General features: G+C 43.2%; 2 protein-coding genes across 3 annotated transcripts in view; one reads left to right on the forward strand and one right to left on the reverse strand.

Moving 5' to 3' along the window:
* Positions 1 to 4,051, forward strand: part of LOC121579399 (ras-related protein Rab-24) — a 10,699-nt gene extending 6,648 nt beyond the window's left edge. Inside the window, exons 6-10 of one of the 2 annotated variants that reach the window (XR_006002904.2) lie at positions 1,720 to 1,819; positions 1,960 to 2,010; positions 2,139 to 2,198; positions 2,368 to 2,827; positions 2,991 to 4,051. Coding sequence is in view for 1 of the 2 variants with exons in the window: in XM_041893973.2 (XP_041749907.1) it covers positions 1,720 to 1,819; positions 1,960 to 2,010; positions 2,139 to 2,198; positions 2,368 to 2,432 (276 nt within the window). In the remaining variant the exon portion in view is untranslated. Of the gene's footprint in view, positions 1 to 1,719; positions 1,820 to 1,959; positions 2,011 to 2,138; positions 2,199 to 2,367 lie in introns of both variants that reach the window. The other variant, XM_041893973.2, reaches the window with a different exon arrangement.
* A 5,153-nt stretch (positions 4,052 to 9,204) lies between these two features.
* LOC121578879 (histone-lysine N-methyltransferase NSD2) lies at positions 9,205 to 51,827 on the reverse strand (the record flags this gene model as incomplete). The annotated part of the gene is made up of 23 exons (XM_045224617.1): positions 51,735 to 51,827; positions 49,584 to 50,386; positions 47,475 to 47,616; positions 47,073 to 47,245; positions 44,958 to 46,956; positions 44,622 to 44,734; positions 44,291 to 44,534; positions 44,016 to 44,104; positions 43,844 to 43,889; positions 43,419 to 43,615; positions 43,099 to 43,236; positions 42,821 to 42,944; positions 38,796 to 38,996; positions 38,328 to 38,507; positions 37,937 to 38,093; positions 37,403 to 37,608; positions 19,802 to 19,914; positions 19,406 to 19,675; positions 17,440 to 17,556; positions 13,800 to 13,941; positions 13,388 to 13,494; positions 12,931 to 13,132; positions 9,205 to 9,797 (listed from the first exon to the last, which is right to left on the reverse strand). Coding segments are annotated over exons 2-23 (6,339 nt in total), but the record flags the coding sequence as incomplete, so codon positions are not given.
* Positions 51,828 to 72,089: the final 20,262 nt, after the last annotated feature.

A 72,089-nucleotide genomic window follows, 5' to 3' on the forward strand; every position in this document is an offset into this window, starting at 1 on the left:
TGAGTAGCTAGCTCATCTAAATATATTTCAAGTTTAGCCAAATTTGGATCTATTTGTTAGCTAACAAGACAGAACAGTTGAATTGTTATGATCACACCCTACATTCCGTCTCCAACTGTTGAAACAGCATGCTAGCCTGTCCACTTTGTTCAGATGTTGAAATCAAGTGGCCTACCTTATTTCTCTGAATGAGAACGAGTTGCCAATTCCTTATACAAATGCATATTTTTATGCTTATTGCACATTTATAAAACACAGACTAGACAGCTAGTGTAACAGTCCATTTTATTCTTTGGCAGGAGAAGGAAAAACAATTTAATCCATTTTTAGAATAAGGCTGTAACGTCACAAAATGTTGAAAAAGTACTTTCCGAATGCACTGTACACCTTCTAGTTCCGGGTTAGACCCCTCCTTTGCTGGGTCCCATGTGGCTTGCAAGGCAGGGTTGTGGGTTCGATTCCCACGGGGGAATCATATGCAAATGTATACACTCACTACTGTAAGTCGCTCTGAATAAGAGCGTCTGCTAAAAGACTAAAATGTAAATGTAGAACTGCCTGAATTCTTCAGCGCATACTACAAGGTGTCGGAAACGTTCCACAGGGATGTTGGTCCATGCTGACGCGATGGCATCATGCAGTTGCTGCAGATTGGACGGTGGTACATTCATGCTATGAACAACCTGTTCCATCTCATCCCAAATATACTCTATTGGGTTAAGGTCTGGGGACTGAGCAGGCCACTCAAATAAACTGAAATTGCTGTCATGTTCCAGGCAATGTTTTTCCACTCCTCAATTGTCCAGTGTTGGTGATCACGTGCCCGCTGGAGCCGCTTCTTCTTGTTTATAGCTGATAGGAGTTGAACCCGGTGTGGTCGTCTGCTGCAATAGCCCATCCGTGACAAGGACCGACGAGTTGTGTTTTCCGAGATGCCGTTCTGCACACCACTGTTGTACTGCGCCGTTAATTGCCTCTTTGTGGCCGTCCTGTTAGCTTACACCAGGGTTTACATTGTTGGACATAAACTGTAAAAACACCAGGAAATCAGCTCCAAGTGATTTTAGTTTGGGAAATCTGTTCCCAAGTATTTCCACACACAATAGAGAGACACGTGATCATATACAAATGTAAGCAAGGTTTGAAATATTATATCTGTTTGGGTTTCTTGCGGTCAATTTGCAGTCTACAAATTATTTGTAATTATGTTCCGGCTCCTGACCGTCCGCTCACGAAAAAATCAACACGCAGCTGAATCTAGTTGATGATCCCTGGCTTACACAATTCTTGCCATTCTCCTTCGACCTCTCTCATCAACGAGCTGTTTTCGCGCACAGGACTGGCGCTGACTGGATGTTTTTTGTTTGTCGCACCATTCTCAGTAAAACTGTTGTGCGTGAAAAGCCCAGGAGGGCGTCCGTTTCTGAGATACTGAATCCGGCGCACCTGGCACCGACGATCATACCACGCTCAAAGTCGCTTAGGTCACTCATTTTGCCTGTTATAACGTTCAAACGAACAGTAACTGAATGCCTCAATGCCTGTCTGCCTGCTTTATATAGCAAGTCATGGCCACGTGATTCACTGTCTTTAGGAGCGATCTGTTTTCATGAACGGGGTGGTGTACCTAATAAACTGTCCTGTTAGTGTATATTATCCTACGTATGTAACTGCCCACGATGACACAGATTGTTTTTTCTTCTATGATCGCAAATGAAGCACTGCAAGATATACCTGTGTGGCACAAAGATTGACCTGATTGAGAGTGACCGGGGCCTGCGGCAAGTAGACTACCATGACGTTCAGGACTTTGCTGACGGTAAATTGTTAATGATAATCATCACTAACTCCCACTTAATCATGTAGTCTGAGTGTCTTACCAGACATCCTCTTGATTAGTATAAGGACTGGCTGTTTTAAAGTGGCTTATGTTTAGATTTTTTTCATTCTCATCTACAGAGATTGGGGCTAAGCATTTTGAAACATCCAGTAAAACAAACAACAACGTGGGTAAGTGACACCTCATATGATCAGTTAATTTAAAATCTAGTGTAACCTTATTTATAACTCATATCTCATAAAACGACATTTCCCAAAATGCAGAAGTAGACTCATAGTGTCTTTTAACCACATTCCAGATGAGCTGTTCCGAAAGGTTGCAGAGGACTACAACAGCATCTCCTTCCAATTCTTGACCGGTGAGACTTTGGCTCTCTTCCTAAATATTGCTCCAATAGCTTAGCTGTCAGTGTACATTTCGTCTGTAATGGTAGTATTACTATCATGAGTTGTCACTTTCATCTCCGCTGTGTTGAATGAATGCGCTCCTGAATGGGTCTGGTTGACACTTCTCTGCTCTCTTTACAGAAGAGACCGGTATTGACTTGGGTCAGAAGAAGGACTCTTATTTCTATTCCTGCTGCCACAGTTAAGCCTTTACTGGATGGACAGCGATCACTGGCTGTAAAACCAAACTGGAAATGCAGGATGGATGCTACACATCCCACCTGGAGCCTGTCCATTTGAAAGAGAGGAGTCCAAACAGTACTATTGTTTTTTTTGGGGGGGGTTGCTTTTTTCAGTTGTCCCGTAGAAGATGACATGCTCACTGCATTTAAAGGAGTGCTAACAATAATAGGACACGACCCCTCTCCCAGGACAAAATACCTGCCAAGGGTGATTTGCGAATGAAGCAGACGAGGAAATAGCACCTAACCCCACTTAAAAAAAAAAAACATTAATTTCCTCAGTGTCTATCAACCCACCTTATATAAATGAATTATGCTGATGACACGAATGGCCTTCATCCCACAGTCAAATGCCTTGAGTGAGTGCTTCTTTTTAATGACTTGATTTTAATAAGCATTCTGTGCGTTTTGGGACCTTGAACAATATTTTCATTGTCTACTCTTCATGGTGAAATGTACTTGCCGTACTATGTACCTGCACATTTATTGTCATGTGACATATGTTTTTCTTTTTGTCATAAGCTCTGATCCAGTTGAAAGTATGGAACGCAACTAGAAAGATTGCACCAGCACAGGACAAAGCTTGTGGGTAAATGTAATATGATAGTTATGTCGCCATGGCTAAAAGTACAAGATATTGCTATATGTGGTCCTGGTAGAGCATGGCACTTACACTGCCAGGGTTGTGGGTTTGATTCCCTGGGCTACCCATACGTAAAATAAATGCACGCATTACTTTAAGTCACTTTGGATAAAACTGTCTGCTAAATGGCATTTATATATATGTGTGTGTGTGTATATACTCAAAGAAACCCAAATACAGCTATGTTTAACTAATGTTCAATGTAATCTCCAAGTCACTATTTCAATGTTACGGACGCCTCATCACCGTGGCTGACCATTGTCGTTACTCCACACACAATGGGAAGTTGCAATTGTATTGTTAATGTTGACACTTTTCAAGACACCTTTGACCTTTTGACACAGTCTAACCAATGGCAGATTTTTACTTGATTTTACCAATGTGCGTGAAAATATACCTTAGTTAGAGCTATTCTTGAATTTGAGTGCAAAGAAATTTGAGAGGGAATTCTGAAACCTCACTGAGGTTTTTTTTCAGTCCCACTGAAGTTGTGCCTGTAGGGGACTAGTAGTAAACAGCAGCAATGGGCCCCACAGGCATGAATCATATCCATCATTAGCTGTGTATAGAAGGCTCCATTCAAGTGTACATACACTTCAACAGACGTGTTATTGTTTACACACACACAGCACCTTCTATGGTGCCACTCCCCACAGACGCAGACCTGGTGCCTGAGAAACAGGACTAGTTCACATAGCTCATTTTTATGAATGGTTTACAGGACTCTGTTATTAGTAGGTGCAAGGGGCACAGGCACAAAGCCAGAGGTTGTTTGCAGTCCCGCGTCTGTCTGAGGCCTTGTAGATATTATAACGTATATATTTCCAACACTATTACAGGTCCACAGAGAGTCGGCTGATATGATAATTCATTGTGTGCACTCCAGTGACTGTTTTGTAGCATGTTGTATATTGAAAAAATAAAGACTACATTTCTGCAAGTCTGTCTGTGTGACCTACAGTACATTGGCCTGGTCAACCAGACTGCTGTACTCACCATTGTTTTCCTTCACTTTATCATACAGTATGTGAAGTTTGGTTATTAACTAGGCTTATAGTACACTGAGCTATGGATGTGTTAAAGCCAGTTGCTATAACATAAGCACCTCTAAAGTGGATTATGGTAACAAATCTATTATGGTAACAAAGTTGTGAACTGTTATTACAGTAATATGGCTTCCACCTTGACTATTCAGTCGGAAAGGTAACAATCAAACCTCTGTCCCAAATCAAAATGCCAAAAACAGAGTTGAAGAAAAATATGTAATTGCAACTTACATTTATTTATTTATTATGTACAAAGGACTCCAGCACATTTCAATATCCTCACAAGGCAGCAGGATATTATTGAACTCTTCAACAGTTCCATTTTAACAGATGAATTACAAGGCTTAATAAGGCAGAGAGGGAAGAGAGACAGAAGCTAAGAAGCATGAAGGCAACAACAAAAAAACAGCAGTAGAAAAACAATGTCCAGCTTTGTTACATATGTACAGTGAGGGAAAAAAGTATTTGATCCCCTGCTGATTTTGTACGTTTTCCCACTGACAAAGAAATGATCAGTCTATAACTTTAATGGTAGGTTTATTTGAACAGTGAGAGACAGAATAACAACAAACAAATCCAGAAAAACGCATGTCAAAAATGTTATAAATTGATTTGCATTTTAATGAGGGAAATAAGTATTTGACCCTTCTGCAAAACATGACTTAGTACTTGGTGGCAAAACCATTGTTGGCAATCACAGAGGTCAGACATTTATTGTAGTTGGCCACGAGGTTTGCACACATCTCAGGAGGGATTTTGTCCCACTCCTCTTTGCAGATCTTCTCCAAGTCATTAAGGTTTCGAGCCTGACATTTGGCAACTCGAACCTTCAGCTCCCTCCACAGATTTTCTATGGGATTAAGAGACTGGCTAGGCCACTCCAGGACCTTAATGTGCTTCTTCTTGAGCCACTCCTTTGTTGCCTTGGCCGTGTGTTTTGGGTCATTGTCATGCTGGAATACCCATCCACGACCCATTTTCAATGCCCTGGCTGAGGGAAGGAGGCTCTCCCCCAAGATTTGACGGTACATGGCCCCGTCCACCGTCCCTTTGATGCGGTGAAGTTGTCCTGTCCCCTTAGCAGAAAAACACCCCCAAAGCATAATGTTTCCACCTCCATGTTTGACGGTGGGGATGGTGTTCTTGGGGCCATAGGCAGCATTCCTCCTCCTCCAAACACGGCGAGTTGAGTTGATGCCAAAGAGCTCTATTTTGGTCTCATCTGACCACATCACTTTCACCCAGTTCTCCTCTGAATCATTCAGATGTTCATTGGCAAACTTCAGACGGGCATGTATATGTGCTTTCTTGAGCAGGGGGACCTTGCGGGCGCTGCAGGATTTCAGTCCTTCACAGCGTAGTGTGTTACCAATTGTTTTCTTGGTGACTATGGTCCCAGCTGCCTTGAGATCATTGACAAGATCCTCCCGTGTAGTTCTGGGCTGATTCCTCACCGTTCTCATGATCATTGCAACTCCATGAGGTGAGATCTTGCATGGAGCCCCAGGCCGAGGGAGATTGACAGTTCTTTTGTGTTTCTTCCATTTGCGAATAATCGCACCAACTGTTGTCACCTTCTCACCAAGCTGCTTGGCGATGGTCTTGTAGCCCATTCTAGCCTTGTGTATGTCTACAATCTTGTCCCTGACATCCTTGGAGAGCTCTTTGGTCTTGGCCATGGTGGAGAGTTTGGAATCTGATTGATTGATTGCTTCTGTGGACAGGTGTCTTTTATACAGGTAACAAGCTGAGTTTAGGAGCACTCCCTTTAAGAGTGTGCTCCTAATCTCAGCTCGTTACCTGTATAAAAGACACCTGGGAGCCAGAAATCTTTCTGATTGAGAGGGGGTCAAATATTTATTTCCCTCATTAAAATGCAAATCAATTTATAACATTTTTTACATGCGTTTTTCTGGATTTATTTGTTGTTATTCTGTCTCTCACTGTTCAAATAAACCTACCATTAAAATTATAGACTGATCATTTCTTTGTCAGTGGGCAAACGTACAAAATCAGCAGGGGATCAAATACTTTTTTCCCTCACTGTAGGTATGTATAAAAACAGTTATACAGCCTCCCAACTCTTCCTTTGTGCCACATCAAAGAACCCTCCAAAGACGAGGGAGGGGTAACTGACAATGTAGAAACAGACAATATTAAAGCAAAACGATATACAGCTCATTATCATATCAAGTGCCAAAGGTACTGTAGTGATAGTTGGGCCTTCCATCTCCCGACTCTTCCGATTCCCAGCTCATGTCATGTGACCAGAAATGACCCTCGACGACCTCATACTGTATGCTTTCATAGCCTACTATTATCTGGTTGATGACTGTGATACTGTTACATCAATATAAAGTGTTATTAACCACGTCTGTTGACAGCAACTCAACTGTAAACAACAAATATGTATCAAAGTTGAAGTGATCCTGTTTGTGGGAAAGGTTAATGACAAAGCTGAGACCAGAGAACACATGATATTCACTGGCTCTAGACTCATTATTAGTTCTTGTTTTTTTTAATAGCTTTTATATACAAAATGTATATACATATTATATACGATTTTGGAAGGACAGGCTAGGCCAATCTAAAATGTACAAATACTCTTCCAACAGATGTTTTCATCAGTTAAAATCTATCTGTGTTGTTAAAATTCATAGGCGTTTAGTGCTATAAATATGTTCAAGTCAGATAAATATTTACTATGGCCATGACGATGGGTGCCTGTATCTGTATATCGGAGCAACAGCAGGGGGCACCATGGCAACCTTTACAGTACAGTCTATGGACAAGAAGGGACCTTTGGAACCGTTTCACCCATTTTCAAGTCATTAAAAAACTGGTTGGTTTTCTATTAAAATATAAGAAATTGCACATATCTTTTCATGGGCCTCATCTAAAACTAAGCCAGTTAAGTTTTAATACATAAAGGCTGCTAGAGATACTTTGACATGACAAAAGTGACACAATTGGGAGACATTCAGCTGTAGAAATAGTGCGCATTGTGCAGATTTGGAGTAAAGCCATGTTACAAGCTTCAGAAATGGAAACACAACATTCCCATACCTGGAAAGTGGCAAATCCACTTCATTCTGTTCTCTGGCCCTCTAGAATCAACTTCACATCCCTTAGTTCACAAAAACCCCAACACTGATTGAATCAATTGGAAAGGCATAAGCAGAGAAGAAAAACTGACACAACAAAGACAGCGAGGCAGAGACAAGAGGGACAAAACACATAGCTGAGACAAATACATACTGTGGTAAAAGCATTTTAGCAGGGGAACGGACCAGTGTCCTTTTTAGTGCTAAACTAAAGGCAAGGAGTATAGCCTAGCAAACGGAAAGTATGGATTATATAAAGAGACAGCAATGTCACTAATATAAGTCAGTCCCATCTTCATTTGTGCGTTATAAAAGTCAATATAAATATGTCATAGAGAATATAATACACACAAGAGAGCTAGCTGTCTTAGTGCTAAGGTTACGTCAAGTAGCTTACTCAACCGCTGAGTACACTCTGGCACTTTCACATTGAAGGTTCAGTTCAGTTTGAAGGGAAAGCTAGACCATGTGAGGAAGCTTCCCACTGGGCAAAAACTGGTTGAATCAATGTCGTTTCCATGTCATTTCAACAAAAAAATGTAATGTGATGACATTGAATCAATGTGGAAACTGATTGGATTTGCAAAAAGTCATCAACGAAAGATAATTTCCTATTTTTTTCACCTAACTTTTAACCTAAACCCAATGACATGGTGAAATCTTTGGTTGATTTCACATAGAATTTACGTTAGTTGACAACTCAATCAGATTTCGGATGTGTTCAAAGACCTACAGTACAACCAACCGTACCCCAAACAGATATCAGTACAGAGGAGCTATCGGCAATGCAATGCCAGGGTTATGGGAGAACGCAAAGTGCCATCATGAATTAGGATATAGGCATGTCCAATATCAATATCACCTTGATGTACTACCCACATTTACAAACTAAGCCATTTGATTTAATGTGTATTGTCTAGGTGTCTGTATCATTTGGTGTGGTAAGGCAGATGGCAGCAGAGACGGTAGATTCATCATCATCATCATCAAATAGGTATGGATATAGATTGTGCACTGCACACCAATGACAAGGACGAAATGACTGATTGATAGTGTGACTAATAATTTCCATGGCTGACGCACTAATTTCACAGCATTACTCATTTGTGCCATGTAGGAGAGTTGCTACAGAGAGAAACAGCTTGACAGGCCCATCTAACACACCATAGGCTACTTTCTCATGAGGGGATTTCTGTGCCTTTAACAGCACTGTCCCTCTTCTCTTCAGTCTCCCCTTTGATAAAGGTGAAGCTTGAGAAACGTTAGTTGCCGTGTTCTCCAAGAGGAGGTGCAGAAATGTAAACATGTTATTAAAACCACAAACCACCAGCTATGACAACGAACCATGAAGAGATTCAAATGGGCCTATCTATATGACTACAGTTACCATCATACCCATTGTGCCCTTAGGCACATATCTAGGATCAGTGTACCTATCACAAACCCTAACTGGGACTATTAGGGGGAAAACTGACCATAAATCAGTGTCCAGGGGAAACTCCCTCCTACTCCGTTTCGACACACCAGCTCCAGGCCACATTGTAACATCCTGCTATTTCTCAGGGGTCTGCATGAACAAGGCTGTGTGTAAATTCACAGATCTATAAATCATCTGTACATGGATCCTTATATACAAAGATGAGTGAATCTACATGATGCTGAGCTCAGTCCCACCCTCAAGAACAAGCATGTAGCCCTTCTCCCCTCCATGGCAGGCCTTCAGGCCAATCACATGCTCACCGGACAATAAGAACAGTGATTGACAAGGCTATTCTGTGGCTTGGTTGGCCACTGTCCGTGTCTCCCCCTGTAGGGACTGTGTGGAATGATAAGCCAGGATGCAGAGAGTTGTTGAAAAAGGACATAGGTCTTTACTCCTCTTCTTCCTCTTCCTCTTCTTCCTCACCCTCCTCTTCTTCTTCCTCCCCCTCCTCTTCTTCTTTCTCCTCCTCTTCCTCATCCTCTTCATCTTTCAACTTTAAGCCTTCCATCTCTCCATCCTCCAACTCTCCCTCAATCCCCTCTCCATCCCCCTCTTCATTACCAAAAGGATCCTCAATTTCTTCTTTCTCATCTCCGTAGGAAGAGATGGGTGAGTATTGGGGAAGGAATAGGTGAGAGCTATCGATGGCCTCAGAGCTGGGTAGAGGGGTGCTGATGGGGCCAGAGATGGGACCAGAGATGGGGAGAGGGGAGAAAGACTCAGGGCCAGGGATAGGTTGGGGGTCCCCTGTCCCCCTTGTAGTGACTGTAGCCGCAGCACCAGCCACGTCAGCAGCAGGAGGGGGTACAACACTAGCCCCCAGGCCTGGTGAGATAGCCCCAGTGTCGGGTAGGTGTTCCCTGATCTCCCCTGGCTCCAGGGGGTCTGGTCCACAGGGGTCGTGTTCGCTGCAGGACAGCCGTCCGTCCAGCTTGGAGATGAAGAGCATGCCGTCGCGGTGCATTGTGCAGTACGAGCTGGGACACATCTCACAGAAGGAGGCCGCCTCCTTACCACACAGGTCACACTGGTGCCACGGGCACTCCCACCGACCTGCAGCACAGAGAAGGCAGTCAGACACAGTATCTCAGACAGAGGCAGTCAGACACAACTCTGCATCAGCAGTAACAGAAAAGTAATCAGCACACTGAGACTGCTAACCAGTGTTCTGACAGACGTCGAACAGTGAAAATGCATGAAATACGTCAGGTACAGTTGAAGTCGGAAGTTTACATACACCTTAGCCAAATACATTTAAACAGTTTTTCACAATTCCTGACATTTAATCCTAGTAGTAATTCCCTGTTTTAGGTCAGTTAGGATCACCACTTTATTTTAAGAATGTGAAATGTCAGAATAATAGTAGAGATAATTATTTATTTCAGCTTGTATTTATTTCATCACATTCCCAGTGGGTCAGAAGTTTACATACACTCAATTAGTATTTGGTAACATTACCTTTAAATTGTTTCGGGTAGCCTTCCACAAGCTTCCCACAATAAGTTGGGTGAATTTTGGCCCATTCCTCCTGACAGAGCTGGTGTAACTGAGTCAGGTTTGTAGGCCTACTTGCTCGCACACGCTTTTTCAGTTCTACCCACAAATGTTCTATAGGATTGAGGTCAGGGCTTTGTGATGGCCACTCCAATACCTTGACTTTGTTGTCCTTAAGCCATTTTGCCACAACTTTGGAAGTATGCTTGGGGTCATTGTCCATTTGGAAGACCCATTTGCGACCAAGCTTTAACTTCCTGACTGATGTTTTGAGATGTTGCTTCAATATATCCACATCATTTTCCTTCCTCATGATGCCATCTATTTTGTGAAGTGCACTAGTCCCTCCTGCAGCAAAGCACCCGCACAGCATGATGCTGCCACCCCCGTGCTTCACAGTTGGGATGGTGTTCTTTTGGCTTGCAAGCGACCCCCTTTTTCCTCCAAACATAACGATGGTCATTATGGCCAAACAGTTATTTACATTTACATTTACGTCATTTAGCAGACGCTCTTATCCAGAGCGACTTACAAATTGGTGCATTCACCCTATAGCCAGTGGGATAACCACTTTACAATTTTTTTTTATTTTTTTTATTTTTTTAGGGGGGTGGGGTAGAAGGATTACTTTATCCTATCCCAGGTATTCCTTAAAGAGGTGGGGTTTCAAATGTCTCCGGAAGGTGGTGAGTGACTCCGCTGTCCTGGCGTCGTGAGGGAGCTTGTTCCACCATTGGGGTGCCAGAGCAGCGAACAGTTTTGACTGGCCAGCAGGCCAGAGGTGGATGAACGCAATGCCCTCGTTTGGGTGTAGGGACTGATCAGAGCCTGAAGGTACGGAGGTGCCGTTCCCCTCACAGCTCCATAGGCAAGCACCATGGTCTTGTAACAGATGCGAGCTTCAACTGGAAGCCAGTGGAGTGTGCGGAGGAGCGGGGTGACGTGAGAGAACTTGGGAAGGTTGAACACCAGACGGGCTGCGGCATTCTGGATGAGTTGTAGGGGTTTAATGGCACAGGCAGGGAGCCCAGCCAACAGCAAGTTGCAGTAATCCAGACGGGAGATGACAAGTGCCTGGATTAGGACCTGTGCCGCTTCCTGTGTAAGGCAGGGTCGTACTCTCCGAATGTTGTAGAGCATGAACCTGCAGGATCGGGTCACCGCCTTGATGTTAGCGGAGAACGACAGGGTGTTGTCCAGGGTCACGCCAAGGCTCTTCGCACTCTGGGAGGAGGACACAACGGAGTTGTCAACCGTGATGGCGAGATCATGGAACGGGCAGTCCTTCCCCGGGAGGAAGAGCAGCTCCGTCTTGCCAAGGTTCAGCTTGAGGTGGTGATCCGTCATCCATACTGATATGTCTGCCAGACATGCAGAGATGCGATTCGCCACCTGGTTATCAGAAGTTTATATTTTTGTTTCATCAGACCAGAGGACATTTCTCCAAAAAGTACGATCTTTGTCCCCATGTGCAGTTGCAAACCGTAGTCTGGTTTTGGAGCAGTGGCTTCTTCCTTGCTGAGCAGCCTTTCAGGTTATATCGATATAGGACTTGTTTTACTGTGGATATAGATACTTTTGTACCTGTTTCCTCCAGCATCTTCACAAGGTCCTTTGCTGTTGTTCTGGGATTGATTTGCACTTTTCGCACCAAAGTACGTTCATCTTCGCGTCTCCTTCCTGAGCGGTATGACGGCTGCGTTGTCCCATGGTGTTTATACTTGCGTACTATTGTTTGTACAGAAGAATGTGGTACCTTCAGGCGTTTGGAAATTGCTCCCAAGGATGAACCAGACTTGTGGAGGTCTACAGTTTTTTCTCTGAGGTCTTGGCTGATTTCTTTTGATTTTCCCATGATGTCAGGCAAAGAGGCACTGAGTTTGCAGGTAGGCCTTGAAATACATCCACAGGTACACCTCCAATTGACTCAAATGATATCAATTAGCCTATCAGAAGCTTCTAAAGCCATGACATCATTTTCTGGAATTTTCCAAGCTGTTTAAAGGAACAGTCAACATAGTGTATGTGAACTTCTGACCCACCGGAATTGTGATACAGTGAATTATAAGTGAAATAATCTGTAAACAATTGTTGGAAAAATGACTTGTGTCATGCACAAAGTAGATGTCCTAAACGACTTGCCAAAACTATAGTTTGTTAACAATGAATTTGTGGAGTGGTTGAAAAACAAGTTTTAATGACTCCAACCTAAATGTATGTAAACTTCCGACTTCAACTGTATATATGTATGTATGTATGTATATATATGTGTGTGTGTGTGTATATATATGTGTGTGTGTATATATATGTGTGTGTATATGTATGTGTGTTATATATATATATATATATAATTTCCTGAGCTTTCTTATATCTCCTACAGACACTTCAAAAATGTTTTTTTTTTTACCGTTTATGAATGTGATATTCAATGTGTTTCTTTGGGCTATAGTAGTAAAGGCCAAATTCTATTATTGTATCCAATATTTTTTTGGTATACCTAAAGTTCAAAATCAAATAGCTAAATGAGTTTTAATGACTCCAACCTAAGTGTATGTAAACTTCCGACTTCAACTGTATATAATTCTCCAATCACACAAACCTACAGTAACAAAGAGGAAATAGAACAAACCACTACAAGCTATGATAACAACTCAATAATTTCCTCTGACAGGAACCTAACTGGGCCACTGACCTGCAGGCCTTTTGGTGAGGTTGAGACAGTCTGCGTGGTAGACCTTGGGACAGCCTGGTCTCTTACAGGACACAATCTGTCCCCCGTCCCCACAACTGAAGCACTCGTCCTCCCTCTCCTTGGTCACCTCCATCTTGTTCTTCCGTTTAGCCTGGACCTTTTTCTTCAGCTTGCGGCCCTTGTCGTCTGCTGGAGGGTTGTTCTGAGGAAGGATGAAGAGTCAAGATGTAAATAGAGACAAAGACACACAAACTGAAGATGCCCCTGTCAATCAAATATCTCATTCCCCTTGCCTACTACTATTTTGACTACTGTATCAAGTGCCCTTGGATTTGTGGAAAGAGATTTTAAAATAGCTATCAAGATTGTTTCTATTATCTCATGATGTATCTTATTCATTCTGTGGATCATGTCATCAAACCCAATAACAACATCTTGTTCCAGTGTCTCCTCTCACCTTTGGCCGGACTCCTAGGAAGCCGCTGCAGTTTGGAGCTCCACATTTACACACAGTCTTCCCATTGGCCAGACACTCCAGATTGTAGTTGAACGTCAGCTCTGTGCCTGGAGACAGGCAGAATGACCCATAGAGGACAGATATAAACCAGTATACACAACAAGTGATGCAGAGACGGACATTAACTGCTGATTGGATTTACCTATGTAATTACCTTGTAATAGACTAGTACTGTAAATATACTGCCTATGGACTACTTTGCCCTAGTAAATATTATGCAACTTCCTTTTCTTCCTTTACTGGTACAATGCAACCCTTATAGTTCTCCTGCCAATGCCTATGTAATGAAAAGTGTTGCCAAAAGTCAAAGCTTTAACATAGCACAAACTCCTCATGCCAAATCTCCGCTCACCTGCAGGGACGTCTATGAGAGCGAAGAGCCCCACACGTGTATCTCCATTCACCGTCCACTTCTGGGTCTCACAGTTGGGCTGGCAGCTGTGGTTCATGAAGCGGGCCTGATTCCCCTTCGGACCAGCGTCGATGATCCGATCCTGACAAACACACCGAAATGGACAACACTGTTCAATCATCATGTCTGCTTGGGTGTCTTTGTATTACCATGCAAAGCAGATGCAATTTTCTGAGGTGAAATACAGAAAACGAAGAGAATCCTCTTAAAACAAGAAACCAAGAAATGGTCAATAGTAGTGATAATAACTTATAACAACCAATAGCATTAAAGGTGCAATATGCAGATATCCCTCCGCCATTTCCTGGTTGCAAAAATTCTAATAGTAGCCAAATTTCAGTTTATGTGACAAAACAAGCAGTCATTGTGTACAAAATCATTGTACCATCTAAACCACTGTGAAATATATTTTCCATAACCAAAAATATTTTTTTTTCAGCTGTTTGAAACTGGTGTACAAACCCGAAAGTATAACACGCAAAAATGAAACTTAAGAACGGGAAGCATAGAATACTGCTTCTTAGACTTGCTTTCAATGAGAATGACAGATCTATAACTCACATTTCTATGTGAATTTTGTCAGGTCGCCCCAAAATGTACATATTACAGCTTTAATAACCCATGACAACTTCCTGTAGCTGGTAACATAAATCATAGTTAAAGGTCATAAGATTACAGAGAAAACTTCAGGCCAAGAGACAGTCCCATGAGAGACTTCTGACTTATTTTCTGACTCATTTACATTACATTTTAGTCATTTAGCAGACGCTCTTATCCAGAGCGACTTACAGGAGCAATTAGGGTTAAGTGCCTTGCTCAAGGGCACATTAACGTCATTTAGCAGACGCTCTTAGCCAGAGCGACTCACAAATTGGTGCGTTCACCCTATAGCCAGTGGGATAGCCACTTTACAATTGGGGGGGGTAGAAGGATTCCTTTATCCTATCCCAGGTATTCCTTAAAGAGGTGGGGTTTCAAATGTCTCCGGAAGGTGGTGAGTGACTCCGCTGTCCTGGCGTCGTGAGGGAGCTTGTTCCACCATTGGGGTGCCAGGGCAGCGAACAACTCCCAACAACCCCTCCCGCAAGAACTGGTCCCGAACCCTTCTGCAGTCCCGCAATGTTATTTTAGGTGTATGTGACCGACTTGCTTTGCAGCCCCGGTTCCAGCAATTTTGCCAACCTAGTCGAAATCAAAATGTGCAAAAAAAACTATAGGTTAAAATACCAGATATTCTCACGTGGCCCATTATCATTTACATTTGACATTTTAGTCATTTAGCAGACGCTCTTATCCAGAGCGACTTACAGTTATTTTTTAATTTTAAATTTTTCATACTGGCCCCCTGTGGGAATCAAACCCACAACCCTGGCGTTGCAAACGCCATGCTCTACCAACTGAGCTACATCATTATTATATTAGGCAATCAGTGTTATTGGGCTACATCAGCCAATAGTGTAGATGTGGTTTGAAAGAGAGTAGTTGTGGCGAAATTTAGTAGAGTGGACACTTGACTACTTGAGCTACATTTAGGAGTGGGACGATTTGCAAGCAGAGTAAAATACACGCGTTATCAATATTTATTTCCAGTCAATGTCGGAGTCTAACCTATAGCCTACCATATTTAGGAATTTAGAGACCTAGAGTCGATGTCTGCGCCCCAGCGGAAATCAAATTAGCAAAATAAATTTTAAAAACGTAAAAATCTGTCAGTTTAAGCTAGAGATATGTTTTTTTGCATTGGATGCGTCTCAATCCACCGCATCTGCCAATGTCACACTTCCGCATCTGCAGTGAAAGGTGACAGAGCTAGAGCAGTGTTTTTCAGACCATGAGACAAACCCCCAAAATCTGTCTTCTCACAAAATTGTCTGTAGAGTCCAAACAGTTTGGGCTACACACTAATATGAGACTCTCACAAACACGTACATGTCAGTTGTTTTGCTCTAGGATGCCCACAGCCCTCACAAGACTCGTCTGAAGGTCCCCCGGTACCAGTTGAAAAAGTTAATGGCAGTACAGTATATATGGAGACTGTTTAATGTAAAAAATAAGGGGTTAAATAAAAAACAAAAAAACTAACAACACATTTTTTTTTACAAATGTTTCTTGATCTTTCTTATATCTCTTAGATATAGGACAGACACGTCAGAACAAACTTCCTTTAGATTTTTGGGGGGGACTATCTGTTGTTCCATGTAGTGAATCTGTTATTCAATGCGTTTGTATGGGCTAATAGCAGTAAAAATCAAATAATTTGTATATATATATTTTTTGATACTTCAAGGCGTCTTAAAATTCTAAATCAAATAGCTAAATGATCCTTGTAGCTTAGTAGAACCCCCCCTCCTCCCCCTGCTTATACAGTGCTGTGCTGTGCTTCTCCGCCAATACAGTCTAGTCTACAGGCTATTTCATTGAGACCACACATACATGCACACTTGATCTCGCACGCCCAACAAAAGAGAAGAAATGTAGGCCACTGAAAGTACAGTCAATCAGCAAGAATTAGGCTATTAGAGTTTGTAAATATTGCAACAGAGGTGCTTTTAATACAATAGATAACAAATAGCCTACAAAACAAAGACAAACGTTTTGAAATAATCTGTCATATATTTGATAGGACCGGACAATTTGCAGGCAGACACAAATAAATGTGTTATCAATATTTATTTCCAGTCAATGTCGGAGCCAAAACTATAGCCTACCATATTTAGGAAGTACATTTTCATGGAAAGACAACTGTGCGTGCTTCTCCACCCATGCATATAGCCTACCCTACAGACTATTTAATTGAGACCACGAATAGGCGCATTTGATTTTGCACGCCGCCCAACACAAGAAAGGAGAGGTAGGCTACTGAACTTTAAGAAAAATTATCCTATGACAGTTTGTGAATAGTGCGCCAAAGAGGTGTTTTTAATACAATAGATAACACATACAAAACAGAAAGAAAACTGTTCGGAATAATCTGCGGGACCCAAAAGTATTTTCATCCCAAAATTGTCTGTCTGACCACCCGCTCCCGCCCGCAGCACGCTGCAATGCTCTCTGTCGGGGCTGCAGGATGCCTGTGGGAATGCATCTCTCTACACTTAAAGGACCAGTGCAGTCAAAAAACTTGATCTTCCTGTGTTTTATACTGTGTATATTTCCACACTATGAGGTTGGAATAATACTGTGAAATTGTGAAAATGATGATTATGCCCTTTTAGTATAAGAGCTGTTTGAAAAGACCGCCTGAAATTTCAGCCTGTTTTGGTGGGATGGAGTTTTGGCCTGCCTGCTGACATCACCAGGCGGTACATTAGTTAATAGACCAATAAGAAAAAGAGTTCCAAACCTCTCTGCCAACAGCTAGTTTTCAGTTTTCCCCTCCCCACTCAGACCACTCCCAGACAGTCCTAGCAAAATTATTGCTTGAGAAATTGCTCTTTGCTAAGAAGCTATTTTTGTTTGCTTTTGACAATTTTAATTGAAAACAATCACAGTAAGGTACTAAAATGTTACCCAGAAATGATTTGATATTGCGATAAAAACAGCTGCATTGGACCTTTAAGTCCTGACTCCTGAACCCCACCTTGTCCAGAGTCAGCATGTAGAAGTTACAGATGTCGTTATCCTGGGCGTGTTTGATCCTGGCCCGACACTCCTCCTCATCGATCACCTCTCCTACGTACTCATTCACAAACTCCCCCTGAGAACACACAACCATGACAGTCAGAAGGAGAGATACAGTGGAACACTCATTCTAATACTAATCATCAGGGGTGAAAGTAAGGTGGTACGGTCTGGTACGGCGTCCCCGGCAAAATAAATAGTGGGGGTACGCTGTAACGGTAAAATGTGAGCCTATCACAATTAATACAACAGTCCCAGAAAACGATAGGCTATTACAACATGATTTAACATTACTGTATGTCAGCCGCATGACAAATTCGCGAATTGACTGTATACGCTCCAAATTGCGTTGTGGTTCGAGGAGAACACTTACATTTAGTCAAGGCAGAGATGAGTGGCCGAGATGCGGAGATGAGTGGCCGAGACCGAGGCGCGCGTGGACTACAGTGGATGCATCAATTCAGGCTACAAGCGTAGGCCTAATGACAATCGCAGAATGTAATCAATACATGTACTGTAGGTGTTTTGTAACTGATGTCTCTTTCCATTCATCAAATTGCAGGTGCACAGTGCACTGTTGGGGTTTGGATGCTGAAATTATTTGGTGAGTGGACAAATGTTTCAAGTTTCAATGTGCTTGGGTAGCCTACAGGAGTGCCTTTGTTAAGTGACTGTTTGACAATCAGCTGAAAAAATCATGATTGGTTGTGTTTATGCCACATTAAAAGGCATAGGGGGCGTGTCCTTAAGGCTAGGGGAAGCTAAGTTTCCCTAAAGTAAATGTTATTAAATTGACATTATATAGCCTAATTAGCTTACTCCTGTCTATACAGAAATAAATAAAATCATTCAACATAGGCTACTACACCAGAAAGCATGATTTGGCCACAGATGACCATTAGCTTAAATGTTTTAAATCACATAGTCTACAGTCGGAAGGGCCCGCAATTTGGGCAGCGCGCACTGCAAATACCAAATAGATTGTTGAGTTGCGAATGTCAGTGAAAGTCAGAGAGACCCAGCCAGGCATATCGCAATATTTAAAAATACAATCGCGGAAAAGCTGTTTGGAAAGCAAATGGCTATTGCTGTAAAGAGATGACAATGAAAAGACTCCAATCTGTCTTTATCAAAATTCTTAACTTAATTGATCGAACAGTAGCCTATCTTATTGGCACCAGCGGAGAACATCAGCCATATCCCCGGTGAGTGTGCATATTCACTGTCTTTATCATTGGGTCAGTGCTACTTTTGTTTGTTTTTGGACAATCATTTCCTCCTCCAGGTTAGATGGATGTCATAGTGTATTTGTGTCTCCCCTTTTCGTAGGCCGATTAAATGGATCAGACAACATCGTTTTTATTGATCTGTTTGTCAGTGTCAGCAGTGTACGCTACCCTGTCATTTTTGTAGTATACTTGGGTGTCCTGTACCGGTAAGAAATGAAATCTACTTTCAACCCTGCTAATCATTCTACTACTCAAAGATTGAACTCTTGGATTTGACTCTTGGATTCATCTGAGAACTCTCTTGGGCCTAACTGACTTTTGAAAGGGTAATTTACATGTAAAGATCATAGACAGACTTGTGCAAATCAATATTTCAAAGCCATGATGGCTATTGATGAGAGGGCTTCGTCTCTTTATAGTTTCATGATTAGATTAACATAGCACTGATTACCATTTCAAAAGTCATTATACTTGATCTTTACATGGCGATGATTCCTTTAACAGCCAAAATATTGTGTAAATTTTTTAGAAAAAAAGTCTGCTGGGACTTAAATCTGTCTGGATTGAAGAGGAATCAAACAAAGTCCCCTTTCAATTCCATAGCTTTTTGAAAATATAGTTTTAGCCCCAGGGGATACAGTTTCATGGCGGCACATTGATCTCTACTTAATTTACTCTATAGTTGACATGTTTTACCTTCTTGATGTCGTGGGCACAGCGAAGGCCCCAGCCTCGTGCCAGCGTCCTGAAGATCTCCACCTGGCTGTACTGGCGCTTGGTGAAGGCCTGGTTAAGGCAGCTCTCCCCCGCTGGGCACACTTGGGGGTGGCACTCGTACATCAGCATGCGGTTGATACACTCAGAGTCAATGCCACACGGGTTCTCGTCCGATGCCTTGCAGTTACAGCGCGGGATCTCTGATAGGTCGGCCGTGATGAACTGCACCTTCCCGATTGGCCTATTCACCTGAGGGTTAGAAGAGTGATGTCAGAGGAATTAAGATGTCAAGGGGATGTTCTAATACTTCTACAGCTCAAAACTTTAACTTAATGTATACATTTTATGTGGCAAGAGGTGTGGCAGTTGCAGGACCTTGATGTGTCTGTATGGAGGGGGTTTCTTGTCATTCCTCCTGTCCTCCTGAAGCTGTCTCAGTTCTTTCTCTGCCTGCAGTTCCAGAAACCTATTAGCAGCTTCCTCCAAAGCTGGGGAAAGATTAACATTAAGTCAACAACAACCTTTTTAATTATATTTTGTGGAAAGTAACTATTTTTACGGGGGGAACAAATAGTTACTTTGGAGGCGACTACAACTATTTGAATACAGATCCCAAAAAAGTACTACTTTTAAACTATCTGAATACAGATCTCATAAAATGACTACTTTACAAAACTATTTGAATACAGATCTCAGAAAGTAACTACTTTTGTAAACTATTTGAATACAGATCTTTGAAAGCAACTACTTAAAAAATATATTTTAATACAGATCTCAGGAAGTGATCACTTTTCTGAAACTATTGGATTGGCCGCCTTCAAATAATGGCAGGGCTGTATCGGGAAGTGCATGTTGAAGATAGAATGAATAGAGCACACACAATCTCCTATACTATTCCCAATCTGTCTGACGGTCATATTTGATCTACACAATACATTTCTATCTGAACATTTTGTAAATGTCCATTTTCCTGAATGTCCATTGCCCCAGGTGTAAATAATCAAGTCAAACCAATTAACCAATTATATTTTGTACAGATAAGTATGAATAAGTCGTGACGCTCAACTAGTCGTGACGCTCAACATGCCACTGAAAAGGTCGAAAGCTGCAATTCATTTTATGATACCTGAAAATACTGCAGAGGTAGGCATATGAGGGTAAGTGTTCTTGTTTCAAACACACACTACACCATCTTTAAATGAATAGTTTACTCAGAATCAGGGGCGCAACTTTGGTTTTAGAAGTTGGGGGGACATAATAATAATAATAATATATATATTTATTTTGTTGTCAGATAAACACTCCAAACTGCCTACCCGACCGATCAGAGGTGTCCACATGGTCCTAAAGCACACCGTTGCCTCGTTTTGTATCACATTCCAATGATAAAACTGGGGGGGACAAAAATGCAATTTCAGAATGTGGGGGGGACATATTCCCCCGGTCCCCAGTGAAAGTTGCGCCCCTGCTCAAAATACAAACTAACATGATTTTCAAACCTTGGCTGTAGTTGATTCAAGAAGGCATTTTTAGCCATATTTTGTTACACTTAATATTAAACTGTTATTGTGCCTGTGTAATAACACTGTAATTACCTTTGGAGTGACATTTTATTAGCATGTTGTTACACAATACTTTGGTAATTGCATTTTAATTCCTCTTGTAACTGCTGTACACAAGAGAAATAGTGGCTGCTCCTTATTCCACTTATGTCATAACTCCATTATTATGAAATCTGTATTTATTTTACCAAGTAAGTTGACTGAGAACACATTCTCATTTACAGCAACAACCTGGGGAATAGTTACAGCGGAGAATAGATTAATGAGCCAATTGGAAGCTGGGGATGATTAGGTGTCCATGATTGGGAATTTAGCCAGGACACCAGGGTTAACATCCCTACTCTTATGATAAGTGCCATGGGATTATTTTTATAGGTGCATTTTCGTGGAACAGTTTCATTTCAATAGTAACATATTTGTTTCTCAAAATCATTGTCACGTGGTTAATCAAACAAATTTGAATTAAAATTAAGTTAAAATTAAACTAAGGCGAGAGCCCCAGCTTCTGCCATATGGACACATTGATACATTGTGATCCACTGGCGGCTGAAGAAATGAGCGCATAGAACTCAGAGAGCCTATAGGCCAACGCAGCAGTAGGCCTATAACTTCCATCATCAACTAAGTAAAATACAAAGGCCTAAAGCCGACAAATAAAAACAGTAGAAAATATCCTGATGAAAATTATTTATATTTCAATCACATTCATCTCTCTACTCTGCCTGTCTGCCTCCCTTTCTATCTGTCTTGACTTTTTTGTTGTTGCCTGTTTTGCATGTTATTTTGGCATTAACACTGTACGTGTCACATATCAGTTTGCAAACAATGAAAAAATATGATAATAATTTAGTTAATAAAGCCCCATACAAACATGGTCTCTTTTTTGCTTTCTTGAGTAAGGCAGCTCCAAAATGCAGGTGTTTCAGCCTAGCTCAGTGCTTTCTGTGGTGGTGGAGCAGCCAGTGGAAAATACGGAGCGGAAAATACGGAGCGTAGGGGTTGGTAATGTTCTCTAGTTGCACCATTATTGGCTCAGTGTTCTGTCACACATGGGGACACTACGCCTTGCTTGACGATATTTCAGTATTTGTCTTTCAGATAAATGAAGAATTCCAGAGGCTCACCACAAAGCATCTTGAGCCAAGGTTTATGGCCATGTTTGACCAGGACACCCCTAAGCTGCTGTCCTTATTCCATTCCAAGGGAGGAGCACTTGGACACAGATTGCGGGTTGTGCTGGATGTCCTCCTCCAGGTAAAGTATTCTCAGGAAAATTCACTGTTTTATATTTAGCTGGCTGATGTTCGGTGCTGCAATTTAAGCCACAGGCCCTGCTCTGCTACCCAAGCATTGTATGCTTTTTAGTAATATAGGATACTTGGATCGGTGAATGCATAGATTTCACTCTTTCACATGCACAGATTCAATCCAATGAGAACAGTGATTTTATTGTAAATCAGGGTCATGATGTGAGTTCAGTGAGGAATTTTTGTTCAGCGTTACTGAGCAATTAGCAATTAATGGTATGTGGTTTGTGTTGAATACCTCGTTTCAGAACCTATTGACAAGAGAAGTGGTTTTATGTTGCTTGATTGACTACCTGGCTGAAGATGGAGGTGACCTCATTAAAGACTACCATGTGGGGGCAATAAAGTATTTTCTGACCTGAATATTCTATCACCTGTGTGTGTGAGAGAGAGAGAAATAGAGAGAATGTTAACTGCATTCTGATAAAAAATAAGAGCATCTCGTAATCCAGCTTGATTTAAATTTCCATGTAAAATTGTTCCCAACATTGAAAGAATGTCTGTATTTTTGGGAATTGTTTTTTACAGGAAGCTGAAGGGGGTGATGTCCTGCTGGACCTTGCACAACATGTCATGAAAATCTATGTAATCCAGAAGGAGGGTGCCATGGCGAGTAATGGTCCAGAGGAGATAGGCATCGTCCTAGAGGGTGTCTTAAGTGATCACCGGTCTGGGCAGTGTCGCAAAGGCTTGGTGCCATTCTTCTTTGGCATGACATATGCTCTGAATCTCAGCTACCCCAAAAAGCTGAATTACACGTTTGAGACATTCCAGAAACTGTTTGTGGAGCTGGACTGCTCAAAGCTCACAGTCAAGATGACAGTCCTCAAAAACAAACTACTGTCTTAAGCAGAATGACAGCCCAGAGGACAATTGTCATAGACTGAATGTCAGGGTTACTTTGTAACACATTCGTAGTTAAACGCTGAGGAGCCTCTGGAACGTTTCTCTCCCTTCATTTCTTCTGGTAGCAGGTCAGGAACGGTGTCCTCTACCACAGGCCTGCTTCTGTGCCTGTGGCACAGAATCTGTGCTGGGACCAGCCTCTGCCTACCGGGGGATGGTCACTGAGAGGCGGGACAGGAGCACATTGCGGTCTGGGACCCCGTCTCCGATCGGCCCGCTGCAATGATCTAGGCTAAATAAGTTAGAGGTTAAGGAAGACACTTTTATTCTTCAAGGTGTGATTTAAAGGTTCACTGCCACGGTATTTAAGTTGTGTTTTGTATACAAAGATACAAAATAGGTGTTTTTAATTAAGGATATCATTGTAAAATGTCATGTCAATTTTGTTCCCATACGGTTGATGTTTGAAATACTGACATTTGAATCAGTTTTACAATTTTTAGGTTTCATCAAGGTAACAACATTTTACCACAGGTATTTTAAAAATTCTACCAGGGTCTGTCTGCACAGTATGGTTGTTATTACCTCACAATGCTACCTGCATAACTGATAGTCTACCTGCAAAACCTTGTAGTTTATTTTGAACAGATTTCTATTGGGAACTTTTATGGGAACTTTTGAAAAAAGCTTCTAAACTAGACAATTTATGGTTTAAAAAAAATATTACAAAGGTAATATAGGTGGCATCCATCGGCAGGGTTTGTGAACAGAGAAATGTTATAGGAAGAAACTAGTAAAGGTGTTTAGATTAAATAATTATTGGGGTTGTCATCTCTCTTTTTTTTGGGTGAAAAATATCCCACAGTGCAAACACAAGCTATTTGCGCCTCCATGAGCCCCCATTTTTGTAGTTATCCATGCAGTTGAAGCTCCATTCTATCTCTTCTAAGTAGATGGTTCTGCCCACAGATATCCTATACTAGCTAGTGTTCTAGTTCCTAATTCTAGGGTTTTGGCTACCTGCAGCAATCAGGACGTACCTGCAATGTTGATTGCAATTCTGTAATTTGTCAACTAATAATTTGAGAATCATTGCTGCTGCTTTTGAACTGTTTAATAAGAGCTGTTTTGCAAACCGTTTATGTTTAAATAAATGGTTTTCCTGGTGTCCTGATACCTTTTCTCTTAAGTGATCTGATCGAGTAAATCCAAAGTAAATATGTGAACCTTTCTGAGTTGGTCTAAATTAATATATAATGTAACAATGAGTATATAATAGAATTAATCATTCAGTTAAAATAACACAATTTCATGGATCTATTTGAGTTCAATCAACTTAAAATAATCATTTTATTTCTATCATCTTTACTAAATGTATTTGAACACATCTAAACAACTTACTCAAGCTTATCTACTCATAGAAACAAGCGAAAATATCTACTCAATAATATTACATGTCATTTTGTTGCCTATAATATTTTGAGTAGATTCAACAAATAATTTTTTACAGTGTAGCAAGCTAGCAGTCATCATCATGAATCAAGTCGACAATCTACTGGAAAATCCTTTTAAATCCTTGTCATATGAAGAGAAATAATGAAGAGAAATTATAGATAAAACGTATCGGTGCTCATCGGCCATTGGACATTACACAACAAGTTGGAAAACGCAAATTCAATAATGAGTGGTTTGGAAGGAATCAGTGGCTAACTGCAAGCATTGCAAAGCAATCACTAGCCTGCTATTCAGTGAGTGGGTGTGTGTTCCCAAGTCTGGGTTTAAGGGTCTCTTTTCCAAGCTTAAAAGGATAAACATTCAACATTGGCCATGCTGTCAATCCAGCATGACTTCTGCCACGCTCAAAACAACTGGAAACCTGGAACTGGGAAATCTCATACTTCAGTGAGTTCAAGACAACTGGGAACTCGGATAAAACTAGCTCCGACTGGGAAAATCCGGAAAATAGTTTTAAACGGTCATCCAACTCCGGAATTCCAAGTCGGGATTCCACCTACCTATTCAAGTGAGCACAGCACAACAAGGTGAGTCCAAAAATGTATTGTAAATATTGTATGCTGCTGCATAAATGATGTAACATGCCAGGGAGCTATGTATACTGTAGCTAAGAAAGTAATACTAAGTGTATGTTGTGTAGTAAGCTGTTAGTAGCCCATGTGCCTCACCCTAATAATTTGGTCCCTTTTCCTCTTCATCATTTAGCCTACTGTTCTGACTTGGTGGTACACATGTAGCCTATAGCCTGTTTTAGAGAAATGTCATCATTAAATACTGGGGATAATACTGTAGGAATGGCCCATGTTCTGAATTCTGTTGCTGTACATTACAAAAGTGCTGAACAAATGGTTATATTGACTACGTCCGTCCTAGCTCGCTCATTAATGTCTTAATTGAAATTACAGATTGCCTCTTATATGCTCGTTGCCCCCTTATGCCATAGTTTGTTAGTAGAAACCACATTTGTTTAAGCTAGTTAGCCATATCAGCTATGTTTTTTTAAAAGGCAATTAATGAGGCTGAATGAACTGTTTCGCTGCCAGACAAGGCTCCGCTGATAGCCATGTGTAGCAGTGGTAAGGTATTGGGACTGCTGTTGGGACTCTGCTGTTGGGACAGCTTTATGTAGGCCCTAACAGTTTATGGGCACCGTTTGTCACCTCTATATTCCAATTAATGTATTGTTTAGTGTTGTGTTGTGTTGTGTTGTGTAGTGGCTTTTCTGGCATGCATCTAAACGTGATTGTTTTTGTTTGCCCCACCAAGATTGACATGCTAAAATCGCCACTGCTTGACTTGAGCTATTGCTAGTGAAGTGCAACATTGTATAAAATCATCAACTGGATCAGGCCCAGAAGCTGTTGCTAGCAAACTTGCAACATTGTATCAACTAGCCTATTCCGGGCCGCAGAGTTTCCCGCGCCAGTGAGCTCAGGACAGACAGCAGATTTTTTATGACATTTCCACTGGATATATGGGATCATCAGAGCATGATATTTTGCTCTTTCACACCGAGGCTTGGTGATTATCGAGGCCAGGAGTGTTGGAAAGATTTTTCAAATACTGAGGAACTATCATTTGCAATGGATGTTAAAAAAACAGACTTCGTTTACAATGTATGAGTTGAAGAAATAATTACTGAGAAGCTCTAACTTATTAGTGGTGAACGTGGTGAGTTAAGACAATCAGAAATCAGACATTGCTAAATGGGCACTTTCCTACATTTGCATGCAACAGGCCAGGTAGGCCTACTTCTATGCGTGCTCAGGCATGCGCGCTCCCTCAACGTTATCAGGACAGAGAAACCAGACACATGCTCATTGCTCACGGAGGACTCCAAACAAAACACAATGAAAAGATTGACAAAACTTGTAATGGTTATGAAATAAACCAAAACTTGTTTCTCACAAGTGTAGCAGGTTGTGACCTCTGCAAACAACGTTTCCACTCCGAGAATGAGAATGGTAAATGACTGTAATTAATACATGCATTAACAGAAATGTATATAACCAAATGACGAGGGATTAACGGAACATTTACTAGGCCTACTGGTAACATATATAATGGGGAATTGATCAACAATAAACCATCAACCATCAATTTACACAATGAAACAATAAATGGGCAATAATTGGCGTGAGACAACGCATTCTGGAGAGCTGAGTGCATGCATTCTGGAGAGAAACACGCCATATCTTTGCCACATACCCTTCCCCTTCTTCTTGTTGCAACATTTAAAATTATACTCAAGACAAATTATCCTCACACATATGTCATGACTCTCCTGACAGTGGATTAAAGGACCCATTAGCTAGGCAAATGTTTGAAGATAGCCAAACCCCCTCTCTCCCACAGAAGAGGGGAAGGGGGGCTGTGCTGGTCTTGACACCTTTACACTGGGTCGTAAATTTAAGCAGGAGAGAAACTTTCTCTCTCTGCCTTTCAGTATCCACCAAAGGAATGCCTTTGTCTAGAGAGAGTGTGGCCCGCCTAAAAACTCTAACGTCAAAAGATTGGACATTGGAACGTTATTTCTGACATCCAAATGTTTGGAATGGTCAGTGGGGATCTAAAGAATACTCATGTCATATTGTTTAATATTTTGTGATGTCATTAAGGACGGTATCAAGAAATAAATGTAACTCGGAAAGTGTACATATTCTACTTGTCAAGTTTACATCTAAATGTTGTATAAAATATATGATTAAGTATGAGAGTATTTTGGTTAAGTTAGCAATGTGATTTTAGCCTTCTAATTAGATAATTGTTTTCTCATTAGAACGTTTTCCCAGTCAGTAACCACGCCCAAGTGAGCACAGACATTGTGTCGGCATGATGGAACGCCCCCATTTTACCCGAGTATAAAAGCCTTGGTAACGAAATGTACCTAGGACCAGAAAACGTGAGAGTGCGACTGCACATTTAGAATGGTTAGAACTTTGAATCAGACACCAGGAAGTGTGGAGCTGTGGCTACACGGCTTAAAATGGTTAGACCAGAAAGACCAGCCGACGTACAGCACGAGCTGGACATGGCAAATAGTTGAACCTCTACAGACCAGAAAACGTGAGATTGTAGTCCACACGTTTGAAATGGTGAGAAACTCTGAAACTCTCAATCTCTACACAAGAAGAAGAAACTCACTAGACCGTAGCATTACCAGTCTGCAGCTGGCATGTCAAGTAGTCTAGAACTTTCACTAAAGACACGTGTTGGGAAGGACAATCCCATCTCAGACAACTGTTGGTACATCTGAAGTATCTATCTAACAAACACTCCATTCGAAAACAAGCCGAGTCTCACCGAAGTGGGATAGGACACTCAAACCCTTTTTGAGAAAGTGGTTCAACAGAGAGATGACGATCAAGGACAACTACGCGTAAATATATATTGCATTTCTAATCCGAATGAGCGGTGGTTAGGATACTAAGTATTAATATTTCTGATTCATCAATAAGGTTAGGGTTCTTGCAGATATCAAGGAGTATGCGACGTTCAGAATGAGACTGATGAGGTAATGATTAATAAGTGACTGTTATCGAGATATATATCTATAAATCTTCCAAGAGTTTAATTCGGGAGATGGTAACTCGTTAAACAACTTTTCCCGTGGTGGCCCAAATTCCTAATGAGTTAATTGTTACATGATTCATTTAACCAAGTAACAATTATACATAGTTAATTGATTTGATAAATAAGTCATCACATTAATGCAAGTCACGTCACGACACATAGTTGAGATGCTTTTCAGTGACAGCTGCAACTCAATCAGCTAGACATATTGACATGGGCGCTGCCCAAATTGCGGGATTCCCAATTAGGCATAGGCCTACAAACTTGTGATTTGAAACAATCCACAGCTATTTAAAAAATAAAAAGCTAATGATCCTATGTGGCTAAGTCATACTCTCTGGTGAAGTATTTTGAATGTTTTTATTTAGACAGGAGTAATTATATAATTTTGCAAAACATAAATGTACTTTAGGGAAAGCCAGCGTCCTAACAGTGCACTGTGCACCTCCCAGTTTTCCTTTCCAGGCTGAAACCTGAGATGTGATGTGAAGATGGCGAAGTAGTGCAGTTCTGTTTTTGTCGTGTGTCTGTAAATAGCCTGTAAATACCCTGTTTTTTTGTATTTTTCGTACATATTTCCCTATCAGACTTTTCATCCTTCTACAAAATATACTTTCCTGCAACCCGCCTCACTCAATGTGGAACGGATTCTATTATTGACTTACCTTTTATCTAGAATCTCCAGTTGAAACTAGCTAGCCAGCTAGCCAGCTAACTAGCTACCTGCTATTAGCCACAGTTAGCGGTATTTCACCCAGAACATTGGATTTTTTTCTGCGGGATTAATTAAATCACTGGATATTAATCACTGGATATTCGGCCAGTCTGCACAGCGCGTTATCGACCCAGAACATATCAGTTTTTCTGCCGGAATCACTGAATCACTGGACCTTTAACTCCGGATTCATCGCTACCAGCTAGCTTCAACTAAATGGACGCTGTGGTCTGGCTAATCATCCTGAGCTAGGCCCATCTCCCGGCTATCTACCTCTCTGTCAACCGGACGGGACCACCTAGTGTTGACACGGAGCCCCGCCGATCCAACACGACTGGTTTGCCGACGAAATAGTCTGATGTGGTTTCAACAGGCTTCCCGTTGCGACGACCACGAAGATCCATCTGCCAGCCCCGGCCCGCTAGCACACGCAAACTACAACTGTGCTCCCTGCTATCTGTGCTGAAGCACCAATTTGAACTGCTCTCGGACTCACATATTGCTGTTCACTGGACCTTATGATCACTCAGCTGCACAGCTGATGCCTGCTGGACTGTTCCTTTACACGGTACCCTGTCCTGTTTATTCTGTTTAGTCTTAGCCCAAACGTTATCGCTATTTCCAGTTGTGTCTTAGCTCTCTCTAATAACACCTGTGACTGCTTTATGCCTCTCTCCCATGTCAATTATGCCTTGCCTATTGCTGTTTGGGTTAGTTCTTATTATACAATTTCACTGTAGAACCCCTAGTCCCTCTCAAACTGCCTCATATAGTTCCTTTGTTCCACCCCCCATACACGCCGAGACCGGCTCAATCGGTGCCTCCAATGACGCTATCTCTTTCATTGTTACCCAACGCTTAGGGTTACCTGAACTGTACTCATATCCTTCCATATCCTTTTCTGTACATAATGCCCTGAATCTTTTCTACAACGCCCGGAAATCTGCCCCCTTTATTCTATGTACCCAACGCACTAGAAGACCAGTTCTTAAAGCCTTTAGTCGTATCCTTATTCTAGTCCTCCTCTGTTCCTCTGGTGATGTAGAGGCTAACCCAGGCCCTGCAGCCCCCAGTATCACTCCTACTCCCCAGGAGCTATCATTTGTTGACTTCTGTAACCGTAAAAGTCTTGGTTTTCTGCACATAAATATCAGAAGCCGCCTTCCTAAGTTTGAGTTATTCACTGCGTTAGCACACTCCGCCAACCCTGATGTTCTAGCAGTGTCTGAATCCTGGCTTAGGAAGGCCACCAAAAATTCTGAAATTTCCATCCCCAACTATAACATTTTCCGTCTAGATAGAACTGCCAAAGGGGGGTGGAGTTGCAATCTACTGTAGAGATAGCCTGCAGAGCTCCATCATACTATCCAGGTCTGTGCCCAAACAGTTTGAGCTTCTACTTCTAAAAATCCACCTTTCCAGAAATAAATCTCTCACTGTTGCCGCTTGCTACAGATCCCCCTCAGCCCCCAGCTGTGCCCTGGACACCATATGTGAATTGATTGCCCCCCATCTATCCTCAGAGTTCGTACTGCTTGGTGACCTAAATTGGGATATGCTTAACACCCCGGCCATCCTACAATCTAAACTAGATGCCCTCAATCTCACACAAATTATCAACGAACCTACCAGGTACAACCCTAAATCCGTAAACATGGGTACCCTCATAGATATCATCCTGACTAACTTACCCTCTAAATACACCTCCGCTGTCTTCAACCAGGATCTCAGCGATCACTGCCTTATTGCCTGCGTCCGGACTGGGTCCGCGGTCAAACGACCACCCCTCATCACTGTCAAACGCTCCCAAAAACACTTCAGCGAGCAGGCCTTCCTAATTGACCTGGCCCAGGTATCCTGGATGGATATAGATCTCATTCCGTCAGTAGAGGATGCCTGGTTGTTCTTTAAAAGTAATTTCCTCTCAATCTTAAATAGACATGCCCCATTCAAAAATACAGAACTAAGAACAGATATAGCCCCTGGTTCTCCTCAGACTTGACTGCCCTTGACCAGCACAAAAACATCCTGTGGCGTACTGCATTAGCATCAAATAGCCCCCGCGATATGCAACTTTTCAGGGAAGTTAGGAACCAATATACACAAGCAGTTAGGAAAGCAAAGGCTAACTTTTTCAAACAGAAATTTGCATCCTGTAGCACTAACTCCAAAAAGTTTTGGGACACTGTAAAGTCCATGGAAAATAAGAGCACTTCCTCCCAGCTGCCCACTGCACTGAGGCTAGGAAACACTATCACCACCGATAAATCTACAATAATCGAGAATTTCAACAAGCATTTTGCTACGGCTGGCCATGCTTTCCACCTGGCTACCACTACCCCGGCCACCAGCTCTGCACCCTCCGCTGCAACTTGCCCATGCCCCCCCCGCTTCTCCTTCACACAAATCCAGACAGCTGATGTTCTAAAAGAGCTGCAAAATCTGGACCCCTACAAATCATCTGGGCTAGACAATCTGGACCCTTTCTTTCTAAAACTAGCCGCCGAAATTGTCGCAACCCCTATTACTAGCCTGTTCAACCTCTCTTTCGTAACGTCTGAGATCCCCAGAGATTGGAAAGCTGCCGCGGTCATCCCCCCTCTTCAAAGGGGGTGACACTCTAGATCCAAACTGTTACAGACCCATATCCATCCTGCCCTGCCTTTCAAAAGTTTTTGAAAGCCAAGTCAACAAACAGATCACCGACCATTTCGAATCACACCGTACCTTCTCCGCTATGCAATCCGGTTTCCGAGCTGGTCATGGGTGCACTTCAGCCACGCTCAAGGTCCTAAACGATATTATAACCGCAATCGATAATAGACAGTACTGTGCAGCCGTTTTCATTGACCTGGCCAAGGCTTTCGACTCTGTCAACCACCGCATTCTTATTGGCAGACTAAATAGCCTTGGTTTTTTTTTAAATGACTGCCTCGCCTGGTTCACCAACTACTTCTCAGATAGAGTTCAATGTGTCAAATCGGAGGGCCTGTTGTCTGGACCTATGGCAGTCTCTATGGGGGTGCCACAGGGTTCAATTCTTGGGCCGACTCTTTTCTCTGTGTATATCAATGACGTCGCTCTTGCTGCTGGTGACTCTCAGATCCACCTCTACGCAGACGACACCATTTTGTATACATCTGGCCCTTCATTGGACACTGTGTTAACAAACCTCCAAAACGAGCTTCAATTCCATACAACACTCCTTCAGTAGCCTCCAACTGCTCTTAAACACTAGTAAAACTAAATGCACGCTCTTCAACCGACGCTGCTTGCACCCGCCCACCCGACTAGAATCACTACTCTCGACGGGTCTGACCTAGAGTATGTGGACAACTACAAATATCTAGGTGTCTGGTTAGACTGTAAACTCTCCTTCCAGACTCACATTAAGAATCTCCAATCCAAAGTTAAATCTAGAATCGGTTTCCTATTTCGCAACAAAGCCTCCTTCACTCATGCTGCCAAACATGCCCTCGTAAAACTGACTATCCTACCGATCCTTGACTTCGGCGATGTCATTTACAAAATAGCCTCAACACTCTACTCAGCAAATTGGATGTAGTCTATCACAGTGCCATCCGTTTTGTCTCCAAAGCCCCATATAATACCCACCACTGTGACCTGTACGCTCTTGTTGGCTGGTCCTCACTACATATTCAGTCGCCAAACCCACTGGCTCCAGGCCATCTATAAATCACTGCTAGGCAAATCCCCGCCTTATCTTAGCTCATTGGTCACCATAGCAACACCCACCCGTAGTCTGCGCTCCAGCGGGTATATCTCACTGGTCATCCCCAAAGCCAACACCTCCTTTGGCCGCAATTCCTTCCAGTTCTCTGCTGCCAATGACTGGAACAAATTGCAAAAATCTCTGAAGCTGGAGACTCTTATCTCCCTCACTAACATTAAGCATCAGTTGTCAGAGCACCTTACCGATCACTGCACCTGTACACAGCCCATCTGAAATTAGCCCGCCCAACTACCTCATCCCTATATTGTTATTTATTTTGCTCATTTGTACCCCAGTATCTCTATTTGCACATCATCTCTTGCACATCTATCATTCCAGTGTTAATACTAATTGTAATTATTTTGCACTATAGCCTATTTTATTGCCTTACCTCCATAACTTGCTAAATTTGCACACACTGTATATTATATGTATTTCTGTTGTATTTTTGACTTTGTTTTGTTTTACCCCATATGTAACTCTGTGTTGTTGTTTTTATCGCACTGCTTTGCTTTATCTTGGCCAGGTCGCAGTTGTAAATGAGAACTTGTTCTCAACTGGTTTACCTGGTTAAATAAAGGTGAAATAAAAAAAATAAAAAAATAAAAATGTGTATATAATGACGAGATGCTCACGTCTCCGCCTTAACAATGAGAGTCGTTGTCCCAAAGGTGGGAAGGCAGACGACAAGCTTAGGTCTGCATATTATGCCCATAGAAACGCATTGGGCTTATTCTGGACAGATTTTGGCAAGAGTGAGCCCTCTCACTTCGCCTCTTCCTCTCTGCTGAAACTTTCTCACCGGAGAAAGCATCCGAGTGAGCGAAACAGCGCCCCTCTGTCTTACTATATGTGTCTAATCCAGTCTGGACAGAAATAGTATGACAAGCCATACTCTTTTGGTCCAGACAGCATCAGATATGTATGGTCTACACATAGTGAGAAAGAGGCCGTGTCTTGCTAGAATTGACAGTTCATGACGCTTTTGTATTCTGATAATGGAGTTCTGATCATGGAATTCCGAACACGTAATGCGTTTACATTTACATTTAAATGTGTCCACCATGTCCACATTGTGTCCATTCCCGCGCTATATTCAAATGCCAGTATGCATTCTACAAACAGTGGAATAGGCAAAACAACAGCTGATGGCAGTATCTAACTACTGTAGCTAAGTAGCCAGCTAAGCTCTGTAGCTAGCCAGCAAGCTAGCTAGTAACGCTAGAGGGATTGCAAACGAGTTAGCATAACTCTTGCCAAACAAAAAAAAACGTTTTTCTAAATATTAGCTAGCTGGCTAGCATTTATGAGGCCAGCAAACACGTTCCCCCCACCCTAGGAATGTATTTCCTCCAACATTATAATGAAAAGGTGCCTCTCGGTCCCAAAACACACGTTTTCTGGAGACTTGTGGGAGGAGTGCTGTATGCGCTTTCGGTAGCCTGACTGCATCCAGACTGAGGAGAAATCCCTGACCACCTCCAGAAGTGGTCAGGCAGATCTGAACACAATCAGACCACAAAGCAACTTTTGTGCGTCTAGACCCGTCTTTTCAATGCGAGCTTCGTATTCTGATAGCAGAAGTCGCATGTAAGTGTCAAGTGTAGACACGACCAGAGAGCGTTGTTTCGCTCACTCGGATGCTTTATCTGAGATTGATGCGTCTTTCTGTTGGTGTGCGTCGTGGTCAAATAAATGATCAATATTTCAATATTTTATTTGGACGGGCAAGGAGGTACGGTAGGGCGGGCCAGGCCCCCTAAGGCCCTCCCATAATGCCGTCCCTGCATGGCTCCCAAAGTTTTTATACTTATTCTCGGTAATACCAATTACCCCACGAAGACATTCTTTAATAACCTTTTACTGCAGTGGGCTAAATCAGAGTCACACAGTGTTTCTTGGTAATCTTAAACAAATCTACTTTGAAACAAAAGTATACAACAAACACACATGGTTATGGTCTTAAAAAAAAGAAGACACCTGCACCATGTCAGATATAGAGTATAATTTTGGGTTTGCATCCCAATATTACATTTTATATAGATCACAGAAGACTGAAATATAACAAAACTGTTTGACATAGAAACAGCTTTTTAAAAACTTTTTTAAAAATGTTGATTAATTCTGAAATTCTGAAATATATTAATAACATTCCACCCATGAGGCTACTAGGTCATTTGACTGCAGGAAAGGGCTACAAAAGCATACTCGGTCATAACAGACTTCATATGGGCAAATAAAACTCATAAAATAAAAAGGAAAGTATTACATCTTCCTAAGTCTGAGGGTGGTTTTAACCTTCCAGACTTGGAATTGTATCAACTCGCCACCCAAGGCTTTTACTTGCGACATATAGTTAAATGCACTAAAGAGGAACAATGGGTACATAATGAAGATGCGCATACTCATCCCTCCGAATATTTTTATGTGTCTATTTTCAAAGGATAAAGCTAAGAACATTAACAACTTCATAGTTAAGAACATTATAACAACATGGAAGAAAATGAAACGTATTCTACAAGAACCAATATCACTCCCTAAAAACACAACCCTATGGAACAATCCTTGGATAGCTTTCCAGAATTCATCGATAAATTGGTCCACATGGAAAACTAAAGGCATAAAAAACGTAAATGACTTGATAATAGGAAATAAATGTATTTCCATGACAGCTTTAAAAAGCAATTTTGGATTGACCAATGTAGATATTTTCAAGTACATCCAACTTAAAAGTTTTATATCACGAAATTTCAATTTGAAATCTTTTGGACATCAGAACAATCGTGATGGAATCCTATTTGAGTCAGAAAAGGATATTCACATGATAGGTAAACTATACAAAGAGCTCTCCAAGGATGTCAGGGACAAGATTGTAGACCTATACAAGGCTGGATGGGCTACAAGACCCTCGCCAAGCAGCTTGGTGAGAAGGTGACAACAGTTGGTGCGATTATTCGCAAATGGAAGAAACACAAAAGAACTGTCAATCTCCCTCGGCCTGGGGCTCCATGCAAGATCTCACCTCTTGGAGTTGCAATGATCATGAGGACGGTGAGGAATCAGCCAAGAACTACACGGGAGGATCTTGTCAATGATCTCAAGGCAGCTGGGACCATAGTCACCAAGAAAACAATTAGTAACACACTACGCCGTGAAGGACTGAAATCCTGCAGCGCCAGCAAGGTCCCCCTGCTCAAGAAAGCACATATACAGGGCCGTCTGAAGTTTGCCAATGAACATCTGAATGATTCAGAGGAGAACTGGGTGAAAGTGTTGTGGTCAGATGAGACCAAAATGGAGCTCTTTGGCATCAACTCAACTCGCCGTGTTTGGAGGAGGAGGAATGCTGCCTATGACCCCAAGAACACCATCCCCACCGTCAAACATGGAGGTGGAAACACTATGCTTTGGGGGTGTTTTTCTGCTAAGGGGACAGGACAACTTCACCGCATCAAAGGGACGATATACGGGGCCATGTACCGTGAAATCTTGGGTTTCCCTCAGCCAGGGCATTGAACATGGGTTGTGGATGGGTATTCCAGCATGACAATGACCCAAAACACACGGCCAAGGCAACAAAGGAGTGGCTCAAGAAGAAGCACATTAAGGTCCTGGAGTGGCCTAGCCAGTCTCCAGACCTTAATCCCAGAGAAAATCTGTTGAGGGAGCTGAAGGTTCGAGTTGCCAAACGTCAGCCTTGAAACCTTAATGACTTGGAGAAGATCTGCAAAGAGGAGTGGAACAAAATCCCTCCTGAGATGTGTGCAAACCTGGTGGCCAACTACAAGAAACGTCTGACCTCTGTGATTGCCAACAAGGGTTTTGCCGCCATGTACTAAGTCATGTTTTGCAGAGGGGTCAAATACTTATTTCCCTCATTAAAATACAAATAAATGTATAACATTTTTGACATGCGTTTTTTCTGGATTTTGTTGTTGTTATTCTGTCTCTCACTGTTCAAATAAACCTACCATTAAAATTATAGACTGATCATGTCTTTGTCAGTGGGCAAACGTACAAAATATAATATAATACATACTTTTTTCCCTCACTGTATGTATATACTGTATTCTATTCTATAATATTCTACTGTATCTTAGTCCATGCCGCTCTGTTATTGCTTGTCCATATATGTATATATTCTTAAATTCCATTCCTTACTAGATTTCTGTGTATTGGGTATATGTTGTGAAATTGTTAAATATTACTTGTTAGATATTACTGCACTGTCGGAGCTAGAAGCACAAGCATTTCGCTACACCCGCAATAACATCTGCTAAACACGTTTATGTGACAAATACAATTTGATTTGATGTGATTTGGTTGGACAATACTTTTCTCGTCAATCATTTTCAAAAAACGTATACTTAAAAACTGGAAATTAACACAATGGAAAGGTCAAATGCTTTTTATCTAAAAATTGAAATTGCATGGGCGAGGGAGAGAAACAAAATGGTGCACTTTAAGGCCATGTGGCGTAGAGTGATTGGGGCGCTGGAGATGTGTGTGTGTGCTAGTCTTCAGGGCAGGTGTGATGTAGTTGATGTTTGTATGATGTTGTAGTTTGTATGTGTATGTTTTATATTGTTTATAAAATATAAAATACGTTTCCTTTAGTTGAAACTCTATATAAACTATATTCGACTACCTCGAATATAAAGTTGGTATTTTCAAATAAACTACAAAATACAACTATTTTCTGTCCAGGTCTGTTGGTTTGAATACCTTTCTTGTAGATGGCGTCTACTCCCTTCCCCATCTTCTCCTTATTGTTGGTGTCTACGTCCATGTAGGGGAAGACTCGGGCCTGGTAGGTCCACAGGTAGTCGTTGGAACCAAAGAAGTGCACAGGGAACTCTCCTACGTTGTGTCTCATACGTAGGATGTTCTCCGGAATGTTCTTGGGATGGCTGACCTCCGCAGGCCACCACCTAGACAGAGGATAGGAAGGGAAAAGACGATATGAATAAGAAAAGAAAATGGGTCACGGCCCATGGCAGAAAAACACTACCATTTTGCAACCACTGCCATATTGTGAATAGAAATGCAGATGTATTTTGGTTCTCAGTACCTTGGTTGTTTAGTAATGTCAGAACACTTCAGAGTTAGGATACTTTAGCATTGGGAACGTGGTTTAGGCAGGGGAGAACTTTTACTAATATGCTGGATGCCAATCTGTTTCTGCTTTAGCCAACTTGTTGTTGTTTTGCCAAACCAATGCTGAGCCAGTAAGGTTGGTACCCAGGCGGCTGTACTGACCTGTATCGGCCCACTTTGACCCACAGGATGTCCTTATAGTGGGGCTTCTTCCCGGCCAGGCAGTCGTTGCAGAACCAACTGCCCTCAGGCATGTCGATGTTCAGACACTCCTGGTGGAAGGCAGCAGGACACGACTCACAGCACAGCAGACTGCCCCCTGGAGCATGGGAGAGGAATAACAGTTTGGCTACTGAACTGGTCTACGGGATTGAAAACACACAGGAGTAAACAGAGATGTAACTGGGCTCTAGTATATAAAAACGCTGATCACGTGTTCTGCGAAAATTGGACCCTGATCATGTAATGTACATTACATAATAGGTATGAATTTACTGAGTGTATCTATGCATATCTGACTCTAACAACCCAACATATGTGGAGGCCGGCGTACCTTCGGAGCAGACAAAGCACCAGCTGACGTTGACGTGTTCATGGTTGCGGATGCCCCTGCGGGGGGTGAAGTGGTTGGGACACAGGAAGCTGTTGTTGGCCAGGACCACACTGCCCGCTGCCATGCAGTAGTCATTGGCATGGTACGCCACAGGGCAGCGCACACAGCGCGTCAGACGACCTACAGGACACACAACACAGGGGAGACGGGCAGAATGAGCTGTTAGTTAGAATATCTGGTATACATTTACTTCCCACAGCTCACTTCAATTAGTTTGTCTTTCTATCATGGTGTTTAAATGAACTGAATTGCTTGTGCAACAAATTATTTTAGCACAAACACATGCAGAAATGTTTCTGTTTACTAACTCCAACATCATCCTTTCTCCTGTGGAGTTACCAAGATAAGGTGATTGCAATTGAACCAAACTAAACTGAACTGTGCTAGGTGAAGCAGAGCAGCACCCACCTTTGGAGATGGAGGGGTTGACAGGGTTGGTTATGAAGCAGGACAGACAGACGTGGAGAGAGCAGCGGAAGCCCCGGTGCAGTGGGGCAGCGGGAGCTTGGTTGGCTATACACTCTCCATGGTAGAACTTCCCACACACTGGGATCATACAGCGCTTCACGTCCTCCCCGGGCTTCTTACACGCAAAACAGGTGTGGACACCTAACAACAAACACATCAGCTTTAATCAACTGATTTGCTTTTACTAGCCAGAGAGAATGATTGATGCTAGGATGAGAGGATGACAGGGGAGAGAATCAGCAAAATAGCGTATGAAACAATCAGAGAGAACACTGATAAGTCTATATGCAACTAATAATAGTCTTTCCATAATTTTGTCTGAGCAGGAATGGGGCTTAAAAACATGACACTAGCTACTGTAGGTTTCCATCCAATTGGCGACAGATTTTCATGTGAATATTCTAAAATCCTCATAAAAACAATATGCGCATTTTCCCAGCAGAGATGTGTTTCCATCAAATTGACTTGTTTCAGATAAAAGGCTGTCCGTGATGACGTAGTGCACATAAAAATACCTTTTGCGGTTAAATTCCCGAATAACAAATACAAGTTAAAATGGGTTTCCATCGCATTTTCAACTCTACTGATGGTTTTCTCATTAATAAATGTTGCGTTATATGGCGAGTGTGCCCACTCTGGTGTTGGCACGTATAGCCTACATGATGAGATTATTATGGACAAAAGAGCGAGATTATTTTTATTTGTCAAATGGCAGCCAAGTATCGATGATCATGTCACCAGAATAAGACCCTCAATATTTATTGGAAAGGAGCATCAAGATCATCACCTTGGATAACATGTGTGAAATGCTTGATAATGACTGGTTTTCATCAGGCTTCTCACTCAAGAGAAAGCTTCAAACTGTAACCAGTGCCTGCAACCTGGTTCAGGTTATCAGTCAACCTACCAGGGTAGTTACAAACAGTACAGGATTAAATCATCAACAAGTATTGATCATATCTTTACTAATGCTGCAGAGATTTGTTTGAAAGCAGTATCCAAATCCATTGGATGTAGTGATCACAATATAGTAGCCATATCTAGGAAAGCCAAAGTTCCAAAGGCTGGGCCTAATATTGCATATAAGAGGTCATACAATAAGTTTTGTTGTGATTCCTATGTTGTTGATGTAAATAATATATGTTGGTCTGTGGTGTGTAATGAGAAGCAGACATACACTGCACTTGACGCATTTATGAAATTGCTTATTCCAGTTACTAATAAGCATGCACCCATTAAGAAAATGACTGTAAAAACGGTTAAATCCCTGTGGATTGATGATGAAATTGAAAAATTGTATGGTTGAGAGGGATGAGGCAAAAGGAAAGGCAAATAAGTCTGGCTGCACAACCGATTGGCAAACGTATTGCAAATTGAGAAATCATGTGACTAAACTGAATAAAAAGAAGAAGAAACAACACTATGAAACAAGGATAAATGACATAAAGAATGATAGTAGAAAGCTTTGGAGCACCTTAAATGAAATGTTGGGAAAAAAGGCAAACTCATTCATTGAATCAGATGGCTAATTCATCACAAAACCAACTGATATTGCAAACTACTTTAATAATTTTTTCATTGGCAAAATTAGCAAACTTAGGCATGATATGCCAGCAACAATTGCTGACACTACACATCCAAGTATATCTGACCAAATTATGAAAGACAAGCATTGTAATTTTGAATTCCGTAAAGTGAGTGTGGAAGAGGTGAAAAAATTATTGTTGTCTAATAACAATGACAAGCCACTGGGGTCTGACAACTTGGATGGAAAATTACTGAGGATAATAGCGGACGATATTGCCACTCCTATTTGCCATATTTTCAATTTAAGCATACTAGAATGTGTGTGCCACAAGGCTTGGAGGGAAGCAAAAGTCATTCTGCTACCTAAGAATAGTAGATTGGCTGAGAGAAATTGATGATACAAATATTGTGGGGGCTGTTTTGTTAGACTTCAGTGCGGCTTTTGACATTATTGATCATAGTCTGCTGCTGGAAAAACGTATGTGTTATGGCTTTACACCCCCTGCTATAATGTGGATAAAGAGTTACTTGTCTAGAGCATGTAGAGCATGGCGCTTGCAACGCCAGGGTTATGGGTTCGATTCCCACGGGGGGCCAGTATGAAAAATGTATGCACTCACTAACTATATGTCGCTCTGGATAAGAGCGTCTGCTAAATGACTAAAATGTAAAATGTAAACACAGAGGGTGTTCTTTAATGGAAGCCTCTCCAACTTAATCCAGGTAGAATCAGGAATTCCCCAGGGCAGCTGTTTAGGCCCCTTACTTTTTTCCATCTTTACTAACGACTTGAGTAAAGCCAGTGTGTCTATGTATGCGGATGACTCAACACTATACACGTCAGCTGCTACAGCAACTGAAATAACTGCAACACTTAATAAAGAGTTGCAGTTAGTTTCGGAATGGGTGGCAAGGAATAAGTTAGTCCTAAATATTTCCAAAACTAAAACCATTGTATTTGGGTCAAATCATTCACTAAACCCTAAACCTCAACTACATCTCATAATGAATAATGTGGAAATTGAGCAAGTTGAGGTGACTAAACTGTCATGGTCAAAGCATATTGATACAACAGTAGCTAAGATGGGGAGAAGTATGTCCATGAGCTCTGTTCTGCCTTCTTAACAACACTATCAACAAGGCAGGTCCTACAGGCCCTAGTTTTGTCGCACCTAGACTACTGTTCAGTAGTGTGGTCAGGTGCCACAAGGAGGGACTTGGGAAGATTACAGTTTGCTCAGAACAGGGCAGCACGGCTGGCCCTTAAAAGTACACGGAGAGCTAACATTAATGACATGCATGTTAGTCTCTCCTGGCTTAGAGTGGAAGAGAGATTGACTTCATCACTGCTTGTTTTTTAAAGAGGTGTAGACAAGCTGAATGTACCAAGCTGTCTGTTTGGAATGCTGGCACACAGCTCGGACACACATACCTACCCTACGAGACATGCCACCAGAGGTCTCTTCACAGTCCCCAAGTCCAGAACAGTCTATGGGAAACGCACAGTACTACATAGAGCCATAACTACATGGAACTCTATTCCACATCAGGTAACTCAGTCAAGCAGTAAAATCAGATTTACAAAACAGATAAAACTACACTTTATGGAACAGTGCGGACTGTGAAGAGACACACACACACACACACAGGCACACACTCAGCATTCGCAAACACATGCTAACACGCACTCTACACAAACACAATTTAATATTGTTATTTTGCTGTATTATTGATTTTGTATTATCAATATGTTATGGTAGAGTAGTGTGTAATAAGGTGTTGTGTTATGTATTGTTTTATTGTATGTAAATTGTGGTTGGACCCCAGGAAGAGTAGCTGCTGCATTGGCAGCCGCTAATGGGGATCCGTAATAAATACAAATACCTCCCTGTGAAGTTCATCATAACTTATCTCATCTGTTGCCTAATAAACTGCATGCTTTCCCGACGAGTCGTAGTGGGAGGATAATAATAATATGCCATTTAGCAGACGCTTTTATCCAAAGCGACTTACAGTCATGCGTGCATACATTTTTGCGTATGGGTGGTCCCGGGGATCGAACCCACTACCTTGGCATTACAAGCGCCGTGCTCTACCAGCTGAGCTACAGAGGACCACACAGGATCACACAACATGTCATCGCGTGACTCCAAGTTTACTTCGATATGATGGTTATTATATTAATATTTGCGCACTAAAAGCAGTTCTACTGACATGTCTCGCATAATTCATTTTACAGACACAAAAAGTTCCCACTTTTCTGGCGTATTTAGTTTTGTCAACATTTGAACATTTTACCGAAAAATGTGCTGTTTCCATCAGACCTGTCATTACATTTTTTATCCGACATGTACTATACTCCCATAAAAAGGTTGGATGGAAACCTGGTTAATGAGTATAGAGTGGTTGTGTTTTTACAGAATATGTGCTTGACCCACCAGACTTGCACTCCTGGCAGATGAACTTCCCTATAGGAGGCTCTGTGAGGCCGATACACTGGAGGTGGAAGGCCCCACAACACTGGCCCTCACACAGCAGCAGCTCCCCAGTCTTCTCACACACCTACCATAAACATTTAGACAACATTACAGCAACATTTACACAACTATCTGAAACAATGAGCAAAGAGCAAATACAGTCAGTCCATAATCACGTATTGCACATTAAAACAACATAAGGTAACCACTCATACATTGGTGATGTGAGGCCTACTCACCTGACACACATTCTCCTTCAATGAGGCAGCGCCCCCTCTGTCCCCTATGATCTTCTTATTGGGGGAGAGTGTATCATCGCACAGTGAAGACTCCTCCCTCATGGATGAAAAGCTGTCATCCAAACTGGATGTAAAACCCTGAGGAGCAAAGAAAATGAAAATCAGCAGGAGAGTTCAAACACTAACACGATTCCATGTAGAAACATTTTAAATGTTATTAAAATGATTAGATAATTATTGAGTAATGTCTATTTTACCATGTACTTTCTATGTTATTATCGGGTCAAACATGGACCATAAAATATAGCTCGAGATTTGACCTCTGGATCTAGGGTGTCCCTCCCATCGTCATGGAGATCAGTTTCCTCAGTGGGGGGCGTGGTGACATCACAGTCTGACCCGCTCTCCAGGCTGCTCGGGGGGCAGGGTGCAGGGGTGCAGGGTGTAAATGTGGAGGGTGCAGGGGTGGCTGTCGTAGGTGGCTTGATCTTTGATTTAGAGGAGAGTTGTCCAGAGCCTGGGAACAAAAACAGTCAAGTCAACTTTGACCCCAAGACCAATCAGCCCTTTGAATTGACAATCATTAAGTAAATGACAGCAGTATGACAAAGAATTGTGATAAACAGTGTATAGTCTCAAATGTCTTGATGGAATTTCCATACTCATCTTACTCAAAAGTGAGAAAGACTCTTAAAAAGTGTGTAATGTGGGTAGTTTGAGGGAGATCCTTCCTGTGTAGACTGACCTGAATGAACAGCATGACTTGATAAGATGGTCTTCAGGGACTTGACCTGTAATAGATAATTAACCAGTCAACCCCTGTTTTAAGGCCTTCCTTACTGTGAAAATCAATGGAACCATCAGATACCAAAAATCCTTAATGAGCAAAGCACAACCATTCCCTAACACATCCATACCCTCTTTTTTGGAATTGTGGCAGCCTCCATAATCTTCGGAGTTGGTTTCCTCTGTCTCTTATGGATGGTTTCCAAGTATGGAATGTCACCTGCCACAAGACAACAGTGTTACTATGGACCTTTACACACATCTGGGATAATGACTACTACTACAGAGGAGTAATGTAATAAAAACAGCAATTCCTTGGTTTCACGGCACATTGCATTGTGAAACCTTTTTGTAATTTTATGCAATCCAACCAAAGTATTCATTTGATATGTAAATAGTTTCTTACCAACATTCTTCGTCAGACCGTCACTCAACAGCGAAGGGGGCGGGATTAGAGTATCTATGGACAGGATAGGTGCATCCTGAGGGGGAGTGTTCTCTATTGGGGGAGGGGCTTGTCCAGTGGGGGTCTTGGATGGTTCGTCTGGGGGCAGAGTTTGTATTTCAGGAAGTGGGTTCAGAGGGGCATGGTCATGTGTGGTTTTCCCTGATGGTAGGGGATCTGGTTTGTTGCTGTTGGAATGTGCCACCTGGAAAAACATGAAGAGGATATAGAGCTGGGATCATAATACAAAACCCTGAAAATCCAAGAGATGTAATATGTTTGAGTGATCTACCTTTCCCAAAGACTGGAGGGGCTTTTTCTGTTTCTTCCTTGTGGAGATTACCTGACCGTACTCTTCTGTCCATTCTATGAGTCTTTTGCTTGGTTTTCGAATTCGTTTATGTGCTGTTGAAGATAAGTGTGCAAAAAGTATGACTATGCCACACATGTAAAATCATTACATTTCATGATCTACAGAAGATCATGGCCCTGCATCGGACACTTTTACTTCATAGACGTTGATATTTTCATTATGACTCCAGAAGCAAAGTTAAAGCATTGATCAGTAATTATCTCCTTTGGGATACCCTTCTGTCAAACCAAGGAAATAACAAAAACTCTTATTTACCTGTGGGAGCCTCCTGGCCTTCCCCAGTACTTTGTGTAGTGTTTGAAGAGATTGTAGCAGGGATAGTCTGCTGGTCCAACACTGTCTTTGGCTGAAAGGACACTGATGGTTCTACACCACCCTGCTCCAAATGCACCATGTTCTGTAGTCTCTCATTCGTTAGCCTACTGCAGCCCTCCCCCACCCCCCCTAATATCTCTAAATCCTGGTCAAACTTCTCCCAAGAATTGCTCGGAAGGTGGTGCGAGGCCTCCATCCCAAGGTAGCCAGGTCCAGGAGACCTCTTACCACAAGGCACTTTTCCATTCGGTTTCTTTTTTGTCCCGGACGAGCCTCTCTTTTTGGCTAGCCTTTTCACACCCTGGTTTGTGCTGCCTTCAAGTTGTGGAATTTCTACCTTCAGAGAAGACTTGGGTTTGACCTTGGTTTTGCTCTTGCCTTGTTGACTTTTGCTGAGACTCGGGCCTTGACCGAGTGACTCCTCTCCCAGTAAGGGTGGAATCACGGAAGGCTCCTCTTTTACATGGGCACTGGGTGGTCCGATTTCTAGCTCCAAGGGAGTTCCATCTTTCTCCCTGGTATCGTGCATGTCCTTCAGCAGCATGAGGAAAGTACTGAACGTGTAGTTAGTGTCTGGTTTAAAAGACACAGGTTTCCCATCACCCTCACTTGATTCCAGGGACTTGAAGGATAACTCTTTAATGTCTTTGAAGGCGTCCATGGGAGAGAAGCATGGCGAGGAACAGGAGGAGATGTCAGACACACAGTTATTTTTCTTTGCCTTCCCAGAAGTCAGAGGTATGAAGTCCACAGGCATCTGGGATATCAAGAAGCCCTCATCTTCAGTCTTAACCTCTGCTTCAAAGTCCTTCAACCTGGTGAACTTTGAGGAGGACCAATTTGGCAAAGCAGTGATCTGATTATCATTGTCAACCTTTAAAGGTTTGTCCTCTGTATCACAGTCTGTTTTGGTCTCTGGTTTATCAGAAGGAGTGTTTGTGGAAGATGACACCTCCTCCTCTGTCTTGGTGATTGGAAGGAAACAGCCAGGCTTTGGGCTGAAGAACAGATTCTGTTTCCGCTCTGCTAACTCCATAGCTTTAAGAGCTCTGGTCATCAGGCGGTTGCTAGCTGGCAGATGTGCAAGCTGCTTGCGCAGGGCCTTCGACTCATCAGGGAGCTCGGGCACACTTGAGACTGGAGTCTTCAACTGATCAACAGGACATTCTTTGACTGTTACGCTATACCCTGGAGTCTTCAACTGATCAGCAGGGTGTTCTTTGACTATTACACTGGACACTGGAGTCTTCAACTGATCAATAGAGCATTCCTTGATGGCCGCACTGGACACTTGAGTCTTTCTGTTGACAGCAGCTGCAGTTTGAGTCTTTTTCTTGCAGGGGCCCTTGCTGAAGGCACTGTGGTTAGATAAGGAGGCGGTAGTGTTGAGTCGCCTGTCTTTTCCTGGTTTGCTGAACCACAGTCGACTGTGTCCTTCAGGATGCTTCTTCACCTCTTTTACTACTGGAACTGAGGGCTGAGTCTGAGCGGGCTTGGATTGACGCTCAAGTGCTTTAGGACACAAAATATTGGGGATAGAGTCAAGGTCCGAATACGGACATTCTTTTATGTCCCCCTCTGGCTTGTCAGTGCTGTCAAATGTTGTTTTGGTGTTCAAGCACTCATTTATAGATTTAAATGCTTTACTTGGCTTCTTCTTGCTTTGAGGCTTCTTGGAAGTGCTTCCTTTTGTTGGGGAATGTTTACTGTGTGGTGACAGAGTTCCATTTGTTAAGTTGCTTGGTGCAGGGTGTATACAGTTGGGTGGATTGGAAGGGGTAGTTGGAAGAGCCTTGCCCTCTTTTTCTGATGTGGACACATCATAGAGGGTTGTAGATATGGAGTCAGGTATAGAGACACCCATTTTGGGTCGCTCTGGGAGGACAGATTCTGCTTCAGCCACACTGGTTTTCCAAGATGCATTAAACCTCTTGGGTATCTATGAAGGCAAATAAAGCTTTTCTGTAATCACAAATGTTTGTATTTTTAGATACATTCAGTTAAAACATGATTCATTATTGTCCAACATATACAAAAGCTGTGCCACATAATTACAATGTATTTGTAGTCTTCGTCCCTTTGCCTTCCTCTCCTGCGCAGCAAGGGGAGCTGTTCGAACTCAAAGCCTCCATTAAATGTGTGTATAGCTTTCCCTGTGACCCAGGCCAGTTCCACAGGCTGCCCAAAGGTCCTGATGTGGTACTGCCGACAAGGCCTGTCACTGGGCTCTGCAACATCATCACACAGGAGCAAAGCACCAAGGCCACTTGGTATTAGTGTTTGTAGATTTTATATTAATTTAACCTTTATCACAGATATAACATATATTTTGCAAGAGCATGATATGAAAAGTGGAATGCGAAACACAAGACTTCCATGGTAGTGCAAATCTGTTCAACAAGATCAGCTCAAACCAAACAATGGCTTGTTAAAATAATATCAAGGACCAGGGCATACCTTTCATTTTGTTGTAGGTTCCCTGTAGTGGGTCAACGGTCACCTCACAAGGCCACCAGGGTCTTCGGTTGAACTTTGCCCATATAACTTCACCCTCTAAAAACTTTACAGGTGGAAAGGACTTCTTCTTTGGGCTGCCCATCTGTTGACAGACACCAAATAAGTCAATATTTAAATTACTTCAAGACATGTTTCAAAAGGTTTAAAAATCATGTTATGTATTACATTACTATATCAGAATTTACATGCTCATTTAAATATGCAAATATGTCTGTAAAAATTGGGTCAAAATCTTTATCTTCAAACATATACAAGCATTCCAATATTTTCCAAGACTATATGTTGCTGATTGGCCAGGACCACAGTCATGATACATCTACAACCAATCTGGTTGCTATTGAAGTGTATTAGGAGGTAAATTAGGTTAGGTAAAGTTTAACCTCGTCCCCAGTCTCGAATTGCTGGCGCATGAGAGAGCCGGCGTGAATAGGTAAAGTTAAATCCTTGCAACTCTATTCTAATTTTCACCAGATGCAACATAGTGCAAACCGATATTATATAATCAACTATCTTTTAAAATATTTAAGAAATGTTTTTTAAACACTCTAAATGCATATATCAGCTCTGTGCACACTCTCTGGCCTAGATGTCAGTCAACTTTACTAACGGGTGATTCCTCACGAAACTATATAGAATAAAACCGACCATGATTTGAGGGATTTTCCCTCAATTAAATCCATAGAAGGGTTCTTTGGAGGAAGGATTGTTGACATACAGTATATTTAACATTTGTATCTTAAAGAATAATTGAGACATAATTAATTAATTAAAAGTTGGAATATTTGTGACATTTTGACCTTACCCAGGTGTATGGTGTCATATGAAGCTTTACCACTTGCTCTGTAATATGAGTAGTATTTTGATTTCAATAACAATTTTCTTACATTCATTTATGAATATTGAAAATATAAATATTTTGATTTGGCAAAAAAATTTAATATATATTGTTGAACATAATAAACTCCACGGGCATTGAAAGTTCCAGAGTGGGATCTCTTCTACTTTTAGAGTTATGATCCAATTTGTAAGCATTACCAACACAGTGAATGTGAAAATGGATTTAAAATGTTCGCCCTCTGCTCATGAATTGCAGGATGTGCAATTAAACAAGGAGGGCTGTGGTTACATTGCCTACTATGGCAATTTCTCTGTATAAAATGGGCAATAACTTTAAAACCAGCAGAGATCCCACTCTTGAACTTTGATATGCCCGTAGAACATATTATGTTCAACAATATATTAAAACATTTGCCAAATCAAATATGGTTTATTTTCAATATTCATGTTGATATGTTTCAATATTCATAAATGAATGTAAGACATTTTTTCTTAAAATCAAAATACTACTCATATTACAGAGCAAGCGGTAAAGCTTCATATGACACCATTTTTTGCTTTGTAGGACATACAGATGAAACATTAAGGAGTCTTAAAGGAGGCCTGGGTGGTATGCTTTTAGATACAAATGTCAAATATATGTCAAGAATCCTTCCTCTAACGAACCCTTCTATGGATTACATTTTGTGAATATCCAAAAAATCATGGTCATTTTTTGTTCTAGTTTAATGAGGAATCACCCTATCAACTGATCATGCAAACATCCCAGAGAATAAACAAAGCTCTGGATATGGGCTGACTAATGACGTTTCTCTGTGCAGATCTTTTATTGATTGCAAAAGGTAGAACTATTGACTATAATTTACCATGAGATGCTGGCGTATACTGAGCCAAACAGGAACTGAATGACATGGATCCTCTCCGGCTACAGTATGAGGAGCTTATCTATTATAGAGGAAGTGACCTTGCTTGACCTTTCTGGCTAATTAACCAGAATTTAGGCCTCTCACTATCTTCATTAACATTTCACATACAATCAAAACCCATAAGCTTGACAATTTATGTTGCACAGTAAAACAGGTGATATGGACTGACAAGGAAGTACCTAGGCCAGAACTGTGACATACAGGATTTAAATATGAGGGCTGTTGGGTACTGTATGATGTTGCTGTGAATAGCCATGTTATGTAAAAGGTCAGTAGTAGGACTTGCCATTGCAGGCCCAGAGGGGCTATTCCCAAGAGAGAGCGGCTCACAGTCACTCCCCCAGTCCTCGTTTGACCCATCATGTGCTGTAAATGGGGGGACACCAGGGGACTGCAAGCCTTTACCCACAGACAGCCCTGGCTCCGGTATATTTTTGACCTTCAAGTTTAAAAATCCAGGAAGAGGTTCAGGTGACTTTCCAACCTTTCTCTGTCTGTCTGTCAGAGGTAAAGCTATATCCTCATCATCCTCTGCATCATCATCATCATCATCAAACAAAGTGGACTCAAAATGCAGGTAGCCATTCGCAAAGGGGCTGTTGCTATCCAGTGAGAAGGCTGGACTGGGTGGGTCAGAGAAGCAACAGTCACTCTTCTTCTCCACACTAAGATTAGTCTTACTGGTGTCTGTGTCTCTGCTGCCTGGCTGGGGAGGTGTGAGGGCCAAGGAATTTACAGCATTCCGGGTATGCGAGTCTTCCCTGGAGCCCTGGGAGGCCCTCTCCCCGACTCCAGGTAGGACCAGGTCCGGGTGGCTGACCATGGTGGTCAGGTGCTGTAGCCTTCCCAGAGGGCTGTAGGAGGAAGATAGGTCCTTGATGAACCCATAGGTGGATGTAGATTTGAGGGCAGGGGCGGTGGACAGCTGCATGGCATGTGGAGGGTCTAGTCTTGAATTGCGGTTATGGTGCTTTGAGCAGGGGGAGACAGGGTCATTGGGGGCAGAGGTCAATGTTAGGTCAGAGCAGCAGGCCTGAGCATCTTTGATGGGCAGTTCATAGGGCCGACTCATGCTGCCATGGCTCCATCCTAAACATAAAAATAAAACAGAAATAGGTTTAAAAAATTGATAGCAACTTTAATTGCATGGATTTGCAATTATTGATCACATACACTTTGTTGTCTATAATGATAGTCTATTTATTGTAAGCTATCAAAGAGCATGGCAAAATAGTTAATGATAAAAAGTTATAATCTATTATTATTACTGAGCTTCAGTATCTATGAAAGTGTGAGATGGTTATCTTGCCCCACCTCAAAAAAAGGTGAAGAATGAAAATAGGTATAAGGCAGCCACAATATCGTCATCATTCCAATCCTCGACCCCGCCAAGAACGTAGAATCATGTTCAAATTAGACCAGCATAACTGTAATGACACGCTGTCCTGCCCAGCGACAACGAAGGGTTAAATTTATTTAAAAGGCTGATGTAGAAATCGCGAATGCCCATGAATAAAATGGACAGCTCTTGACAGCGCCTGTCGCCTGTGCATCAACTCTGTGTGCCATGGCTCACGAGGCACCAGAGATAGTGCATAGCTGGCACGCTACAATACAGTATGGACACACAAGTTCACACAGCCACACATTCGTACAGACTTACATCGACAGATGTCTACTGTACATACACAATCACGGAATGTTTCAACAAAAAAACGCGGATATCAATGATATGCCGCAATAATCTTACCATTGAAATGTCCGTCACCGCAAAAACAACTGTCAACCCTTTAATTTATATAGTTAAATGTGCTGTTTCCCAATTTTTTGTGAAAGCGGATGAGGAGAATCCCAGTAGCAGCAATACTAGGCCAGGATCCTGTGGACATCCACTGTCTCTACTTGCGATAGCTGTTACTCCACCGGCGGCCCCTTCAAAAGATAAATATATGCATGCATTTCACTTACTGAGAGAACCACCCCCTTACAGCGACATATCATACTGTGCTATACGTTTCTAATCCCTTGTTACCTCATATTCAATGCATATTATAATAAATGATTACTATTTCCTAGCTGTCGACCTGCCCCTTGCAGCCCCTGACTGCCCGTGTCTGTCTATAAGAGCAAACCAATCGTCACTACCTCCCAACCTCCAGCATGAAGTATTGCTGAGGCTTTGAGTGCCACCAAAAATCATAAAGATATGTGGGATGGAAAAAAGACGCATATATTCCTATCTACTGGTCCAATCCTCGCTTAATTATCACATTAATTTCCAATTACTCTCTTTCACATTAATCACTAATGACATGCGTGCCATTTTCTCAACTTGTGCCAACAATGGCATCATATCATACCCCAAATGGAAACCTCATGCGCTTTTTAAATTATAGGATTATGTCTTCATTTAAATGCATTGTAATATAGGCTATACCCGGAAAACAGATGGCTTCCTTTCCTTTAGACGAGTTGCAAAGCCTTATTTCCTCTGTTCACCGGGTCCTTCAAAATGGAGTCTGTTCACAAAAAACAGGCCACAAAGTGTTAAAATATGCTCGATATAAAGTTCACATCAAAGCGCACATAATTTAACCGCTATTACGCAGACGTTTCCAATCCATCCAAAACATTCAAAAGCCTCAATGCAAAGCTACATTAATTTTCAAACCTTCGAAGAAACCACTTTCCACAATAATATTTAGTGTAAGCTATTTAGTGTATAGGCTATCATATGACAGGTTACAGATGAAAGACTCACGACGGGAAACTGTAACTAGTGTGTGTAGGGGGACAGTGTGCCATAACGCTAATTTCAATAATGAATCCATCTTGCCCTGAACATCAAAATATGGTTTTAATGACGTATTGGCTTATTTGTGTGGATTGTTGCAAATGAAATGATACAATGGTAGACACCGTGGATAGGCAGTGTGCTGTAAAGCACCAATAATAAGCCTCTGAAAGTACACATCTAGGGGGGGTCCTAGATAAATACACAACCATCAAATATGCAAAGCTATTAATCAAATAACAGTGCTGTATTTCGAAAAGGCAAGATATGTATTCACACTCTCCATAAGACGAATATGCGATATTTTTCGTCGAGTGGAAAAACTGAAGCCTACGGAAGAACTGCGCTGCCTGCTCAGCCTCGCTCGCATGAGCCTGGAGGGAGAGAGGGCCTGCAGTGTACCGCACACACACAGTCAAAACAGCGCCCCGACAGATCAAACACATTCATGCGTCTCAAAGCCCTAATAAACCCATCTTTCTTTCGTTTTTAGACAGATTTGTAACGTGAAAAATACCATAACATGATTTAAAGCCTATCTATTTACATATCCGTCAAGAAATCGAGTTGAAGTAAACTGTTGAATCATCATCTTGTTATGTGAAGTGTGTTCCTCTATGCTGTGCTGTGTCTGCGCAGTTCGTAATGTCGGCAGTCAGTCATAACATCAAACAATGGTGGTTAGAGACAGCAGCACTTGAGTTGCACAAGACTCAGCTATATGTACCACTCTATTCTTATCTCCTTTTACACCACATGCTTACCTGTCATGCCTGGTTTATAGACCTGTGCTCATCTACCTCTACCCAAGCTGTGTTTTCACTATTCACCACTACAATGTGGACCCTTAGGAGTATCTTACCTGTACACAAGTCTCCATCATGTCTTCTTGTGGCAGAGTGATTGACAAGCCCATTATAAAATATTTCACTGTCCATTAGCCTACTTACTGACAATGATGTCACTTATGTTAATAGCTCTGTCCATGACATGACTATAATGTATTTCAGTAATTTGTCAGTCTTCATACTCATACTTTATTTGGTAACACTTTACTTGAATAAACTCTCTGTCAAAAGGGCTACATTACACTGTTAGGCCTATAACACTGTTATAACACTGCCATTTGTTATAAACAGTAGTCAGCTTATGATTTATGATGACATATGCCATGATCAGCTAATTGGCTAGGTTTAAAATTACCCAACTGTCTTAGCTAATTAATGTTGTCATGGCCGTTAATTACATATATCATGTATTTTTATAACAGTGTTATGTAGCCCTTATGATTGAAAGTTAATGTAAAGTTTAATACTTTGTTCAATACACTACTAAAAGTATAGAAAACAGTAATTGGCCCATTGATAATTTGAGGTCAGTGGGTCAATCAGATCTAACCCTACATGACCTCTAACCCTACAGCTATTGGTGGTGAATAAAAAAAACCTGGAAACTTAAGTAAACAACTAAGTCATGATGCATTGATTATACATAACACAACATCATGATTGTGTGTGTGTAGTTGTGTAACTGCAAAATATAACTTTTTACAGTATTTACTGGTTAATTTAGGTTTCGTGCTCTGAGGATGATGACAGTCAACCCTTCAAATCCACTGTGACACTGTCACCTTAATGAAGATGCCACACCCCTCTCTACCCACCATCACCTTCAAATCAAATCAAACCAAACTGCTTATGAGTTATGACTCATCTGGCACAAAAACAGAAACTGTCCTTATTTCTAATAAATGAGATGTCTCAGAGGAGTGACAGTTTCTATTTCTGTCATCTCATCTATCACATTGCTACTAGTGTCTTCAAACAAAACAACCTCTCTTTCTCCTGAATAAGAATGAGTGCTTCAGCTGAGCCATTGGAGGATAATACCATACAGTGTTCCTCAAGCAGAAACGTATTCAGGTGGGGAAGGAAGAGGGCAGAACAACCAAAAGTACAGTAACATGTTTTTGTGTGTGGAAATCAAATCAAAATGATCATGATGCATGCATTGCACTATCATCATTGTCTGTTTGTGCGGTGGATGCAGCATTGAGTTAAAGCCCTGGTTGGTATACTCACAGGCTCGCGCCAGGCTCTGTTGTTGAAAGCCAGAGAGAGAGAGAAGGAGGAAAGAAGGGTGGAGGGAGGGAGGCTGTTTCCAGCGGCCCTGGGAACAGGAACAAGGCTGCCCCTTAGTGGCACGCCATTCCTCCCCCCTCCCACCTGCAGCATTATGTATGAGACAGGAGCCAATTGGCTCAGAGGATATGCAGCTGGACATGGCTACACCCAGTTATTAAAGACATTAGAATGAAGAGGGCCTAAGAAAGCCCTACAACTCCAAGTCTTAATTATTTAAACATCCAGTGCAATATAATTAATCTTTAGATTAGATCATTTAAAAAACGTTTTTGCACTTTAACAATATGTTGGTTACATAGAAAGCACTATATTTCCTCTCTATAACGTGTTTACAGTAAATGACACAATTATAATACGATTTCTACTACATTGACAAAATAAAACCTGTCTTTGTGCACCCCAAAAAAGAAATAGAAACTAGAAGAACTGGCATACTGTACTTGTATGGCATTTGTATGGCATATAACTCAGGTCACAAAAAAATAATTGGATTCAAGTGTGGCGGTCAAATGTCCCAGACATTCATTCGGTTGTCACTAGTTAACACAGTCACAAAATCTAAATAGGCTATTTCATAAAAAATTCATGAAAACCAAAATGTGCTTTTTGGTCTTCATTTAAGACTAGGATTAGGCATAACGTTAGCAGCATGGTTAAGGTTGGGGTTAAGGTAAGGGTTAGGTAAGGGTTAGGTTTAAAATCAGACTTTAAGAAGATACATTATAGAAATGGGCGGGATTTTGCCATAACTATGTCTATTATATTGACAAGAAAGTTAACGAACTGCTCTAACAATGGAAATACATGTCCTCAAAGATGGAAGGCAGGTGGGAGGAGGCGATATCAGGTGGGAACATTCTAGCCAATGAGAGGGCAGATGCGTATGAATAGGTCATAGAGATAGATAGAGGACTCATCTTTGTATCTGTGCCATTATAAATCAAAATCAAATCAAATCAATTCAAATTTTATTTGTCACATACACATATTTAGCAGATGTTATTGCGGGTGTAGCGAAATGCTTGTGTTTCTGGCTCCAACAGTGCACTAGTATGTAACAATTCACAACAATACACACAATACACATTTACATTTTACATTTTAGTCATTTAGCAGACGCTCTTATCCAGAGCGACTTACAGTTAGTGAGTGCATACATTTTTCATACACACAAATCTAAAAGTAGAAGAATGGAATTAAGAAATATATATATATTAGGACGAGCAATGTCGGAGTGGCCTAGACTAAAATACAGTAAAATAGAATAGAATACAATATATACATATGAGATGAGTAAAGCAAAAATATGTAAACATTATTAAAGTGGCTAGTGTTCCATTATTAAAGTGACCAGTGATTCCAAGTTTATGTATATAGGGCAGCAGCCTCTAAGGTGCAGTGTTGCGTAACCGGGGGGAAGCCGATTAGTGATGGCTATTTAACAGTCTGATGGCCTTGAGATAGAAGCTGTTTTTCAGTCTCTCTGTCCCAGCTTTGATGCACCTGTACTGACCTCGCCTTCTGGATGATAGCGGGGTGAACAGGCCGTGGCTCGGGTGGTTGTTGTCCTTAATGATCTTTTTGGCTTTCACGTGACATCGGGTGCTGTAAGTGTCCTGGAGGGCAGGTAGTTTAATCCCGGTGATGAGTTGGGCAGACCACACCCCCCTCTGGAGAGCCCTGTGATTGCGGGCGGTGCAGTTGCACCGCCTGCACCAGGCGGTGATACAGCCCGACAGGATACTCTCAATTGTACATCTGTAAAAGTTTGTGAGGGTTTTAGGTGCCAAGCCAAATTTCTTCAGCCTCCTGAGGTTGAAGAGACGCTGTTGCGCCTTCTTCACCACACTGTCTGTGTGGGTGGACCATTTCAGATCGTCAGTGATGTGTACGCCGAGGAACTTGAAGCTTTCCACCTTCTCCACTGCGGTCCCGTTGATGTGGATAGGGGCGTGCTCCTCCTGCTGTTTCCTGAAGTCCACGATCAGCTCTTTTGTTTTGTTGACGTTGATTGAGAGGTTATTTTCCTGGCACCACTCTCCCAGGGCCCTCACCTCGTCCTTGTTGGCTGTCTCGTCATTGTTGGTAATCAGGCCTACCACCATTGTGTCGTCTGCAAACTTGATGATTGAGTTGGAGGCGTGCGTGGCCACGCAGTCGTGAGTGAACAGGGAGTACAGGAGGGGGCTGAGCATGCACCCTTGTGGGGCCCCTGTGTTGAGGATCAGCGAAGTGGTGTTGTTTCCTACCTTCACCACCTGGGGGCGGCCCGTCAGGAAGTCCAGGACCCAGTTGCACAGGGCGGGGTTCAGACCCAGGGCCCCGAGCTTAATGGTGAGCTTGGAGGGTACTATGGTGTTGAATGCTGAGCTATAGTCAATTAACAGCATTCTTACATAGGTATTCCTCTTGTCCAGATGGGATAGGGCCGTGTGCAATGCGATGGCGATTGCATCGTCTGTGGATCTATTGGGGTGGTAAGCAAATTGAAGTGGGTCTAGGGTGTCAGGTAAGATAGAGGTGATATGATCCTTAACTAGCCTCTCAAAGCACTTCATGATGACAGAAGTGAGTGCTACGGGGCAATAGTCATTTAGTTCAGTTACCTTTGCTTTCTTGGGTACAGAAACAATGGTGGACATCTTGAAGCAAGTGGGGACAGCAGACTGGGATAGGGAGAGATTGGATATGTCCGTAAACACTCCAGCCAGCTGGTCTGCGCATGCTCTGACGACGCGGCTGAATGTGACTGATGCGCCATTGAGGCTACATCCATTTTAAAGTAGTCAATTTTCTTCTTCTTCAATGGTACAACTCATTGGAATCCCCACCCAGTTGACTACTTTAAAATGGTGGAAGCCCTCAATTAGTACATTTACATGCTCACTAATAGTTAAATATTAAACTGATTATGGCAGTAGGGCGAGTATGGAAATAGCCATGTAAACACATCTTAATTGGTGTAAGGTAAAAATTGAAATAAGCTTACACCGATTAAAACACCTGGTTTTCTGAGCAATCTTTTGAATTATTAGGAAATATAAACAGTTTAATCAGGTTCCAGCGATGTATTTGATCTGCACATGTGCCAGCACCAGTAGCGCAAGCCTCCCTCTTATGCACGAGTGAAGTGAGTTCGGGAAAAATGTAAGTATGCATCTTACAAATAGTTTTCACATACAAACTTTATATGTCCAAACTCAGAATCAAATAGGTTTTGCAAAAATAACATGGTCACTGTGGTAGAATGTTTATGTTGATTGGCGATTTTCTGCATCAGCAAAAGTCCCATCAGGCAGCCTGATTTCAGAGGTGTACATCAGTAGAGGCTGGTGGGCGGAGCTATAGGAGGACAGGCTCATTGTAATGGCTGGAATGTAATTCATGGAATGGAGTCAAACATGTGGTTTCCATATGTTTGATGTGTTTGATACCGTTCTATTGATTCCATTCCAGCCATTACAATGAGCCCGTCCTCCTATAGCTCCTCCCACCAGCCTCCTCTGGTGTCCATGTAAACAGGATTATAAGGGAAATCATTCTTCTTGCAAAGCATGTAAACATTTTAAACGAACTATTATAGTAATCTGACTATCCACCATAATCGTATTTTTGTGTACATGTAACCATGCTCATTGGCAATATCCACTCTAAAATTAATTATATCAATGATGGGTCCTCTATCTATCTCTATGAAAACAAGCACACCTCTGATATAATGTTGTTTTTTTCAAAGTTGCGAAATGCCACGTGCTTCCACTTATATCGGGCATTTGTAACAACCTAACCATTAAGAAACGTCTATTTGATCCAATAAGCCTCTTAGCAAATTAGCAGTTACATCTTTTGTTGACCAAATTCGGCACTCTCCGTAGCATGCGTAAAAATGCATTCTCATTGACCTCCATACAAAAATTCCTCACTTCGTGGGCTTATTTTCGTGGAGAGATTTTGGGCAGTGAAACCTCTCGCTTCGCCTCTTCCTCTCTGGCTGTACTGACGACTCTATCGGGCCTGCTGCCAGGCGCCAATGCACAACTCACTCCTTACTCCATCTAGTGGTCACATATAAGCTTGACCTCTGCCACCCAAAGCGACTTTTATTGTTTTAGTAGGCCCTAATGGGCTCTATAAGGGATGAATAGATATGGCTTTGTTCAGTAAAAACAAAAGCATTCAATATGATATTATCACATTAGCATAATGAATGTAAAGATAATTAGAGGTACAGTAATGGTAAATATTTAGACATTTAAAATATAATTTACTGATTAACCATTAACATTGACCTACAGTATGTTGAATCTTGGGCCTTCATTGAAAACATTTGAAATAAACCTGTGGTGGCATAATTCTACCACCAAGGGGCAGCACAACAAGTTTCAAGTTTTTAATGTCACATGGACAAGTACAGTGAAATGCCTTTCTTGCAAACTCAAAACCCAACAATGCAATAATCATGGTAAAGGTGGAGGACAATGTTCCATCTGTTGCATGTCGCTTATACTGGTCCAGTGATATGAGGGACACAACATGATGATGAAACATGAATTAAATGAACATGAATTATTTAAATCCTCATCTATTTATCTACACATTGAATTGATCTCATTGGCAAAAATGGATAATCTTTATTTTAACTTTTGGACACTTTTTCTATTAAAAACAATAAATAAATATGATTATGTAACAACACAGACATCTCTCATGAAGTTGGTTTAAAATACATATTTCTGGTCGTTATTGTAAAAGAGAATGTGTTCTCAATTACTTACTTGGTTTAATAAAGGCAAATACATTAATATTTTAAATATATTACTTTCATTTGGTCACCATATTGAAACCAGATATGTGTAACACCTGTGTTATGTCTTATGTGTAATAATGCAAATTAACATTGTAACAAATGAATAAAAAGTATAATACGTGTGAATTTGCCATGTAGATTGATTAGAAAAGGAAATTATAGATCTCACAACAGGAATTGTTTGTATAAGGCCCCATTGAATTCCTCAATTCACAAATGACAGAAACATTATTTCTAACAGGACAATATCTGAGAGTTTAAACTTTCCATCATTAGGCACTGAATAGCAACTATAGCATTAACCTTTGTACTGACTGGGGTGATGATTGGGTGTGTGTAGGCGTGTATGCATTTTTATATGTGTGTGTGTATGCTTATTTGTGTTTTTGTATGTGCATATGTGTGAAAGTATTCACCCCCCCCCCCCAAAGTAAATACTTTGTAGAGCCACCTGTTGCAGCAATTACAGCTGCAAGTCTCTTGGGGTATGTCTCTTTAAGCTTGGCACATCTAGCCACTGGGATTTTTGCCCATTCTTCAAGGCAAAACTGGTCCAGCTCCTTCAAGTTGGATGGGTTCCACTGGTGTACAGCAATTTTTAAATCATACCACAGATTCTCAATTGGATTGAGGACTGGGCTTTGACTAGGCCATTCTAAGACATTTAAATGTTTCCCCTTAAACCACTCGAGTGTTGCTATAGCAGTATACTTAGGGTAATTGTCCTGCTGGAAGGTGAACCTCCGTCCCAGTCTCAAATCTCTGGAAGACTGAAACAGGTTTCCCTCAAGAATTTCCCTGTATTTAGCGCCATCCATCATTCCTTCAATTACCTGACGGTCAAAAACATCCCCACTGCTGCCACCACCATGCTTCACTGTAGGGATGGTGTTCTCGGGGTGATGAGAGGTGTTGGGTTTGCACCAGACATAGCGTTTTCCTTGATGGCCAAAAAGCTCAATTTTAGTCTCATCTGACCAGAGTATCTTCTTCCATATGTTTGGGGAGTCTCCCATATGCATTTTGGTGAACACCAAACGTGTTCTTTAAGCAATGGATCTGTGGAGTGTACGGCTTAAAGTGGTCCTATGGACAGATACTCCAATCTCTGCTGTGGAGCTTTGCAGCTCCTTCAGGGTTATCTTTGGTCTCTTTGTTGCCTCTCTGATTAATGCCCTCCTTGCCTGGTCCGTGAGTTTTGGTGGGCGGCCCTCTCTTGGCAGGTTTGTTGTGGTGCCATATTCTTTCCATTTTTTAATAATGATTTAATGGTGCTCCGTGGGATGTTCAAAGTTTCTGATATTTTTTTATAACCCAACCCTGATCTGTACTTCTCCACAACTTTGTCCCTGACCTGTTTGGAGAGCTCCTTGGTCTTCATGGTGCCGCTTGCTTGGTGGTGCCCCTTGCTTAGTGGTGTTGCAGACTCTGGGGCCTTTCAGAACAAGTGTATATATACTGAGATCATGTGACACTTAGATTGCACACAGGTGGACTTCATTTAACTAAATATGTGACTTCTGAAGGTAACTGGTTGCACCAGATCTTATTTAGGGGCTTCATAGCAAAGGGGGTAAATACATATGCACGCACCACTTTTCCGTTATTTATTTTTTAGAATGTTTAGAAAAAAGTTATTTTTTTCATTTCACTTCACCAATTTGGACTATTTTGTGTATGTCCATTACATGAAATCCAAATAAAAATCAATTTAAATTACAGGTTGTAATGCAAAAAAATAATATTTTTGCAAGGCACTGTATGTGTGTGTGGGAGGTGAGGTCACTCACTGATTAAGCTTTAGGCATCTCTCTGCCACTATCTCACAAAGGAGAGTTTCCGGAGGCCCACGCTGTCCTCCTCTCCCTCCCGGAACTCAGTATGTGTAAGACTCTTCCTGTTGTTTTAAATTCCGCTCCACTCCCCCGCTGCTTCCACCCCCAACCTTTCACCTCCCCGATCTCAGCTGTCAGCTGTCCTTGCCTGTGACAGCTCTCTCCTCTTTCTCTCCGTCTATCTCTCTATCCCATTCTGTTTCTATCACGCTCTCTCTCTCTCTCTCTCTCTCTCTCTCTCTCTCTCTCTCTCTCTCTCTCTCTCTCTCTCTCTCTCTCTCTCTCTCTCTCTCTCTCTCTCTGTCTCTTTCTCTCTCGCTCTCTCTATATATATGTATGTCTCTCTCTCTCTCTCTCTCTCTCTCTCTCTCTCTCTCTCTCTCTCTCTCTCTCTCTCTCTCTCTCTCTCTCTCTCTCTCTCTCTCTCTCTCTCTCTCTCTCTCTCTCTCTCTACCGCTCTCTTGCTGAGAGAGAGAGAGAGGGGAAGAGAAAGAGAGAGAGAGAACAGCAGTTTGTTGTGGCAGTCTCTTCTCTAACATAGGCCCACGTTGTTAGCCAGTTAGGAAAACAAATAATACACTGTCTGTGTTTGTAGCCCACATGCTGATAGCCCATGTTGAAATTCTTCAAGAGTTATGTTGATCAATCACCTGCTGTTAACAAGATTGCTTTTAACTTTCTCCTGTAGGTACGTTAATTCACCACTAAGGGGAGGTAAGGGCATCTCTTATACAGTAGCTGTGTTTGCAAAATGACATGCACTATTTATGGGGATAACAGAGGGGGATCTGAGCACTCCATCAATTCCATTGGTACAGTATAATCAAAATTCAGTTTTTCAGATTTATATAAAAAATCTGTCAAAAAAAATATTCAAAGCTAGTAGTTTTAAACAATGGTAACAGACAGGGATGGACAGGACACATCAACCCACTTATGTAATGAAGCATTACATTAAAACAAGAAGGGATTTGATATTCCACAGTTGTTTTCTCATAATCGTAAAATAAAATAGATCAATTAGCGTCTTTGGGATTTTGGAAAAGGGATCTAGCATCTTGTGTTTTTACATCAGCAAAAAGTTAGAAGTAATAATGCCCTCGACTGAATCACCAGCCAGAAATGTTTTAAAAGTCTGCCTTAAACATCCTCTCTGCCTTTCTCAGAGCTCTTCACTCTCTTCCATACACATGCATTGAGCCTATCGCTAACTTGAGAACATGGCACCAAAAAACGTATTGTTTGATATGAGTGTCCGGATGAATCCGCCCTCGCTGCTTCCACACCAAATATCTCAGGAGACCATAAAAAAAATGTCACTTCAATTACTCTTTTCTCTCCAACCCAAAGTGTGGGCCCTTCCACACACCCATACACACACACTCACTCAGACATTGAAATAGAGTGAAAAGAAGAGGAAATCTTGAGGGGCTTTGAAAGCGCGATTGGGAGAAGCCTCTTGTGCCGGGAGAAAGGGAAGATGTGAATAACAAGCATTGGGAAACAGCAGCCGACACAAAATGGACTGGAGTAGCCATTCTCTCTGTCCGGGTTGAGTCTCCTCAAGGGGGGGCCGGGGTCTTCAGGAGCCCGAGACCTGCGTTTAATGAGAAATTCCTGGGGATTTAGAGGGGAGCAGAGGTCTTCATTTTCTCACTGCGCCCATGGCCCCCAATACCGGGAGGTGCAGGCTCCTTTTGAGCAGCTCTGGGCCCTAAAGGAGGGGAGCCCCCATTCAGAGAGCTGGGGGCCTGCTGGATTATGTATATGAGCTGTGTCTCATAGGGCCACAGTCTGCCACATCGCTGAAGGAACCTGTGTAGGCGGGGGGAGGGGGGGCTGTGCCTGCGTTGTCTACTGCAGCTGCCTGCGTTGTGATGGTGAGTGCTCAGCGCCGGCCCTGGGGGCCCTTGACTGAGAGGCCCCTACAGCTGGCCCCTTGGCTTGGCCCCCGAACCAGCAGGCTGGACATTGTGCCGGAGCTTTGCTGTGGACCGACTCGGACCCGTCACAAACAAACCCCACTGGGCTGCTGACGGCTGCATGGCTGGGCCTGGAGCTGGAGACAGTGTCCCGCCAGGACCCTGCTCCTCAGGACCCCAGAGAGAGGGCTGGGGCTGGCCTACATGGTGCCCGTCCAGTCCAAACAGCCTGTCATTACTAGAGCACAAAGCACAGTGAGGGGCTATGCCAGAAGAATTTGCTCCACTCTTGCACTGTGGACAGGGATGCCTCTGAATTAACAGTAGAGAGTTTAGCTTGGGGTGCTTTTACATTGATCAGGCACAAAAAGAGAGTTGATAAGATGTTGAAAATCAAACCTCTATGTTAAAAATGTTAGAATACAATATTTTTGACCTATATAGTTGTCCCAAATGCATTTATGTTTACATATATACTTAGGGCTCTATTCAATCAGACCCGCTTTAGCCGACATCCACATAGAGGTTGTTTTGGCGGTGTTGGAGGTGGAACTGAGTTAGAGCTGTCAAATCCATAAGTGGCTCCCGGCATTATACCTAAAGCAGACATTGCCATTGGCTGCACGGAATCACATTAACAGAAATCCCATGCAGCTTTGTTTATAAGTTAAAACACTGGAATGTGAGATGTAATCTACACCTCAATTAGGCTGACGTAATTTTTCTATATACAGTGAGGGAAAAAAGTATTTGATCCCCTGCTGATTTTGTACGTTTGCTCAAAGACATGATCAGTCTATAATTTTAATGGTAGGTTTATTTGAACAGTGAGAGACAGAATAACAACAAAACAATCCAGAAAAACGCATGTCAAAAATGTTATAAATTGATTTGCATTTTAATGAGGGAAATAAGTATTTGACCCCTCTGCAAAACATGAGAGTACTTGGTGGCAAAACGCTTGTTGGCAATCACAGAGGTCAGACGTTTCTTGTAGTTGGCCACCAGGTTTGCACACATCTCAGGAGGGATTTTGTCCCACTCCTCTTTGCAGATCTTCTCCAAGTCATTAAGATTTCGAGGCTGACGTTTGGCAACTCGAACCTTCAGCTCCCTCCACAGATTTTCTATGGGATTAAGGTCTGGAGACTGGCTAGGCCACTCCAGGACCTTAATGTGCTTCTTCTTGAGCCACTCCTTTGTTGCCTTGGCCGTGTGTTTTGGTCATTGTCATGCTGGAATACCCATCCACAACCCATTTTCAATGCCCTATGGTCCCAGCTGCCTTGAGATCATTGACAAGATCCTCCCGTGTAGTTCTGGGCTGATTCCTCACCATTCTCATGATCATTGCAACTCCACAAGGTGAGATCTTGCATGGAGCCCCAGGCCGAGGGAGATTGACAGTTATTTTGTGTTTCTTCCATTTGCGAATAATCGCACCAACTGTTGTCACCTTCTCACCAAGCTGCTTGGCGATGGTCTTATAGCCCATTCCAGCCTTGTGTAGGTCTACAATCTTGTCCCTGATATCCTTGGAGAGTTCTTTGGTCTTGGCCACAAACTGAGATTAGGAGCACTCCCTTTAAGAGTGTGCTCCTAATCTCAGCTTGTTACCTGTATAAAAGACACCTGGGAGCCAGAAATCTTTCTGATTGAGAGGGGGTCAAATACTTATTTCCCTCATGTCACGCGACGTGTATGTGGTCAGCGAAGTCAAACGCAGGACACAGAGCGGCTGGCAACGTACTTTTACTGAACACAGTAAAATAAAGTACAAAAACAACAAACCTCCAAACAGGGAGGAAAACACAATAACCCGAACACCAAAGCAACTGCCGGAATGACAAAGAACAATCACACACAATAACCAATGAGGGACAGGGGTTAATATAGGGAATACAATACAACATAATGGGAAACAGGTGTAAACAATAAAGACCAAACAAGACAAACACCGAAACATCGATCGGCAGTAGCTAGTACTCCGGGGATGACGAACGCCGAAGCCTGCCCGAGCAAGGAGGAGGAGCAGCCTCGGCTGAATCCGTGACAGTACCCCCCCTTGACGCGCGGCTCCAGCCGTGTGCCGACCCCGGCCTCAGGGACGGCCAGGAGGACGCGGAGCAGGGCGAGTCGGATGACTCCGGTGGAAATCCCTCAATAGGGAGGGATCTAGGATGTCCCTCCTAGGGACCCAGCACCGTTCCTCCGGACCGTACCCCTCCCACTCCACGAGATACTGCAGACCCCCCATCCGACGCCTCGAATCCAAGATGGAAAGGACTGAGTACGCCGGAGCCCCCTCGATGTCTAGTGGGGGCGGAGGAGCCTCTCGTACCTCATTCTCCTGGAGTGGACCAGCTACCACCGGCCTGAGGAGAGACACATGGAACGAGGGGTTAATGCGGTAATTAATGGGCAGTTGTAACCTATAACATACCTCGTTCAATCTCCTCAGGACTTTAAATGGCCCCACAAACCGCCGACCCAGCTTCCAGCAGGGCAGGCGAAGGGGCAGGTTTCGGGTCGAGAGCCAGACCCGATCTCCCGGTGCATACACCGGAGCCTCACTGCGGTGGCGATCGGCGCTCGCCTTTTGCCGCCTGATAGCCCGCTGCAGATGGACATGTGCAGCGTTCCATGTTTCCTCTGAGCGCCGAAACCACTCATCCACTGCAGGGGCTTCGTTCTGGCTCTGATGCCAGGGTGCCAGGACCGGCTGATAACCCAGCACACACTGAAAAGGCGTAAGATTAATGGAGGAGTGGCGGAGTGAGTTTTGGGCTATCTCTGCCCACGGGATATACCCGACCACTCATTTACATTATATTTACATTTACGTCATTTAGCAGACGCTCTTATCCAGAGCGACTTACAAATTGGTGCATTCACCCTATAGCCAGTGGGATAACCACTTTACATTTTTATTTTTTTTATTTTTATTTTTTTTGGGGGGGTAGAAGGATTACTTTATCCTATCCCAGGTATTCCTTAAAGAGGTGGGGTTTCAAATGTCTCCGGAAGGTGGTGAGTGACTCCGCTGTCCTGGCGTCGTGAGGGAGCTTGTTCCACCATTGGGGTGCCAGAGCAGCGAACAGTTTTGACTGGGCTGAGCGGGAACTATGCTTCCGCAAAGGAAGGGGAGCCAGCAGGCCAGAGGTGGATGAACGCAGTGCCCTCGTTTGGGTGTAGGGACTGATCAGAGCCCGAAGGTACGGAGGTGCCGTTCCCCTCACGGCTCCATAGGCAAGCACCATGGTCTTGTAACAGATGCAAGCCTCAACTGGAAGCCAGTGGAGTGTGCGGAGGAGCGGGGTGACGTGAGAGAACTTGGGAAGGTTGAACACCAGACGGGCTGCGGCATTCTGGATGAGTTGTAGGGGTTTAATGGCACAGGCAGGAGCCCAGCCAACAGCGAGTTGCAGTAATCCAGACGGGAGATGACAAGTGCCTGGATTAGGACCTGTGCCGCTTCCTGTGTAAGGCAGGGTCGTACTCTCCGAATGTTGTAGAGCATGAACCTGCAGGATCGGGTCACCGCCTTGATGTTAGCGGAGAACGACAGGGTGTTGTCCAGGGTCACGCCAAGGCTCTTCACACTCTGGGAGGAGGACACAACGGAGTTGTCAACCGTGATGGCGAGATCATGGAACGGGCAGTCCTTCCCCGGGAGGAAGAGCAGCTCCGTCTTGCCAAGGTTCAGCTTGAGGTGGTGATCCGTCATCCATACTGATATGTCTGCCAGACATGCAGAGATGCGATTCGCCACCTGGTTATCAGAAGGGGGAAAGGAGAAGATTAGTTGTGTATCGTCAGCGTAGCAATGATAGGAGAGGCCATGTGAGGATATGACAGAGCCAAGTGACTTGGTGTATAGCGAGAATAGGAGAGGGCCTAGAACTGAGCCCTGGGGGACACCAGTGGTGAGAGCACATGGTGCGGAGACAGCTTCTCGCCACGCCACTTGGTAGGAGCGACTGGTCAGGTAGGACGCAATCCAAGAGTGAGCCGCGCCGGAGATGCCCAGCTCGGAGAGGGTGGAGAGGAGGATCTGATGGTTCACAGTATCAAAGGCAGCAGACAGGTCTAGAAGGACAAGAGCAGAGGAGAGAGAGTTAGCTTTAGCAGTGTGGAGAGCCTCTGTGACACAGAGAAGAGCAGTCTCAGTTGAATGACCAGTCCTGAAACCTGACTGGTTTGGATCAAGAAGGTCATTCTGAGAGAGATAGCAAGAGAGTTGGCTAAAGACGGCACGCTCAATAGTTTTGGAAAGAAAAGAAAGAAGGGATACTGGTCTGTAGTTGTTGACATCAGAGGGATCGAGTGTTTGTTTTTTGAGAAGGGATGCAACTTTCGCTCTCTTGAAGACGGAAGGGACATAGCCAGCGGTCAAGGATGAGTTGATCAGCGAGGTGAGGTAGGGGAGAAGGTCACCGGAGATGGTCTGGAGAAGAGAGGAGGGGATGGGGTCAAGCGGGCAGGTTGTTGGGCGGCCTGCAGTCACAAGTCGCGAGATTTTATCTGGAGAGAGAGGGGAGAAAGAAGTCCAAGCATAGGGTAGGGCAGTGTGAGCAGGACCAGCAGTGTCATTAGACTTAACAAACGAGGATCGGATGTCGTCAACCTTCTTTTCAAAGTGGTTCATCCACAGAGAGGGAGGGGGGGGGAAGAGAGGGAAGAGATGATAGGATGGAAGAGGAGAGAGTAGTGGGAGAGAGAGAGCGAAGGTTGCGGCGGCGCATTACCATCTGTGTAGGGGCAGAGTGAGTAGTGTTGGAGGAGAGCGAGAGAGAAAAGGATACAAAGTAGTGGTCGGAGACATGGAGGGGAGTTGCAGTGAGATTAGTAGAAGAGCAGCATCTAGTAAAGATGAGGCCAAGCGTATTGCCTGCCTTGTGAGTAGGGGGGGACGGTGAGAGGGTGAGGTCAAAAGAGGTGGAAAGAAGGAGGCAGAGAGAAATGAGTCAAATGTAGACGAAGGGAGGTTGAAATCCCCCAAAACTGTGAGGGGTGAGCCATCCTCAGGAAAGGAGCTTATCAAGGCGTCAAGCTCATTGATGAACTCTCCAAGGGAACCTGGAGGGCGATAGATGACAAGGATATTAAGCTTAAATGGGCTAGTGACTGTGACAGCATGGAATTCAAATGAGGAGATAGACAGATGGGTTAGGGGAAAAATTGAGAATGTCCACTTGGGAGAGATGAGGATTCCTGTGCCACCACCCCTCTGACCAGATGCTCTCGGGTATGCGACAACACATGGTCAGATGAGGAGAGAGCAGTAGGAGTAGCAGTGTTTTCAGTGGTAATCCATGTTTCCGTCAGCGCCAGGAAGTCGAGGGACTGGAGGGTAGCATAGGCTGGGATGAAGTCAGCCTTGTTGGCAGCAGAACGGCAGTTCCAGAGGCTGCCTGAGACCTGGAACTCCAGGTGTGTGGTGCGTGCAGGGACCACCAGGTTAGAGAGGCAGCAGCCACGCGGTGCGAGGCGTTTGTGTAGCCTGTGCGGAGAGGAGAGAACAGGGATAGGCAGAGGCATAGCCGACAGGCTGTAGCAAATGGCTACAATAATGCAGAGGAGATCGGAATGAAATGAACTAAACATCAGGGAAAGGAGAGAGCGGGGCCTCCCTCACCACAACTCCCAAATATAACTCTCCCAACTTCCACCTCAGAGACTATAATTGTTTCACTGAAACACCCGAATAAAACTCTCCCAACTTCCACTTTAGAAATTAGAATTGTTGTAAACCACAGCGGTTCAATGTTTCAAGGAATAGACTCAACTTACTTTATTCAGCTAGCTAACTATGACGCCATAGCTAACTAGCATGCTAGCATCCAATAACACACGGTTTAGCACCAATACTTGGTTACAACAAACTACCAATAGTGTGTTAACACACTAAACAGATAATTCGTGTCCGTGTCTAGTTCCTTTCATGACGCAGCAATAATTAAACATTGGCTAGCTAGCACAACGATATTGTATTTAGCTGCTACAGTACTGCTACAGTACTGCTAGCTGGTAGTGTTGGCTAGCTAGCAATGGCTGCTGTGTTGACTTTGTTTGAAAAACGGCGTCGCTGCGAACGAATGTAGCTGGCTAAAATTATATTGTATTTAGTTGCTATAGTACTGCTAGCTGGTAGCGTTGGCTAGCTAGCAATGGCTGCGGTGATGACTTTGTTTGAAAAACGGCGTCGCTGCGAACTAATGTAGCTGGCTAAAAGGATATTGTATTTAGTTGCCACAGTACTGCCTGCCGGTCCTGGCAATAGGACCTCAGAAACCTACCCACATCCTGGTTTACTCTCTCCACCTGCCCATTACTCTCAGGGTGAAAACCTGAGGTAAGGCTAATCGAGACCCCCAGACGTTCCATAAACACCCTCCAGACTCTAGAGGTGAACTGGGGACCCCAATCAGACACTATATCCTCAGGCACCCCGTAGTGCCGGAAGACGTGAGTAAACAGGGCATCGGCAGTTTGTAGGGCTGTAGGGAGACCTGTCATAGGAATGAGACGGCAGGCCTTAGAAAACCGATCCACAACGACCAAGATCGTAGTGTTCCCCTGGGAGGGGGGAAGGTCCGTGACAAAATCTACCGATAGGTGAGACCACGGCCGTTGTGGAACGGGTAGGGGTTGTAACTTCCCTCTGGGCAGGTGTCTAGGCGCCTTACACTGGGCGCACACTGAGCAGGAGGAAACGTAAACCCTCACGTCCCTAGCTAAAGTGGGCCACCAGTACTTCTCACTAAGGCAGTGCACTGTCCGACCAATACCAGGATGACCAGAGGAGGGTGACGTGTGAGCCCAATATATCAGTCGATCACGAACCTCGAGCGGCACGTACTTCCGTCCCTCTGGACACTGTGGGGGAGTAGGGTCGGCACGTAACGCCCGCTCGATGTCCGCATTGACCTCCCACACCACCGGTGCCACCAGACAAGACTCCGGAAGTATGGGAGTGGGCTCAATGGACCTCTCCTCTGTGTCATATCGTCGGGACAGGGCGTCTGCCTTAGCGTTTTGTGACCCTGGTCTATAGGTGATCTTAAATACAAATCTGGTAAGAAACATGGCCCACCTAGCCTGGCGAGGGTTCAGTCTCCTCGCTGCCCGGATGTACTCCAGGTTACGATGGTCAGTCAGAATGAGAAAAGGGTGGTTAGCCCCCTCAAGCCAATGCCTCCACACCTTCAGGGCTTGAACCACCGCCAGCAGCTCCCTGTCCCCCACATCATAATTGCGCTCCGCCGGACTGAGCTTCTTAGAATAGATAGCACAGGGGCTGAGTTTTGGTGGCGTACCCGAGCGCTGAGACAGGATAGCACCGATCCCCGCCTCGGACGCATCTACCTCAACTTGGAACGCCAAAGAGGGAGCCGGATGTGCCAGCACCGGAGCCGAGGTGAACAGGTCCTTCAGATGTCTAAACGCCCTGTCCGCCTCAGCCGACCACTGCAGACGCACCGGGCCCCCCTTTAGCAGGGAGGTGATGGGAGCTGCTACCTGTCCAAAGCCCCGGTAGTAATTGGCAAAACCCAAGAACCGCTGCACCTCCTTCACCGTGGTGGGAGTCTGCCAATTACGCACGGCTGAAACGCAGTCAATCTCCATCTCCACCCCTGACGCGGACAACCGATGTCCCAGGAAGGAGATGGACTCCTGGAAGAACAGACATTTTTCCGCCTTCGCATACAGGTCATGCTCCAACAGTCTACCAAGCACCCGACGCACCAGGGACACATGCTCGGCTCGTGTAGTGGAGTATATTAGAATGTCATCAATATACACCACTGCACCCTGTCCATGCAAATCCCGGAAAATCTCGTCCACAAACGATTGGAAGACTGAAGGAGCATTCATTAAACCGTATGGCATGACGAGGTACTCATAGTGACCCGAGGTGGTACTGAATGCTGTCTTCCACTCATCTCCCTCCCTAATGCGCACCAGGATGTACGCGCTCCTGAGATCCAATTTTGTGAAGAATCGCGCCCCGTGTAATGACTCCGTCATACTAGCAATCAGGGGGAGAGGATAGCTATATTTGATTGTAATCTGATTGAGACCACGGTAATCAATACACGGGCGTAAACCCCTATCCTTCTTCTTCACAAAAAATAAACTTGAGGATGCAGGGGAAGTGGATGAGCGTATGTATCCCTGTCTCAGAGATTCGGTGACGTATGTCTCCATAGCCGCCGTCTCCTCCTGAGACAGAGGATACACATGACTACGAGGAAGCGCAGCGCCTACCTGGAGGTCTATCGCACAATCCCCCTGTCGACGAGGTGGTAATTGAGTCGCCTTCTTTTTACAGAAGGCGAGTGCCAAATCGGCATACTCAGGAGGAATGTGCATGGTGGGAACTTGGTTCGGGCTTTCCACCGTCGTTGCCCCTACGGAAACACCTACACACCGCCTCACACACTGATCAGACCATCCCTTGAGAGCCCTCTGTTGCCATGAAATGTTGGGGTCATGAGATGTTAACCAGGGAAGCCCCAACACCACGGGAAACGCAGGAGAATCAATCAAATATAACCGTATAATCTCCTCATGGCCCTCCTGCGTCTTCATCTTAAGTGGCGCTGTGACCTCCCTAATCAATTCCGACCCCAAAGGGCGGCTATCTAGGGCATGGATGGGGAAGGGCACATCAACTGGTACAATAGGAATCCCTAACTTATACGTGAACCGGCGATAGATAAAATTCCCAGCTGCGCCTGAATCTACTAGTGCCTTATGCTGGGAGTGAGGAGAAACCTCGGGAAACACAACTTTAATACACATATGCGCAACAGAGAGCTCTGGGTGAGTTGGGTGCTTACTCACCTGGAATGACTCATCAGTGCGCTGCCTGCTGCCTCGATTCCTAGGAGACCCTCCCCAGCACCGACCCGCAGTGTGTCCTCTGCGGCCACAGTTGGTGCAGGGGACGGCCTCTCTCCTGGTCTCTCTCCTGGTCTCCCTAGCACCAGCATCCCCGAGCTCCATGGGCTCGGCTCGGAAGTGCTGGGGGATGGAATGGACGGCCCCAACTCCGGACGTCCGCGGGTAGCCAACAGGGTATCTAGGCGAATCGACATGTCCACCAGCTTAGGTTGGTGTCCCTGCAGGCCAATTCCCGACGCACGTCCTCCCTCAGGCTACACCTGTAGTGGTCGATGAGGGCCCTCTCATTCCACCCCGCGTTGGCAGCCAGAGTCCGGAAGTCCAGTGCGAACTCCTGCGTGCTCCTCTTCCCCTGTCTGAGGTGGAACAGACGCTCACCC

This window comes from Coregonus clupeaformis, chromosome 13 (assembly GCF_020615455.1).
Source record: "Coregonus clupeaformis isolate EN_2021a chromosome 13, ASM2061545v1, whole genome shotgun sequence".
In the NCBI taxonomy this organism is placed as follows: Eukaryota; Metazoa; Chordata; class Actinopteri; order Salmoniformes; family Salmonidae; genus Coregonus; species Coregonus clupeaformis.